General features: G+C 40.4%; 2 protein-coding genes and 2 pseudogenes across 2 annotated transcripts; 2 read left to right on the top strand and 2 right to left on the bottom strand.

The window, feature by feature from the left end:
- Nucleotides 1–12,569: 12,569 nt before the first annotated feature.
- Nucleotides 12,570–13,607, bottom strand: LOC118581437 (seminal vesicle secretory protein 3A-like). Its single transcript, XM_036183543.1, is given in 2 exon segments — nucleotides 12,570–13,300; nucleotides 13,535–13,607. Coding segments are annotated over 2 exon segments (804 nt in total).
- A 32,342-nt stretch (nucleotides 13,608–45,949) lies between these two features.
- Nucleotides 45,950–46,472, bottom strand: LOC118582874 (annotated as a pseudogene).
- Nucleotides 46,473–48,663: 2,191 nt separating this feature from the next.
- On the top strand, nucleotides 48,664–49,041 carry LOC118583159 (annotated as a pseudogene).
- A 7,672-nt stretch (nucleotides 49,042–56,713) lies between these two features.
- LOC118581377 (seminal vesicle secretory protein 3A-like) lies at nucleotides 56,714–57,752 on the top strand. Its single transcript, XM_036183428.1, has 2 exons — nucleotides 56,714–56,786; nucleotides 57,022–57,752. Exons 1-2 carry the CDS (start codon nucleotides 56,714–56,716, stop codon nucleotides 57,750–57,752), a joined length of 804 nt encoding a protein of 267 aa, XP_036039321.1.
- The last annotated feature ends 14,337 nt before the right edge of the window (nucleotides 57,753–72,089 follow it).

The raw sequence follows: 72,089 nt of genomic DNA, 5'->3' as shown, positions 1-72,089 counted from the left end.
CACACTAGCAGCCAGCTGTGGGGACACTTGTGATGTCATTAGCATCCTGAGACAAGATGGGAGAATTGCCTGCTTGTTTAGAAATGAAGCTTAGCGCAGCTGTGAGAACAGCATAAAGGGCTCATCATGTCATTGGTGACTCAGACATACACTCAAAAGACAACACTGGGGACATGTTCTTGGGAGAAGAGAACATTCCCACAGTGTTCCACTTTACACTCAGCCATATGAAAGTAGTTCCATGAAGAAGTCTACTTGAAAACATAGTTCAAATCATCTGAGCCAACATTCTGGGTAGTGCTGTATGGAAGGGGCAAACAAAAAGCCTAGCCAGGCCATCACAGCAAGAAAATGCATAAAATAAATGTAATGTAAAACACGTGGTTTGGGTGACTTTACACCGAGCCACTCTGATCTCTTACTGAACTGGTCTCTGTCCCAGGGAAGTAACGGTTTCCCTTGGGAGACCAGTGAGTCACCCTGAAATGATTCTAACATACAATTGCTTACTATACCCACTCATCTCTGTTCCCCACTTCCCTCGTCTCTTCTTTGTTTTAGAAAAATCCAGGAAATGCTTTAGTCGGCAGCAATAAGAAAAGGATCTGAAAACTTTGATCACATTTCTGAATTAAGAGCAAATTTTTGACAATCTCTTTTTTAAAATGAAGATAAAACTCAGGAATAAGATGTATGAAAAAAAAATCAGGAAGTCAGAAATCACAAATACCATGTAATTATGCAATACATACCAGAAGAGAATGCATTGAAATGAAAATTTTAATTTAAACATTCAACACACTGGCAAAAATGAGAAGAGAAATGGGCAATTGAAAGAACAGAAAAACAAGTGGAGAATGAGTCATACATACTGACTCCCAGAGAATGACAGTAAAACTCCTGCTGGATTGTTTTGTTTTGTTTTGTTTTGTTTTTTGTTTTTTTTGAGACAGGGTTTCTCTGTGTAGCTTTGCGCCTTCCCTGGATCTCGCTCTGTAGACCAGGCTGGCCTGGAACTCACAAAGATCCGCCTGCCTCTGCCTCCCAAGTGCTGGGATTAAAGGCATGTGCCATGACCGCCCAGCGTGTCGTAATCAACACACCAAGTTTCTGCTGCTGGTGTGTCTTCATCAGAGAGCATGGCCCACCTGATCCCAGCTTTTCTGGACATGGCTCTGTCCTTTGTTCATTTCCAGTAACGGCCCCCGTCAGGTCAGTTCCAAAGCTGTGCAGGTTATATAACCATCTATGCCGTAGATGTAGTGGTGTACAGATTCAGTCTACAACTACATGAATGAAGAACCTTACATTTTAACATGTGTGACATAAAATTTACTGTAGTAAATATTTTTTTATTTTTCAACTTCATGCTTTTAAGTACACTAATATTGCTAGTATCCATCTCCAGATGTTTTTCATGATTACAATCCAAATCTGTGGTGTTATATAGCATTGCATTTCTCTTACTATCTCAGGCCATCATAATCTACTAATTCCTTATGTGTCTCTATGAATTTTATCATCTGGGGTACTTATACAAGTGAAAAAATGCAATATTTATTCTTTTATATCTGGTGTTGTTTCTAATTTAATGTCTCAAAATCTCAGTTTTTTAAAAGTAACTCAAATTTTAAAAATAATTTTTGTGTTATTCATATGGGTGTGTTGCTGCATGTATGCTGTGAGCCACGTATTTGATCAGTGCCTGTGGAGGCCAGAAGAGGGCATTGATCTTTTGTAACTGGAGTTACAGATAATTGTTAGCAACCATGTACATGGGAGGAATTGAACCCAGGTCTTCTGACAGAGCAACCAGTGCTCTTAACCACTGAGCCATCTTGCCAGCCCCATCCCATAACTCAGTTTTGAAAATGAGCAAATAGTCAAGAGTTTCCAAGTGTTTCAGCACAACTAACATGTCAGGAATCAACTGAATTAAGTCAGAACGAAACCCCCAAAACTCCAGAAAAGTCATATTCTTTTTTTAAAACATGAAATTATATCTTTAGGAGTATAAGAATATATAACATTATATTAATAATTGGGTATGATTTTTCAGCACAAAAGAAATCAGAAAAATTAAAAGTTTATCAAATAAGACAGCAGACCGTACCTCCTATCTGAACAAGATGCTTGTATATTTATTTCTGTGAGGAAAAGAGGTAACTATACAGACACACACTAGCCTATGCAGTGTTCATTCATGCTCCCTCAAGTCCTCTACCACTGTTACACTGATAAATGGGGTGGCTATATCCAGTTGTTTTTTTTTTTTTTTTTCCGAGACAAGGTTTCTCTGTGTAGTTTTGGTGCCTGTCCTGGCTCTGTGTCCTAAGTGCTGGGATTATAGGTGTGCGCCACCACTGTTTGGCGACTATGTCCATTTTTAACACACAGTTTAAATTTCTCCCAAGTGGCGGGCTTGCCATACACATTGCAACTGCAGACTATGCTCATGGACTCCTCACCCACAGGAGTGTCTGTGCAGGCAGCACACAAGACCCCAGCTGGCAACAAAGGAGCCATATTGATCACCAAGGAGGAAACACACACATGACTCTGCTGAGCGCTTTCAGATCTCAAAGTCACTACAGGCACAGGAACTCCAGGTGTGTTGTGGGTCAAGCGTCATGTGCTCTGCTCAAATCACTCAGAGAAGCAACAAACAGGGGGACTTCCCCCATCCTCATGAAGCATCCTCAGTTCTCACAAAGCCTGTGTCCTGGGTCTGGAAATGTCCATTTCCAAAAGTACGTAACTAGCTGAAGCTAGCTCTGTTGTAGCCCTCTATACATGTGCTTTACCTGGGAGCCTTGATATGGAAGCTCCTGGAAAAGTAAATTGAGAAAGGAGACAGGCAGAGTGTAAAAGACACTTCTTTTTTTAAAGATTTATTTATTTCTTACATCACAGCATGTATGACTACAGGCCAGAAGAGGGCATCAGATCTCAATACAGATGGTTGTGAGCCACCATGTGGGTGCTGGGAATTGAACTCAGGACCTCTGGAAGAGCAGTCAGTGCTCTTAACCTCTGAGCCATCTCTCCAGCCGTAAAAGATACTTCTTAGAACTCCTGATAAACTCAGTGCCATGGTAGATATTGATAGCCTTCTTCCATAGACACAAGCATTGAAGACTTGTTAGTAGGAGGTGCTTAGGCCTCAAGGAGGTGTGACCAATGGGAAGTAAAGACTTATTGACCCATACCATGGATGAATAGAAAATATGTAGACAGTAGCCTAGTTAAGATGGCCTTAGACAATGACTTCTCTGGATGAGGACTCCCAAGGCTCCATGAGCTTCAGCTGCATCATGGTTTGGATATGTTGTGTCCTGAGAAAGGTTCACATCTGGAAAGCTTGGTCCTCATCTTGAGGATCCCATCACAGAGAAGGGATTGTATGTTGCTACCTCTGACATCATCAATAAATTGATCCATTAGTAAATTAATCCCTGATGACATTATTAGGAGGTGATGGAAAAGAGGAAATGGGCCCCAATTGGAAGACTGCAGACATGCCTTGAGAGGGTGTGCCTGCCCTCCTGATTTCCTCTTCCATTCTGCTTACAGGCCATCACCATGTGAAGAAATTTCTCTATCACATGATCTTGCCACCATGGTGCTCAACCTCACCATAGAACCACAGCAATGAAGCGAACCAACCATGGACTGAAGTCTAAGAAACCTTAGGGCAAAATGAGTCTTTCACTATTTTAAATCATTTGCATCAGGCTTTTGTCATAGCAAGGAAAAGCTAGAAAATACAGAAACTTCCTGGGGCTTCTCCTTTTCTCTTGGGACCCACCTGACTGCTACTGTCACAAGCACAGACCACTGCTAACTGACAGTTGCATCTGTTTTTTCTAGAGACCTATGGGGCCATTCTGGTAACTGCCCCTCTTCCTCTTCCTGTTCTTCTACTCAGTGGAAGTTTGATTTCCTCCAAGTCCTTCTTCCTCTAGAGTCACAAGGAAGTTTCTGCAGGACCTTCAAATTGGAATGACTATCTCACAATGTTGCTGGATACTGAATCCCTTAGACCTAACAGAGTTTGAGTCCAGGGCAGGAGCCTTCAGACCCTTTTCTGTACTTTCCCGTGATATTTGTACAGTTTAGGTTGTCTAGATATTCTTAAGGAAAGTACCATACTGTTTGTTACTCTCTCCAAGAGAAAAAGGTTGTCAAAAGCACTTTACAGTCACCCCTATTTTCCTCATTGCTCCAGGATGGCTTTCTCCTTTGAGCATCAAGACACCATTTTAGGGCTTACTCTCCGCCAGATACCGCCTTCCTTTTTCATGTCATAGGGTTCATCTTTAGCAATACTTTAATTTTCTATGCCGTTTGGTTTTTCTTTTCCCATCTTTCTTTGTTTTACTTTATTTAATTAAATTTATTATTATTATTATTATTATTATTATTATATTGTTGTTATTATTTTACAAATCTCCCTTGTATTATCTATGTCTTTAGTTCAGAGGATTGGACAAGGACTTTGTTCTCTGACCCATAAATACGATTGGCATTATCCTATCTTTTTTATTATTCATCTCAGAAAGAAAGAGTTCTTGGCAAATAGAAAGTACTGAGGTCACAAGGCACTGTGGTCAATGTTAGCTGCGTACTCTTTCAGCCTAATCTCCAAAGCCTGCTTGAGGGAAATGGAAAAGGATTAGATAGACTCCTAGGGATACCACGTAGCTCTCCTATCTGATTTGACGATTTGGTATTTTTATTTATGTTCTTTCTTCAGCATAGTCCAAGAGAATGGATTTCATCATGACCTTTCCTTCTATGAACTTCATGTACTCAGCTCATACTCAGCCTCCATTACCTTGTCTTGTTCTCTTCCACCTCTCATGGCTTGCCCCCCTTCACCCAGAGCCCCTCCTCTGTGCTCATACATACATCAGTGTATGAAATTCTCAAAAATAAAAATCATACAAAAGGAATCTCATTGTAGTTCTAACCGATATGTCTCTCTAATGGTTAAGGATGTTGGACATTTTTCACATATTTGTTGGCTAATTGTACTTCATCTTAACAAAACAAAACAACTTGTTTTATTTGTAAGTGTGTGTGCCTAAGTGTATGCATGTGCACCACATATATGCAGAAGCTGTCGGAGGTCAGAAGAGGGTGTCAAACACCCCAGAACTGGAGCTATAGGTGGTTGTGAGGCACCCTGTGGGTGGGTGGGATTTAACCCCTGAGCCACTGTGCTAGCCCCTCTACTTTATCTTGGAGAAGTATCTGTCCAGTTGATTTGTCTGTTTACTGATTGGATGATTTAGGTTTTAGAATTAAATTTTTGAGTTCTAAATATGTTGTAAATATCAATCCCCTAAGGATTTAGCTAGCAAAGGCTTCCTGTGTTTTGTATGCTGTGTTTTCACTCTGAACATCGTTTCTTTTGGTCTGCAGAATATTTAATTTGATGCAATCCAATTTGTCAATTCTTGCTGTTATTTTCTGAGCTTTTAAGCTCTCTCCAGAGTGTCACTTCCTCTGCGCACATGTGAAAGTGTTTCTTCTAGCAGCCTCAGTGTTTCACATTTTACATTAAGGTCTTAGATCCATTTGGAATTATTATCTATTATTTGCCTTTATTTATTTTTATTATTTTATAATTTAATTTAATTTTACATATCAGCCATGAGTTCCCCTGTCCTCCCCCCTCCTACCCCTGCCCCTGCCATCCCTCCAGCCCACCCCACCCCCCATTCCCATCTCCTCCAGGGCAAAGACTCCCCTGGGGATTCAGCTGAACCTGGTAGATTCAGTCCAGGCAGGTCCAGTCCCCTCCTTCCAGGCTGAGCAAAGTGTCCCTGCATAAGCCCCAGGTTTCAAACAGCCAGCTCATGCACTAAGGACAGGTCCAGGTCCCACTGCCTGGGTGCCTCCCAAACAGTTCAAGCTATTCAGCTGTGTCACTTATCCAGAGGGCCTGATCCAGTTGGGTGCTCCTCAGCTTTTGGTTCATAATTCATGTGTTTCCATTAGTTTGGCTATTTGTCCCTGTGCTTTTTCCAATCTTGGTCTCAACAATTCTCACTCATGCAATCCCTCCTCTTTCTCACCAATTGGACTCCTGGAGCTCCACCTGGGGCCTGGCTGAGGATCTCTGCCTCCACTTCCATCAGTCATTGGATGAGAGTTCCAGCACGACAGTTAGGGTGTTTGGCCATCTGATCACCAGACTAAGTCAGTTCGGGCTTTCTCTCAACAATTGCCAGTAGTCTACAGTGGAGGTATCTTTGTGGACTTCTGGGGACCTCTCTAGCACTTTGCTTCTCCCTATTCTCACGTGGTCTTCATTTATCATGGTCTGTTATTCCTTGTTCTCCCTCTCTGTTCTTGATCCAGCTGGGATCTCCTGCTCCCCTAAGCTTTCTTTCCCTCAAACCTTGCCCTTCATTACTCCCACTCATGTCCAGGTTGTTCATGTAGATCTCATCCATTTCTCTGTCATTGGGCGATTCCTGTGTCTTTCTTAGGGTCCTCTTTTCTAGGTAGTCTCCCATGTATGAATGGTGAACTCAAGCCTAGAGACAGACAAATTTTGCTGAAGATGAATGGCTTCTGTGGCTGAACTGTAGCTGGAGATCTTCCCTCCAGCCCCTGCCAAGCCCTGTTAGACAACCCACTTATAAAGTGATCACTCAGACGCTTATATTACTTATAAACTGTATGGCTGTGGCAGGCTTTATCTTCTGTTCGTAAATTATTTGCCTTCTCAGGAAGCATCTTAGATACTGGAAAATGGATCATTTAGGCAGCAAAGTTCTCATGTGGAAGACACTCTTTCCAACTATTATAATTAGTCTATCTGTTTTTCCAAGGTGACATTTTTTAAAATATTGAATATTTTTTGTTTGACTGTTTCATATATGTCTATAATTAATTCTAGTCATTTTCACTTCTCATTTCTCCCTCTCACCCCCTCCCTTGTTGAAATCCTCCTTCTGAAGGCATTCAGCTTCTATTTTCTTCCCCTCTTTTTATGTGTGACTCTCTGGATTAACTAGGGTTCCTTGCCTGAACATGGGTGGGGTTATTTGCTGGCACAAAGGCAGCTTACCAGTGGCTACACCACTTAAGAAAATGACATTCCCTTTTTGGTGTTTTTTTATTTTACATATTTTGTAAGTATAAAGCTATAGACACCTCTGTGAGTCCATGCATTCCCAGTTTTGAGATCTAACGTCTATTTACTTGTCACAGGAAGTTTTATACATATAAATGATCTAACATTTCAGGTATTTTTCTTTTCACCATGTTGTTCTTTATTAGTCAGCTGTGATGTACAGCATTTGTGCTGTCATTTATTTTGAGTTACTTTCATTTCCTTTTGCATGTCAGTACTTTCAGAGCACTAATTGTTTTTTTATAAATCATTCCTAGGACTGAAATGACTGAGATTGGAGGTGTAAGCATTTTTAAGGCTCTTGATATCTGTTTCCTAGTAGATGTAACCGATCATAGTGCATGTTTTACCCCACCAGAGTAGTCTGTTTTTTTTTTTTAAATAAATGGAGGTGTAGTTTGTATTTTATTTATTTATTTATGTTAATTTATTAATTTTTTTATGGTTTCCCTTCCCTCTACTCCTCTCAGTCCCTCCCCTCCTTCCCCATTCTCCAGACTCACTCCCTTTCTGTCTCTCATTAGAAAAGATCAGGCTTTCTTGTCCAGCCTCAACACGAGGGCTCTTGCCTTGTCCTGTTGTATCTTCTTTTGTGTTTTGTCTTTTGGAGTCCTGCTCCTTCTAAAGAAGAAACAAGGGGAGTGGATCAGGGGAGAGGGGAAGTGGGGGGAGAACCAGAAGGAGTGGAGGGAGGAAGACTGTGCTTGGGATGTACTGTAGGAGAGAAGAATATTTTCAATAAAAAGAAAACTATCATATCGAAGTTGGACACAGAAACCCTACAGGATGAAAAGAATCCCAAGAGCAGGCACAAGAGTCAAAGACCAACTTGTTATCACACTCAGGAGTCCCATAAATATACTAAGCTAATAGTGCTAATGTGTATGCAGAGGACCAGGTGCAGACCTGTGCAGGCCCTGTGCTTGCTGCTTCAGTCTGGGAGCTCATATCTGCCTTGTGTAGTTGACTCAGAAGGCCATGTTCTCCTGGTGTCCTCCATCCCTTCTGGCTCTTATACTCTTTCCACCTCCCTTGCCCTAGGATTACCTGAGCTCTGCTCCAGGATTACCTGAGCTCTGAGGGGAGAAATTTGATGGAGACCTCCGATTTAGACTCTCTCTCTCTCTCTCTGCATGATGTCTGGCTATGGGCCTCTGCATTTGTTCCCTAAAATGACATTTTAAAAAACACATTCCTTGTGATGGTTGATTTTAAATGTCAACTTGATAAAACCTAGAATCACCCAAGAGTCTCAGTAGGGGAGTGTGTAGATCAGATTGTCTTATGAGCATGCTTGTGGGGCATTGTCTTGATTATGTTGATTAATGTGGGAAGATCCAGCCCACTGTGATGGCACCATTCCCTGGGCTTAGATCCTGGACTGTGGAGTAGAAAGAGTAAGAATAGAGAAGGCAAGTGTGCATGCATTTATTTCCCTCTGGTCTTGACTATGGATGAGATGGGACTAGCTGCTTCAAATTTCTGCCTGAGTTTTCCCTCAGTGATGGACTGTAGCCTAAAATTGCAAGCTAAAATAAAACATTCATCCATAATTAAAAAAAACAACAACCAAGTATTTTATCACAGCAACAGAAATGAGACCTGAGCTCTTCATCTTACTGGAATGGTTGAGACTTCATATGTTAGCATATGAAACATACATTTTGAAAAGAAACTGAAATAGTTGGACTGAGGGAGGCAAGTACTCCTCTAGACTGGTATACCTGCAGGCATCAGTAGATCAAAACATTTGGCATAGCCTTTTAAAGTTCCTTTCTTATTTTTCTCATAGTGAGTTTTTTCTTTTTTTTTTTTAGATTATAACATAACCCAAACATTTTCCTCCTTTCTTTCCTCCCTTCAAACTCTCCTATACATACCCCCTTGCTCTCTTTCCAATTCGTGAGATCTTTTTTGCATTGTCATGACATATACATATGTGTATATCATGTATATAACCTGTTCAATCTGCATAATGTTACATATATGTATGTTTTCAAGGCTGACAATGTGGTATTGCATAGCCAATCAGTGTGCTCTTTCCTGGAGAAGACTGTTTCTCCTGCTCTCAGCATCCCTTAGTTGCCTGTGGTCCTTTGTGTTGGATCGAGACCTCACAGCCCTTCCCCATGCACTTTGGTATGTCTATTGGTGTTATCCTTCTTCAGCTCATTTAGGCAGTTATGTTGGTGAGACTTTATGGGTGTAGCAACAACCAGGATGACACAATAATCCTAGAGGTACAGTAGTGTTACTGCAATATCTTGGCAGTAACCAACAGCTCTCTAATTGAACTTAAGGCACAAATAATAAGAGAGGGCCATAACTGCAAACCTAGTCAACCACTCGGTGCTAATGAAGTCATGGATATTGGAGGAGAACCTACGACCACTACTTTATCAATCCAGCACAATTTGAAACCACAGTCTAAACATTGCCATAACCCTTTGAAATACATCTTTTCTGGCATTTCTAAGATATTGGTTTCTGAAAGCCCATTGGGAAAAGGGTTATAGGGCTGGTCTCAGGTGGGTTATGAGGTATATGAAGAATTCTATCACCCAATTTCTTCTCTATAACAACTTCATATGTGTATGTACTGTGTTTTCACCCCATTAACGCTTCCAAACCCCTCCCCTAATAAAAACTTTCTTCTTCCCAGCAGTCTTCCTTCTGCTTTGATAACTTTTTCTTTCCTTCATTTTTACCTCATTGAGTTTAATTACATTTGTTTGAATGGATATCAGTCAGGGGTATTTATTCTATAAGCCATTCTCAATCCTTAATTGTCCACAGGCCTCAATGAAAAGTGGGGCTTCACTGAGGCCTTTTATCCATTTGGATCTTAGTTTGGGGCAGGATGATAAATATGGACCTAATTTTATTCTTTTGCATGTGGACATTCTGTTTTTCCTTTTCTCGGGTATATTTTTTTGCCTTTTTGGTTTTTGCTAGTTTTTCTTTTTTTGCTGTAGTTATGAGAATATGTGAAGAAGGAAGAACTTTTATTCACTGTTGGTGGGAATACATACTGGTGCCACCATCCAGAAAATCGGTGTGGAGAATCCTTAAAAAGCTAAAAGTAAATCTACCAAATGACATCACTGTATCACTCCTGAGCACATGCCCAAAGGACTCAACATCCTACTCCACAGATACTTGCTCAGTTATGTTCATAGCCACCCTATTCACAATGACTTAGAAACGAAAAAAAAAAAAAAACCAACAAAAAACAAAACAAAAAAACCACCTAAATATCCTTGGAAGAATGGCCAAAAACAAAAAAGAATGGATAATGAAAATGTGTTGCATATACATAATGGAAAACTATTCAACTGTAAAGAAAAGTGAAACTTTTCTTCAAAAACATGAAATTTGAAGGTAAATGGCTAGACCTAGAAAAGATTATATTGAGTAGGTAGTCCAGACCTAGAAGGCAAACATGGCATTTCCTCTCATCTGTAGTTCCTAGCTCCAAATCCTCAGGTGTAAGTACACAACATGGTAAGGTATCTGTTAAAGGTGCAGCAAGGGCTGCTCACATGTTGGTAGTAGCCAACATGTGTCTAATTGGACTTGGGCTCACTCAAAGGAGGAAAATCATGTCTACTTCAGAGAACTTATGCAACTTCCTGGGGCAAGTGAGGGCATGGAACTTAGAAAAGAATCAATTACCACCACCACCCCACCCCGTGCCCCCGTTCCTTTGCTAGACCAGTGTAATTCCTCTCAATCTTACCTTTATATCACTCCTCATCAAACAAGGCTCTCTTAACAAACGGAGACCATCATAGAAACCACCACAACTGGAAACAGTGCAGAGATCAGGGGATCTTGGGGACCCCATCGCCAACAGATATATTACACCACAGTTCCTGCATTTAAGGCTCAGGGAACATTGGAGAAGAGAAGGCAAAAAGATTATATGAAAAAGTCTGCACTGAAACAGTGTCTACTAGAAAGTGTTTCATAAACAAGACAAAAAAATGGCAACATCAATGGACATATTACTATAAAAGAGGGAGATTTCACGAGGACCCATTCCTAACCAAGGAGTGAATGAAACTAATGATTCCTTGGAGAAGAAGAATTAGCCTATCACGGAATGAGCCCCCTCATTGGCTGTACAAATTAGAGCACTCAACTCTGAAGCCACATACATGCAAACAACAAATATAGACTCAATAAGCTGTATTTATATATTTATGAATACATATACATATATATGTACTCAAAAACAATAATCAAATATAAATATGACATTAATTTGAGAGTTTGGGAGACATTGGAAGGAGGGTGTCAGGGCAGGGCTAGAGAGAAAAGGGGAGGGGTAAAAGATAAAATTCTGTTTCAGTTGAAAATATATATTTAAAAAACAAACAAACAAATGATGCCAGAAAGGATCTCTTTATGAGAGAGCATTGGTGTGAGAATGCATCAAGTTTAGAAGCATCAGGAATGAAAATGTGCTGGGTCCTGTCATCCATGCAAGGACTACAGAAGTGTCTGCATCTGGAAGATATCACAAGCCACACAGGTCAGGTGACTCCTATGGAGAGAGGACAGAGGTGGTGATGCACATTAGTGAAGACTAGCAGACAGGAAGCAAGTGTGACCAGGTCCCTTGTTTGTTTGGACCAAATTATGGCCATTTGGGGGTGGTAGCCACTACTGGTCACTGGGCCCACACATTCTGTTGCTTTCCTTCTCTTCAGACAAAGTGTCCCTTGATGCAAACATGCAGGTAACATCCCTTTCCCCCCCAAGCTGCAGATTTCTCTCCTGACAGAGCAAACATCCCCTGGAACTAGTTCCTCCCCACCCTAGGGCCTCCCTTCTCACAGCTCCTGCATCACAAACAAGGATGGCTCTTGGGACTCATTTAGCTCCTGTATTCACAAAGATGGAGCAAACCCCCACACATCTGTGATCTCTGAAGGATTAGGGAATCTGCAAAGGATAAAGGATAATGGGATTGAAGAACATTAACTGGTATGTGAAACAAAACCACTAATGCTTGGTAACACTGTAGCAAGACACTGAGCCATGTCAATCCAAAGCGTAAGAGGTTACAAAAATACATCTTAAATTTATATGATTTACAAGTGGCACATGTTCAAAGCATTAATGGCTACACATGTGCAAAATGAATGTATAGAACAGACAATTAAAGGAGAGGAATGTGAGACACACTGACAGCCCAGGTAGCTCACTCTGCCTCTGCCAGGGGCTTGCTTCACCAGGGAATGGAGCTCAGCTCCATACACTTTGCAATTCAGCACATCCACTGCTGTAGGCTTCACTACCAACCAGGGAGTCCATCGTGGACCATACATAAGCACTGGGGTAGCTAGCTCTCCTGTTTGGTAAGACACTTACCTCTAAGTGTGTTCTGATCCTTGACTGAATAATGAATGTATTATTCTGTGAAGGCATCTTGATATAGGGTTACCCCTTCTTTTGGACAGTAGTACACCCCGTGACCTTGTTGGAAAGATTTTGTGTGATGAATTCCATTCTGGAGTTGTTCTTGAAACTGCACAAAATACCCATCATCATAGTCTTAGGATTGTTGTCTAAAATATGGAAAGAACGCTGCTGTTTTCCTGGCCCGGCCAAGCTTTCTTTTGAGCCTGTGAACCTTTTTATGCTGTTGATGTACTTGGCCCAGGTCTTCTTCATTCAGGGCATATTCTTTGCCCTTGATTTGCTGAGGAAATTCTTCTTGGACAGTTAGTGCTGCCTGGTAGGATTTCAGAGGGGCTCTGTGGGATTTCAGCTTGATTTGTGATTTCACCTGGCCTAGGGTCTTTAGCTGGCCTGTCTGGGACTTCAGTTGGGCTCCACTGGGTCTTACTTGGGCTTGGGATTTTATTTGGGACAGGGATTTGAGTTGGGATTTTTGTTGGCTAGTCTCATCTTCTTCATCACAAACTATGTCTTCGTTTAAACCTGTCTGTTCCTGTGAACTCCAAGTCTCTTCCAGATCAGCCTCAGCAGCATTTTGGCCATATATGTGGTGTTTAGTTTGCACAACAATGCTTCCTTCAGGTTCATGTTCCTGGGCTCCTCTGGGCCTGTAGTGGAAACAGCCTTTTCGGATAAATACAACTGGGGGTGATTTTACTAGAAAGTGTCCCTTTCTCCCACCTGGTAATTGATAACAAGAACATTTGAGTTATGTTGTCTGCCCAGCTCCCTTCCTAGTCTTATCCCAGGATTTCCCCCCTCAACCCTCTGAGGCACCCACAAGGCATGTGGATTTGGGTGGAGAAGAGTCAAAATGCATCAAGATCACCCTGTGGAAGGGTCTTCTCACTGCCAGAACACCCTTATGGACATTCTCCCTGAATGCCTTCCTATCAAGTGAGTCCGTGCACTCACCATAGATTTCTATCCCAGCTGCTTCCTCCTCCAGAAGGAGGAGCAGAGAAAGGCTGAAGAAGATGGACTTCATCTCACCAGGAGGAGCCTTCACTGAGAGCTCAGCCAACCTTCTCTTTATATGTTCTTTGCTTGGTGCACAGATGTGGCTGGAGTCACAAAAGGCCTCCCCATTCCTACTTATCTGGCGTGCTGGCTTCTGCCTTCTTCTCGGTAGGAGATATTGTCAATATTTCTAGAGACTATAGACACATGATGTCAGTGTTTGTCTTACCCCCACATGTCCCAGAAAATCTTCATCGTCACTTCAAGATCATCACGTGGTGTTTCCAGAAGTTCAAGGCAGAGATCACAAGAGTAACCAGGGCCTGTCCAAGACTCTGTAGTTCAAGTGTGGGGCCTTGTCCACGATGGCCTTAGTTTCACACCATCTTGCAAATATGATGGCACTTCTTCTTTCTAAATGAGATGGACATGGATCTGTTTCATCTCAAAGGGCCTTTCCACAGAGATAAGGAAGGACACGGGAAAGAAGGCGAATGTAAGGATTCCCAAGAAAATTTCAGTAATAACTGAGATGCGACTGCTTCAAAATGACTCTAAAATGCCTAGCCTTACTACTGACCTGTATGAAAATCCTCCAGTGTTTCCTCTCACTAGCAGCCTCATGAGAGCCTATGAGTGCAGTATGGCAGGCCAACATCTGCAGGACAGAGAGCGGTAGAGACAAGATCAAGAGTGCTCTGTGGTCTGTATTCAGTGAGTAAGCACTGGGGCTGCATCTCAAGAGTGAGGGGAGCTGCAGAGGGCTTTTCAAATGTGGGAGACATTTTATGTGTTTGGCTGGAGACAGAAGGAGAAAGGACACTGGTTTCCTTATTTCATTATGTTCATGAAATCATCTAAAACCACAGGACCTACTTAATGAGGGAAGTCTTTTGCAAGCGAAAAACAACTTCAGCCTGTCACTGGTTATGTCTCTCATCACTAGTGGATGTGTTACTATAAGAATGCTATGGACATGTTGAGTGGATGCAAAGGGAGCCTGTTCACCTCCTGTAAAAGTGAAGTTCCCCACAACTGTGACAAGATCCCGAATGATTCATGAGGCTGGCCTTTAGTTTTCCCAGGCAGACACGGTGTGGGAAGAGCACAGCAGAATTAGCCATCTCTGCAGAGAGCCTGCATGCCCTCACAGCAGCCAGGCAGGGGATCTAAGAGAAGGCATGTGAAAAAGTATTCTCAGTCATTACACCCCCGATGTTGGTTTACCTAGAAGCATCTTGTGTGGAAGGGGTTAAGGTGGAGTCCACTCATGTTTTCATGGGAAGAACGCAGACAAAGGTTCAGTCATCAAACAGAATGTGAGGATACCGGATTTTATCTGGGGCCCTGAGCTCCTCCTAATCTTATCTCTTTGTCCCAAGCCAGAAGATAACTGCCTTCAGTAGAGATGCCAGTCAAAAGATTAGACATTACCAAGAAGGCTAACTACTTCCTTTTCTTGCTTACTTCTCCACACTCCAGGTACTTCCCTTGAGAAAATACCAGGAGGAACTCTTCTATGGTGAGCTGACTTGTAGAAAAATGAGTCTAGAAAAGGGATTTTGATCTGGGGCATAAACAAAAACAAAAACAAAACAAAACAGAGTCTGTATCATGCTGTGTGTACAAGATGAAGATAAAACCAAATAGCTCATGATCTTCACAAAGAAAATCAGAAAAAGTCCAATTAAACCTACCAAGAGATGGTGGCTCCATATTGGAACAGGACTCCATCACACTCATAATAGACTGCTGTGTCTCATAATTCAGTGCCGTGACGAAGGGGAACCAGATCCATGATGTCTAGAGATAAAAGTGGTGTGATAAGGAAAAGCATCTTTTTATAGTGCATCAGGGGAAAGGAAAAAAACCTGAGGACAAATGTAAAGGGCAGAAATGGCTTCTTCATAATTGTCGTAAGTATAGACAAATTATACTCCCAAGGCAGAAGAAAAAATTATCTTCTTGTTAGGAGCCATGTTCTAGACGTTCAAGTTGGAATTGGGTTCCACAACTCTTCCTTGATTGCTTATCTTATTCAGTAAATGTCTCCGTTGCAAAGGGAAAATTCCTTCATGAGTGGTGAGAATTACATTTATCTGTGGGTATAGGAAATAACATCATTTTATAATCTCAAAAAAGAAAACATTAAATAAAAACTTTTCTGTTTAAAAAACATGTATTAAAACTTTATCATTTAGAAAACTTGCAAGTAAAAAAACAGCATGCCCAATGGAGAGCACAATGGTCAGTGCTCCCAATGATCTTCACAAAGAAAATCAGAATGCTTGGCTAGGAGCCTGTCTCATCACCTGGGAGTGACTGGAGACTGAGAGTTAGGAGTTTATGGTTGGCCTATAACTTGGGAGATGCAGCTCCCTCTGTCCCACCTAGGGCTTGCTGCAGATCAGTCTGAGCTCAGAGACTAGTTAGTCCCACTAGTTCAGCTGGTTTTCCCAACATCCTCACTCGGGCAGGATGTTTACTGCTGAGAAAGATGTGAACCCTCAGAGTACTGACTCTTCCTCCACCTTTAACCTCAGTGGAGACTCCATTGCTCTCTTTACTTTCTCACTCTGTGACATACTCAGGTGTCACCCCAGGGCTTGGACATTTGCTGTCTCTGAATGGAAGTCAGTAGAGTGAGTAGGAAGCTGCCAAACCCACAGGCTGAAAGTTCACCGGGACCTGCAATGGCTTTAGTATCCACAGAAGGCAAGATTGTAATATAAAGGCAGCTCCGATGCTGAGAACTGACCTTTGAGGCCACCAAGCCCTCAGCTTGCATAGAATACTAGCTCGAACAGCAGAAATGACTGTGGAGTCCAGCAGTGACTCAGTGCTCTCCCCACATGTACTTGGGAAATCTAATAGTATAGGATCCAGAAATAGGACCTCAAATTCTCAGCCATTTTGAAACGATTTATAAGGTTTCTTTCCCTTTAACTATATTTTTGTATTGGCTATAAAATAACAGAAAGTTTCATATAAATTTAATAGCCCCACTCTCTTCTGTATTATCTATGTTGAATCATCTAAAAAGAAAACTAACAAAATTCTGGTTTAAGCAACTGCAGATCATATATGCATCATAATAGACATCCTTACAAATGAAGTTAGTACTCATTATTAGAAGCTGTGGAAATTTCTCTAAGATGGATCATGATTTAGGCTCCAAAACCACATTTTAACAAACTCAAAAGAATAAACTCAAAATAATAAAACACTTTCTTATACCTCATCAGACTATGATAGAGTAAAGTTAGAAACACAACAGGATCTACAGACACATCAAGATTGACAATATTCACTTTTCAATAGTCAATGAGTCTTTGAAGAAATCTGGAAGGAATGAAAATTTTTCCATAACTACTGAAAAAGCAAGACATTTTGGGATAAGGCAAAGACAATTATCATAAGTTTATAGATATGAGCGCCTGGCTTAGAAAGATAGACACTATCTTATAATGAAATAGAAACAGCAACAAATATACAAGGGATCTGTGATGAGAAAAGATTCTTTGAAAAGATAAAAGAAATGGCAGACCTTTATCCATATTAACCCAAAGTTACAGAGAGAAATTCTAAATCAATAAAAGTAGAAACCAAAAGGGACATTAGAAGAGATACCAGTGAGACTCAGAATACCATATTTTAAAAACCTCTATTTCTCTAAATTGGAAAATCTGAAAGAAGTAGAAAATTTTTTATGTATTTAACATACCAAAATTAATCCCAGATGAAATCACAATATACACTGGCCCCAAAACAGCACTGAGATGGAAATGGTGATAAAGTCTCCAAACTAAAACAAAACCAAACAAAAAAGCCAAGGACCAAATGAATTCACCACAGTTTTACCTAGAACTTCACAGAAGACCTTCCATCAGCATCACTTAGATTATTATATATAATAGAAAGGGAAGGCTTCCAAATTCTTTTTATGAAGTCAGTATTACCCTGATGAACACACACACACATGTGCACGTACACACACACACACAGACACACAAACACATACGAAGAAAAAGAAAACTACAGACTTATCTCTCTGATGAACATAGAAAAAATTAACAAAATATTGGCAAACCAAATGCAAGATCATATACAAAAATATCATTCATCATAACCAAACTGGCTTCATTCCAGAGATGCAGGCATGGTTCAACATACTTAAATCAATGAAATGTTATCTGCCATTAAGTGGACTCAAAGATGGACATCACATTGTCGGCTTATTAGATGCAGGAAAGGCCTTTGACAAAATCCAACATCCCTCATACCAAAAGTCATAGAGATATAGGAACATAGGGATGAACTTCAACAAAATAAGTGCTATTAACAGCAAACCTAGGGTTGGGGATTTAAGCTCAGTGGTAGAGTGCTTGCCTAGCAAGCACAAGGCCCTGGGTTTGAGCCTCAGCTTAAAAAAAAAAAAAACCAAACAAACAACAACAACAACAAAAAAAAAAAACCAAAAGGAAAATAGCAAACATATGGCCAGCAGCATTCTAAATGGAGAAAAACCCAAAGCATTTACAGTGAGATCAGGAACAAGACTCTCTCCACTCTTGGATAACACAATGCTTGAAGTCTTAGCTACAACAATAAGACAAGAGAAGGAAAAGGGGGATACAGATTGAGAAAGCTGATGTATCCCTATTTACAAATGACACACAAAAGAGCCTAAGACTCCACCAAAAACGTTTGGAGCTGATAAATAATTTTAGCAAAGTAAAAGGATACAAAACATGGTACAAAAGTCAATAGCCTTCTTATATGACAGTTACAAACATACTGAAAAAGAAACCAGGAAAACAATCCCATTCACAATAGCCACGTAAAAACAATCCAGATAATAAGCCTAAATACGAAAATAAGAGACCTCCACAATAAAACCTTTCAGATGCTGAGTAAAGAAGAAAGACACCAAAAAGAAAGCCCTCCTGTGCTCATGATTGACAGGATTAATAGGGTGAAAATGACTGTCCTAACAGAACAGTCCAGAGAGTCACTGCAGCCCAGTCAAGGTGCCAGGGTCTTCCTTTGCAGACACAGGGAAAGGAATCTCAAAATTTATATGGCAGCACAAAACACCAAGGGTAGCCAAAACAATCCTGAACAAAAACAATGCTGCAGACGGTAGCACCATACCTAGTTTCATATACTACAGAGCCATAGTAATAAAAAGAGCATGGTACTGGTACAAAAAGAGACGCATAGACCAATGGATAGAACAGAGGACCGAAACACAACTGTGGAACTACAGCTCTAGGATTTTTCACAAAGATGCCCAAAATTACATTGAATAAAAGGCAATATCTTCTATAAATGGTCCTGGAAAACATGGATTTCAGTGAGAGAGAGAGAGAGAGAGAAGAGAGAGAATTCTTACCTTGCACAAAACTCCACTCCAAATGGACCAAGGGTCTTAATATAAGACCTGATACCCTGAAACTGCTAGAGGAAAAATTAGTGAATACACCTATAGGAACAGGTAAGGACTTTCTAGGTAGGACTTCAGTAGCTCCAAAGAATAAGACTCATAATTGACATGTGAGGCTTGAAATTAAAAAGCTTCTATACAGTAAAGGAAATGGCCAGGACAGTGAAAAGGCAATTTACAGAATGGGGTAAAAATCTTTGCCAACAAAAACAATACATCTGACAAAGAATGAGCATCTAGCATGTATAAAGAGCTTTAAAAAAATCAAACATAAATAAAATACACAACCCAATTTGAAAATTAAACAGAAAGTGAACAGAAGGTGAAATAACTCTAAACTATAAAGCACCAAATTAATAAATTGAAGAGAGCACTAGATGTATGTACAGACGTCCTATGAACATGTTAGCAGAATACGTTTTGAAAAAGTGACCATCTTACTAAGAGAAACCCACAGATTTAATGTAATCTTCATCAGAATGCCAATGTCATTCTTCACGGGAAGAGAGTAACAGTCCTAAATATATAAGTCCGCAGATGCATATAGACAGCAAAACAACCCTGATTGGAAAGAGAAACACTGAAGGCGTTATAACATCCTGAAGCGTTGTCTTTCCTGCCTAGTTTCTCTGTGGCTTTCATCATGACAGGAGGTGCCTAGAGACAATCTTTTTAAGAAACCTGCCTATGAAGTAGTATGACAATTGAGGTTCTTCACAGAGCATCAAGTGAGTCACAACAATATTCTACAGGATGTGGAATATTTAACACGCTTTGCTTGGCGGGGGGAGATGACTTAGTAAGAGAAGGAGACATATTGGTTCCCTACTTCATTTTATCAAACATGCTTAAAGAACACATTGTTAGTGGGAATTTTTCTATGAAGAGCCAAATTTCTGTACTTCCAACAGCATTTTGGGAATATTTAGCAATGCTTGTGAATGGATCAAGGAACTTCAGGAACTTGTAGACCACAAGTAGTGGTGGTGTTCTATTGCTGCAGAACAGCCAAGAGAATATTTCTGCCTTGTGTAGAAGTATGATTTTCTGCTATGGGGAGATCACAGTAAAGGTTCCAATACAACATTCATGTCTTTGTTTCCTCGTGACTGTTGTGTGAACAAACCACAGGAGCCTGGGTCCTGGTTAAAGTTAGTCTGTGTGCATGCAAAGTGATATGGTAATGGATCTTGAGGAAGGATGACTTCAGCTACATTTTCATTCTTTCCGTCCTAAAATCATAATATTCTATAAAAGTACTATACAAATAGAAGGAGAAAAGAATAAATCTTAATCAAATATTGGCAAATAAAATCCAAGATCATATAAAAAAAAGATCATTCATCATAACCACAGTGGCTTATCACGCCATATAGCCTAACATTTAAAATATGGGTTTATTCTGATCTCCTCCTAAGGTTCTCTTATTGTACTTAGAGTGGTTGGTTCCCTCTACAGGGACCTCAGCAAATCACGTTTAAATTATCTTGATATAAAATTGCTTACTACTGGAGGCTGAAAAAATGGCTCAGTCATTAAGAGCACATACCACTCTTCCAGAGGACCTGGGCTCACCTAGCACCCACAATGGCTGGCTCACAACAACTGGAAACTCAGTTTTGGGGGATCTGATGCCCTCTTTCTGGCCTTCTTTGGGGCATACACATACACATATTTATTAACATTGCTGAATGTGCCTGCTTATTTGTGAACCCTCTCCTGCTCTTTGGAGCAAACATCAGTATCTGCTCCATCCACAGCTTGCTAGTTGATCTGGTAACTTTGCTCATATTTTTGGATTACAAATCTTTACTGTAAAAAAGATTTATAGACAATACCAATGGGAAAAATTTTAAATAAAACCTTCAGGAACTTGTAGATCACGAGTAGTGGTGGTGTTATCAGTCCAAAATCCATGGAAGTTAAAGAAACATTTTCACAGTTGAATATCATGCATGGAATCAGCATTCTGAGTGACAGAAGAATATATGGTCACCAAATTGTAGGTAATGAGTTTTACTAGGTAAAGGAAAAGTTATTCTTGAATAATTTAAACATATAACCTGATTAAAATGGGTGACATTTGCCTAGACTAGGTAAACAGAGAGCTATTGTGTCCATTCTGGAGTATTGTTTTCAATATGGCAGTATGGCTGCCATGGAAACCTGATATCATATGTTCAGCTTTCTGTGCACTCTGAGATTACAGAATAGGACAATGTTTGGACAACCTTTTTTGGCAGTTTCTTAGGCTTTCCTTGTTCTAGCCTCTGAGCACAGGACACTGTGTTCTGGTTACTCATGCAGTTCTGTTCCCAGGAATCCTGAGTGATAAGGATCATGCACAGCCTACCAGTTGTTCCTTGGCTGAGAGTCACAGCTCCTCACTGAGTCTGTAGTAGGATCTCTGCTCTCATAGAACCCAATCTTCCTCATCTTGCAGAAGAAAAAACAAGTTCAGCGAGAACTCTGGGAACCCAAGGCAGAACTGGGTCTGGCAATTACCCATCCTGATATTATGCCATTTCTTTTTCAATATGATGCTGAACCAGGTGAAAGGATTTAACACCCTTTCTCCAAATCCAGAATATACAAAGAACTAAAAAATAAAATAAGAATACGAATAAAACACAGAAGACAAAAACCCAACTGAAAACCAGCTATGGATCTGAATAGAGAGTTCTTTAAAGAGAAATTTAAAATGGCTAAGCAATATCTTAAAAGTGTTCAACATCATTAGCAATTATAGAAATACAAACTGAAACTACTTTGAGGTTCATCTTACCCCAGTTAGATGGCTAAGATTAAGAAAATAACTGACAACAGATGCTGACAAGGATTCAGGGAAAGAAAGAACTCTTGTTCATTGAGACTGTAAACTGGTTCAGGCACTAGCTTTAATCAGGGTGGAAATTTATCTAAAAGTTAAAAGTGGGTGTTTTACTATTCTACTGCTGAAGAGACACCATGGCCAGGACAACTCTTACAAAGGAAAACATTTAACTGGGGGCTTGCTTACAGTCTCAGAAGGTTAGTCCATTATCATCATGGTGGGAGCATAGTGGCAGGCAGACATGGTGCTGGAGCAGTAGCTGAGAGCTTTACACCCTGATCTGGAGAGAGAGAGAGAGAGAGAGAGAGAGAGAGAGAGAGAGAGAGAGAATGGGGGAGGAGGAGAGAGGAGGAAGGGAGAGGGGGGGAAGGGGAGATCTACTGAGCCTGAGTGGGCTGTGGGCTTTTGAAAGTCCAAGCCCAATGAGCCCATGCACTTCCTTCCACAAGGCCACACCTCCTAACCCTTTGCTGACAGTTTGTCAAATGGGGACTAAGCATGCAAATATATGAGATTTTTGAGGTATTCTCACCCCAACAACCACAGTAGGTCTACCATATGGCACAGCTACACCACTCCTTGACATACACCCAATGGACTGGAAATCCTACTTCATAGACATTTGCTTAGCCATGTGCCTTACTGCTCTATCACATAGCTAGGAAATGGAAAGAACCTAGATGTCCTCAACTGATGAGTGGATAATGCAAACACGGTACATATACACAATAAGATTCTATTCAGATGTAAAGAAAAGTGAGATAATGAAATTGGCAGGCAAATGGATAGTAAACTGGAAAATAGTGTATGGAGTGAGATAACCCAGATCTAGAAAGACAAAAGACAAATGTCACATGTTCTCTTTTATTAGTGGGACCTAGTTCCAAATCTTCAGATGTCAGAATATAACATGGAGTCACTGCAGAAACAAGGAAGCCAAAAAGATACAACGTGTTGGGTGAGAGGGGGAAGAGAGAGGGAGTTTTCTAGGGAGGATAGCAGGGCATGGGTGTTATGAAAGAGGGAAATGGGAAAATGGGAGGGGCTTGGATTTGTGGAGGAAGGGTAAAACAGAGGGAGGGGGAAGTAGGAGGAATAAACAACATAAAGGATGTTTGCAAATGCTATCAGAAAACAATATTATTTTACATTTACTTGAAAATACACATATAGCATATAGTTTAAATGAAATAACACCACTTGGGTGATAATGTTTCACCAAAACCATAGACCAGCATGGGAGACCTCCCTTCAAGTTGTGGTCAGAAACTCCCCAAACAACAAAGCTACTGCTTTCCTCCCAGAATGTGAAGGGAAGACCCAGTTGCTGAAGATACCAAGTCCTTCAGACACAGGACTTGGAGGAATCAAGCTGTAACTAACCTGGAAGCCTCCTTCCTGAGGACTAGCCCTCTTAATATTGAAAGGTGTTATTCAAGCTACCAAGAGAGAGAGAGAAAAAAAACAATCAATATCCTAGCAAGCTGTAAAGTCCATGACCAATCTGCCAAGAGACCCTCAGTGTGCAATAGTGGCACTTTTGGGGAATAACCAACAACTCTTTACTTGGGTGTAAGTCCTGGTCAATGGGTGGAAACTCATACTTGGTATTGTAAATCTGTCCTACTACCCGTGGCTGGTAAGGTCATGGACACTAGAGGGGAGCCTTCTATTGCCACTTTCCTAGACCACTATCTTTCTATTTGGAGGTTTTAAACACCTTATATTCAAAGGGTTACTATAGCTTATTTTCTATGTTCATGACATTTCATAGGTTATTTTCAAATTTTAATTTTTCAAATATGCATACATTTACAGAAAAATATAGTATAAAGCACAGTACCTCAGGGCCATCATTTTCCACACAGGTTTTCCAAGTTGCTATTATTGTACATCATAATAACTTGTGGTCATGTAACTGATGAATGAATAGTAGTACATTTAAAAAATAGAGTCAGGGTCCACTCTTTCTGCTATTTGGTTCTATGTATACTGACAAGCACATACATAATAAAAAGAAAAAAATTATCTTCTTGAACTCTAGATATTCATCCCTTCCTTGTTTCCCTGGATGAGTAGCAAAACTTGATCTTTCACTGACTTCTACAAACAGATCACACACTAGGTAGCCGGAGCAGATTCTTTTATCCCACACAGCAAGATTCCTTTATCATTTCCCACCAAATTTTGGCTTAATATGTGCTCTAAATTTTTTCTCTTAGAATATCTCATTGTGGTAATGTACCATTGATGTTAATTTTGTCCAATAATATAGAGAAAATTATCAAGTTAGTTATCTCTTCTGTGTGTATAAAGCTGCTTAAAGTGTATGTGCTTAAGTATTTTTGTGGATGCAATTTTTCCTTCCATTTGTATAAGTATGAAGAACTCTGTATTCTATCATGGATTGCTTGCTTTGGACTTCCTACAAAAGTTCCAGAAACCCTAAAAATGGTCATCTTTTACTTCAGGGTTCTGATGACCAGGAATATAAAATCAAAGTGTTCAACAACCTGTTTTTTTTTTTTTCTTAAGGCTGGGAGGGAGAATCTATTCTTGCCTCACTTCATGATTCTGATAGCCCCAGAAATTAATTGATTTCCATATGTCTCATTCCCCTCTTCCTTCACCTCTATTCCCATGTATGTCTGTGTTCTTTCCAAAATGTTCCTTATGGAAGGAAGCCAATCACAGAGAGCTGATGGTACACACCTGTAATCTTGGCCATCTAAGATGCAAACAGGTAGATTGTGGGTGTCTGATCATCTTCAACAACACAGAGAGGGGCTCATAATGATTTAAGCCCAAACTATTCCTATTAGAACATCGTATATGATCATACATAAAAGGATCTTCTTCCCATATAGTCTCACATTTGTGGCCACTGGGATACAGGTTACAAAGGTGTGATGTAAGCTAATAGTCTTTCCCACCGGCAAAGGTTACAAGCCCCACAATGACTGACTGAGCAAATATCCCCTAAATGTGCCATAATGACACTTTTATCTTGGGGGTAACCAAAAACTATCTAATTGGACTTAATGCCCACTCAATGAGATTAAACTCATGCCTCATTCTGTAAACACAGGCAACGACCCATGGCTGGTGAAGCCAAGAAAACTAAAGAAACGTTTGTTGCTACATTCTTAAACCAATATATTTTCCAACTAATTTCTAATACCATCAGATACCTGTAGCTCTCACCTTTATCAAAAGAAGGTTTTTTTTTTAAACAGATGAAAATTATTTCAGAGATCAGAGAACAAATGACTGGGGGGTGCCTGACTCCAACAGACATGTCTGCAATGCAATCCCTGTGCCTAGGCTCAGGGAAAATTGCACACGGGAGACGGAAAGATTGTAAGAGCCAGAGTTCCAGGATACATGCTGCTAGAGAGTGCTCTCTGCAAATGGCAGGGAAACTGTAATCATGAAGTCTAGTCAGTATGGCTATAAACAAGACCTGAGTGATGACAGCACCATTTGACATGCCAACATGGACTAGAGAAATCCCACAAGATTCCACCCCTAAATGGAGAGCTATAGGCAGACAATGGCTATATATTCCCAAACCCCAAATATATGTATATACAAGCAATATTAAATGGACTCAGTAAGTTGTATATTCATTTATACATATGTGTATAAATATGCACATACACATGTAACAAAAATAATAAAGTAGAGGTCAGGAATTTGGGTTGAAGTGAGGAACACGGAGAAAGTTGGAAAGGATAAGAAGAGGTGAGAGTGAGGTAGATGCAGTGCCAATGTATGAGGTACTGAAAAAAAAATCAAAACTATCTATTTTGGAGAGCACCCAATTCAACTTATAACTACATGGTTCTTATTTTTTCTGTTTTTCTTTTATTGAAGACAGATGTTTTCCATACACTATATTCTGATTATTGGCTCCTCTCTAAAAATACCAAGATCCTTCTTACCTACCCTCCCATCCAAACCCACACCCTTTCTGTCTCCCCTTAGAAAACAAACGGGGGGGGGGGGCTGGAGAGATGGCTCAGTAGTTAAGAGCACTGATTGCTCTTCCAGAGGGCCTGAGTTCAATTCCCAACAACCACATGGTGGCTCACAACCATCTGTAATGAAATCGGTGCCCTTCTTCTGGCCTACAGGGACACATGCAGGCAGAATACTTTATACAAAATAAACAAATAAATCTTTCTTAAAAAGGCATCTAAAGAATAATAATGAAATAAAAATAAAACAAAAAGAGATAACTTGGAATAGGACAAAACAAACAGAATAAAAAGAACCAAAGAAACACATATAGATGCAGAGCCACACATGCTTCCACACATGCTTCCACACACAAGAATACTATAAAAACACAAAATAGGAAGCCACAACACACACACACACACACACACACACACACACACACACACACACACGCAAAAGACCTGTAAGGTAATACATTAAAAAAAAAAAAACAAATAAATGTGAATGCCCTGACTGAAACATTATGAGACGAAGAACCTCTAAAGATGTCATTTAGTTTGTTTTGTGTTGGCCATCTACAGCTACGCATGGAGCCTACCCTTAAGAGTGGCTTGTATCCCCAGTGAAACTCTGTTAGAGAAAACCAATTTTTAATTAGCAAGTAGTTATCAATTAGAGATAGCTTCTGGGTTAGAGATAAGGGCATATGTCCACTTCTCTCAGCACTGGGACCCCATCTGGAACAAACTCACACATGCCCTGTGTGTGCTGCTGCAGTCCCTGTGAGTTCATATGTGTGTCAATCCAGCTGTGTTTAGAAGACTGTTTCCTTGGTGTCCTCCATCCCCTCTGGCTCTTATACTCTTTCCACCTCCTCTTTTGTAAGAGCCTTGAAGAAAGGCATTTAATGGAGACATCTCTTTTAGGACTGAATGTTCTAAGGTCTCTCACTCTCTTCACGTCTGGTTGTGGTTCTCTGTATTTGTTACCATATATGCAAGAGGAAGCTTCTCTGATGATGACCGAACAAGACTCTGATATATGAGCATGGCAGAATGTCTTTAGGAGTCTTTATTGCTACCTTCCTTTAGCTGAGCAGTATTTGGTTTCCCATAGGTCCATGGGCTATCTAGTCTTACGTTTTTGGTCACCTGAACAGTGACAGGGATGGGTTATATCCCATGGAATGGGCCTTAAATTCAATCATATAGTGGTTGGTTACTCCCACAAGATTTGTGCCACTGTTGCACTAGAAGACCTTGCAGGCAGGTCATCATTACAGAAAGGTTTGTAGTTGAATTGGTGTTTACCTTCCTCCTTTGGTAGTGTGCATAGTACCTTCTAATACCACGAACACTAGCCAGTTTGTGGAAAGACTCTAGGTAGGCATCAACTTGACGTCTCTGTGCCCAATGAGTTGTCTAGGTGTTGTCTTCAGCAGTCGGGCTTTACTGTCAGATTATGTAGAGACATCTGTTGCCTTTCTGACAGCCTGGGTTGTTTGGAGGTTCCCATGGGGCCCCTTTGACCAACAACTCAATTAGATGTAACACACTCCTGGTACTGGAAGCTTCATTTGGTCATGAGAGATATCCACCTGGTGCTCTCTATCCCCTGTTATGGGGTGATTTCATTTAAATTTCCTTAATATATGTGTATATTTTAGGAAGCTTCTATGTCTTTTCAGTGCTCTGTTTGCTGCATGTGTGAGGTGATGGCCCAGACCTCCTAACTAATAGCAAAGGAGGCTGTGAGTGGTGTAAATAAGAGATGGGCATACTCCCTAGAGTCTCCAACCCATTATAGCTGGTCCCTGGTGTGTCTCTCCACAGATGGCATTGTTAAATACACTCTCCTTGCATAGATGCTTCATATATACACTTAGAGACAATGACTCTTAAGAGAATCTCTACAATTAGCAAGATTCTTGAACCAAGAGCAATGATGTGCTATTGTGGGCTGGTGGGACTGGGACACCATAAACAAAATATTTGCTTTGGCCTATCAAAATGTATCTTCTCTGACATTTCCTAGGTTGCTAGTTTGAAGCCCTACTAGGAAAAGTGCCAAGAGGGCATTAGGGCTAGTGGTACATGCAGTGACTGACAGAGTGCCAATACCTTGTATTGAATGTTAGATTTCTATCCAGAATTTTTAAAAATGCCTTCTTCATTATTGTTCACCATGGTGGTATAAGAAGGTCACTTACTTAAATTTTGGAACTTTAAATACAGGAATTCCACCCAGTCTCTAAATGTGACAAAACTAAGAGGTCTCAGGAGTCAAAAGTTAATGATGCAGATTGTTATCTTTTTATTGGAAAGAAGTATCTTAAGAAATGTCAGGTTCAGGAATCTCAAGACAAGCAAGTATGAGAAGGACATGTCATCCATGGATTGCCTCTGGGGCCACATGGGGGTTGCATGCTGAAGACGTCACAGGCTTCACTTAGGTGACTTGACTCCTAGGGAGAGAAAGAACAATCTGAAATGTGGAGATGGTGGAGAGTGGCTATGTGAGGGAGACCCATGTGTCTTTGCTTCCTCATTGTTACTTGTTACTGCTAGTTTTCACCTTCTCTGAGTCACAAACAGGTACTTTTCTTTTCACTCATTTTTTTTTTATTAAGAGGGGAGAGGAATCTGATTCTTGAATGTATGGTCATCTAAAAAAGATCTTCACTATAAAACTTTCAACGTGATAAGGAAGAAACTAACCTTTGATGAGTGAAATTGTAAGAATTAGTAAGACTACTTATCAATGTAGTGAATTTTCAAGGTTTTTTTCACTTGTTGGATTGTACAAGAGAAAACCATTGACAATATACACCAAAGATAGGAATTCAGGACACAGTCACAGCCCAGGTGCCCCTTAAGCTCTTCTCTGCCAGGTGCTTTCCTCATCTTCCCAAAGGCCACACACCATAGCTGCATGGATATGCACAGTGGGAACCAGTCCCAGAGAATGACCCAGGGAGTACCCATGTACAACTTCTAAACACTGGGTAGGCATCTCCTTCACTAGGGAGAATCCTCACCATCATATTGGTCCAGGTCTTCTGCTGGTCGATGAATGTATTACCTAGCTGGGTCTTGAGAAAACTTCTTCTTTCTCTTAGAAAATGAACTCTTATTTTCCATATTAGAGCCACTGATATCCCCAGAGCCATGTTTTTTATGACTTCTATGACTCAATTCCTCATAAGTTTCCTCACTGAAGGAGGATTTGGGGTCTTTGGAATGGAAATCCGATGACTTCCCAAGTGAGTATGCTTCAGAACTACCTGATGAAGATCTTCTGTCCCCCTGGCTTGATAGAAAAGTCTCACTAGATGATTCTTCAGACTGAAACATATTTTCTGATGAGAGAAAAACATGTTTTATTCTCTACCTATATATTTCTACATAGTCTGGGTTTGTTGTGAATTTAGACACTGCAAACAACCTGTGGTTTTGCTCTGATTAGCAACCAATCTTGTGATGCAACTTGTTTTTTATGTTGTCTAGAAACCTCTCAATCTTTTGTCTAGTTAGAAATAGACTTTTTATCTACTTGGCAACTGTCCTTGCTCATTTCCTAACAATCAACAATAAGAATCTTTGAGTTACATGACCTCCAACATTCCCTTGCAATCCCTGCCACTGACTTTTTGGACATCAATTCGCTGATATTCATGCAAGAGCTATGACTGTGGCTAGAAAAGACTATTTGTCAGAAATGAGAATCTCTGAAGAACAGCATTCTTCAGATCCTCAGAGTCCCCTTTAAAGAACATTGTCTTTGTTGCTTTTCCCCAAGATCAACCCTTCCACTCACCCTTCTGCCTCCCTGTGACTTTTGTCACTGTCACCAGAAAGAGGAGCGATGTAAGGACAAAGACGCTGGTAGACTTCATCTTTGCAGAGAAGGCCTTGACTGAAAGCGGAGCTGTTCCTAGTTTATGTATTTCCCAAGTAGGTATGTCTGGAGTGATAAGAGGCACAACCCTGCCTTACTTATCTGTAAATGCTGGCTTCTTCACTTCTGCTATGTAGGGGGTATTGTCATTATTTCTTGGAAGTCTATAAAAGTACATCATATCAGAGACCTTCTTCTATACCTCCAACCCCAGCCAATCTTTATCAACACTTGAGATCATTACACACAGTTTCCTGTATTTCTAAAAGAAATTTAATGAGGACTGGAGAAAACAGTCCCTTACCGGTAGAAGCTTTCCACAGTAAAAGTGTATGGCTCTATCTAGGGTTGTACACTACAAAAATAATTCCTCATCTACATTATATAACTTTGTTTATATAATTCTTTCAAATCAACTTTAAACATATTGCACCTGAGAAATAGTGTAGAGGTGTAAAGACACATAAAAGAATGAATTCAAGAAATCTAACTGAAAAACTTAATGAGGTAGCTAAAAGCTTCACTGGAAAGCCTCACCATCAGAATGACTCATGTCGTAAGCAGGGTGTGAAGGAGGGAAAACAAAGCAAAGACACTGGATGATTTAGTAGAGAACAATGAGAAAAATTAGAACATATAAATGGAACCACGGGAGAGTTTTTGAGACACGGAGAAAAGATGTAACCTCTGAATTGTGGACATAGAAGAAGTATGAAGAATAACATAGCAAAAGCATAGAGAACATGCTCAGTAAAGCGTAGAAAAAGCTACAAATGTAAAGAGATGCCTGTCTATGCACAAGAGGATTACTGGACACCAAATAGCAAAGACCAGGAAAAAATTTTCCATGATATATTTAAAACATTAAAAACAGAGGATAAAGCATGTTTACAACGGACAGAAATGTCAAGTTACTTATAAGGACAGGCCAACTAGAATAACACATTAAACAGAAACCTTTAGAGCCAGAAGGGCCAGGAAAGATACATTCTAAGTCCTGAAAGATTACAACTGTCAACCAGACCACTGTACCCAACAAAACTATTAAAGTTGAAGGAGAAATAAAAATGTTCCATAATAAAAACAAATTAAAGAATTTATGGCTACTAAATCAGCTTCTTATAAGAAGATACTGGAAGGAATACTCTGGTCTGAAGAAAAGGCTTAATACAGTAAGGAGGTACAGGGAAAAAATAACTGCAGAACATTTGATCAAAAGGGGCTAAAAAAGATAAAATCAACAAAATGATAAGAATTGATACATATATTTCAATAATAACTCAAAATATTAATAATCTCTGTGGTGTTTTGAAAAAAAAAATAGCCTCTAAATGGAGTGGCACTATTAGGAGGTATGGCTTTGTTAGAGTAGGCATGGTCTTATTGGGGGAAGTGTATCACTGTGGATGCAGGGTTTTGAGGTCTCATATATGCTCAAGTTACCTCCCAGTGTTACAGTTCACTCCCTGTTGCCTTCTGATCAAGATGTAGCCAGCACCATGTCTGTTTGCATGCTGCCATGCTCCTTGTCATGATGATAATGGACTAAACCTCTGAAAGTGTAAGCCACCACCTCAATTAAATGTTTTCCTTTGTAAGAGTTGCCATGGTCATGGTGTCTCTTCCCAGCAATAGAAACCCTAAGACAGTCTCCATTCCACAAATGAGAAGACAAAGACGAGCAGATTGAATTAGAAAACAAGACCTGTCTTTTTGCTGCTGCCAAGAAACATACCTCACCATCAAAGACAGACACCTTCTTAGGGTAAAAGTATAGAAAATGTATTCCAAGCAAATGTAACTGAGAAACAAGCAGTGTAGCTATTCTAATAGCTGACAAAATAGACTTCAAACTAAAACCAATCAGAAGAGATAAAGAGGGATGCTTTCTACTCATTAAAGAAAAAAGTCACCAACACAATATTATAATCCTAAACATATACTTACCAGACACACATGCACACAACTTCAGAAAATGAACATTATTGGCTTCAAAACTCACAGATAGACTCCAACACAGTGATGCTGGGTGATTTTAATACCTCATCTCACCAATAGTTATGTCATGATATATTGAATGAGAAAAGAATCTATTTTCAAAAAAAGGGGAAAAATGAAGAAAATCTATATTTCACCACACTGTGAAGTCTAAAGGATTAATATCTAGGGATATATATATATATATATATATATATATATATATATATATAATCTTACAAAAGATAAATGAACATTAAATAAATAATTTAAATTGATCCATAACATTCCATGAGATAGAAACAGTAATTTAAAAATCTTGCAACTCAAAACAACCCAGGGCCAAATGGGTTCAGCACAGAATTCTGCTAGACATTCAAGGAAGAATCAGTACCAATATTTCTCTAATTATTCCACAAAATTAAAAATGAAGAGACATTTTGACTTCTTTTTTAATTTATTCTTCTCTCATATATTATATTCTGCCCACAGTTTCTCCTCCCAGTCCCTCCTCCAAAGCACCTCCCCTCTCCTTCAGACACACTCATCCTTTGTTTCCCTTCTGAAAAGGGCAGACCTCCTAGGAATATCAGCCAAACATGGCATACCAAGTTGCAATTAAGACTAAGCATATCCCATATTAAGGCTGACTGAGGCAACCCAGTATGAAGAGTAGGTTCCAAAAACAGGCAAAAGGGGCAGATATAGCCCCCACTCCCACTGTTACGAGTTCCACAAGAACACCAACCTACAAAACCATAACATACATGCAGAGGACCTAGGTCAGACTGAACCTGATTGTCAGTTCAGTCTCTGTGAGTCCCTATGAGCCATGGTTAGCTGTTTCTGTAGGCTGTTTTCTGGTGATGTCCTTGACCTCTCTGGTTCCTATAATCCCTCCTTCTCCTGATTAAAAAAAAACTGACAAAGAAATAAAAGAAGATATGAGAAGATGGAAAGGCCTCTTGTGCTCATGGATTGGTAGAATTAATATACTAAAAATGGCTGTCCTACCGAAAAGCAATCTACAGTTTCAATGCAATCTCCATCAAAATTCTAACAAATTTTTCACATAAATTTAAAAATAGTGTTAAATTTTATGGGGAAACACAGAAGACCTAGAAGAGTCAAAACAATCCTGAACACTACCAACAACAAGTGCTGAAGAAATCACCATCCCAGATTTATAGTAACAGAAGCAGCATTGTGCTGACATAAAAACAGACACATTCATCAATTGAATAAAGAGTTGAGGACTCACAGATAAGCCCCACACTTCTACAGCCACTTGATTTTTCACAAAGAGACTAACAGTACACATTTGAGAAAAGATGGTCTCTTCAACAAACCGTGCTAGTGAAACTGGCTATCTAAATGTGAAAGAATGAAACAACAACTCTGTCTCTCATCTGCAAAAAAAATTTAACTTCAGATAAAGAACCTCAACATAAAAGCTGGTACCCTGAATCTAATAGAGGGGAAAGTAAGGGATATATTCTAACTTAAAGGCATAGGAAAGAACTTTCTGATGAGGATCCTAGCAATGCAGGCATTAACAAATGGAATTTATTAATCATTATAATATTAATGGAACATATTTTTTTTGTTTTTTTGAGACAAGGTTTCTCTGTGTAGTTTTGGTGCCTGTCCTGGAGCTCCCTCTGTAGACCAGGTTTGCCTCAAACTCACAGAGATCCGCCTGGCTTTGCCTCCTGTGTGCTGGGATTAAAAGCGTGTACCAACACAGTCCAGCGGAACAATTGATTATTAATATAGGGACTGAAATTAATAAATGGAATTTCATGAAACTAAAAGGCTTCTTTACAGTAAATGACACCACTACTTTGCTAAAGAAACAGCCTACAGAATCAGGAAAAGCACACCAGATATTACATCTGACACAAGGTCAATGTCTACAAGAGACAAAGAGTTAAAAAATGAAACACTAATAAAAACAGGCCCAGAGAGACAAATTTCATGTGCTTTTGCTCATTTTCAAAAGTTAGCTTTGAATCTTAAGGTATTTGTGTTCCATTTGGACTATCCATAGAAGTCAGGAAGTTATTAAGGTGCCGTGGAGGGGATTTCAAAGGAAGGGAGTAGAACTGAGTGGTCTCAAGTGTTAATGAAGGCATGAACAGGAGAGTCTAAATGGGTGTAGCATGGGAAGGCAAGGTAGAAGAGTGAATTGCACAGAGGCATCATTAGTGCAAAAGACCTCTCAAAAAGTCCCATGGAAACTTACTACTGTAGAAGCTTCCTAAAATATAGACACACACATATAAAAAGAGTTTTAATAGAGTGACCCTATACTAGGCGCCCCTACTAGACACCAAAGACTAACAAATAAAAAGACCAGTGTCAGGAATGGGTTACCTCTACAGCAGTTGTTGGCCACTGAGATCCCATAACTCCCCAAACAATATAGGCTGGTGCCAATGTTCTTGGCTACCTCCAAAACTTGAGATAAGGCCCTGTTGCTGAAAATACCATGTACTTGAATCATAGAACATGGAGAAATCAAACTGATATTGGCCTGGAAGCTTTATCACTACTGGCTAGATTTCATACTGCTGGATGGTGCTCCAGAAGAGAAGAGTGATCATCAGTCTTGCCTAGCCATATCCCCTATGAACTAACTATAATAATGACCAGCCTGGCAAGATGTGTCCACTGATTAAATAGTGCTATAATTGTCATGGGAGTAATCAACCACTTTCTGACTGGATTTAAGGTCTTCTCCACAAGTTGAAAAAAACATACCTGGCACTGTAACTGGGCCCAAGAAACTGTAGCTAGATCCATCATTGGTTGTAGGAGACAACCTACTACTTTATTCTGCTAAATAGACAAAGTATTAAACTGACTTCTAATAGACGGTTTATGCAGAGACCCACAACTGATCAAGGTGCAGAAAATAAGAGACTACAGAATGTTTAGCCCTAACTGGGACTTCTCTATCATAGCCTTCCCTCCAAAGGCTCAGGGATCATTGCAGAAGCTGGGTCAGATGGTAAGAACCAGGGACAATAGTGGCTACAAGGAAACTCTTTTCTGGACCTAGTAGGGCAATTGTACATATAGACTTAGCACTTGTGATAGCATGCACAAGATCTGGGCACGCTCCAGCCGGCCAGAACACAGCATGGAAAGGGATGGTGGGCATCAAGTTCCACTCCTTGCTGCAGAGCCATTGGCAGCTGATGGCTGGGAAAGGGAGTAGTCAGTTTTCTTTAAGGTGGTGGTCCCTAATGGGATGATCATGCTCCATGTGGAAAGCCAAAATCTAAGGGTATATGGGCAACACAAATTGTACTTGATGTTTTTTTTTTTTTTTAAATAACAAGAGTTAAGAAAATAACAAACAAGATGACTAGGGAAGGAGGTTAACTTGAATGAAGTTAGGGGAGGAGATGAATATGATTAAAGTACATTGAATGAAACTCTCAAATAACTAATAAAAACAAGAAACATGCCACAAATTAAAATAAAAGGGAATCTCTTGTGAATACATGATACATTTTCTTAGCCTACTCATTTATTAATGGCCACCTAGGCTGACTCCATAACTCAGCCATTATGCACATTATAAAGTCATTGGTGTGCAGGTATCTATATTATATGTTGCCTTTAACTCATTTGGGTATGTGACCAGGAGTGGTATAGCAAGTATAAGTTTGTCCTGTTGTTAGTTTTTTTTTTTTTGGGGGGGGGTGTTGTTTGTTTTTAGGAACTTCCATATTGTTTTCCAGAGTGGCTGGATGAACTTGCATTCCCACAAGCAGTGTGTAAGGATGAAGACTAACTTTCATAGGTTCTTAAAATGATATGCAAGCTACTAAAGGAGGGAAATTATTAATAGTCCTACATAGCCATGATGCCTATGGACCACAACAGTGACCTACATGGCAAGGTATCCTAAAGATTTGATAGCAACACTTATGACCTCATGATAATCAAAAGCTGTCTAATTGTACTCAAAGGCCCACTTAACAGAAGGGAAATTACGTCTGGTACTGTAAACCTAGCCAACTACATGTGGCTAATGATGTCATGGATCTTCAAGGATAAGCTCCTATTGTCACTTTCCTAAGCTAGTATAATTCCTAAGTACTTTCTAAATACTTGTCCTTATGCACCCAGGTAAGCATAGCTCTTAGCCCTCATCAAAGAAGGGGACCAATACAGAAAGCTACACCTAGTCCAAGTCCAAAGGACAACCGACTGTGGGCTACCCAGCCCCAAGTAATACAACATAACTCTTGCACCTAAGGTTCAAGGGACATTGCAGAAGAGGAGTCTGAAAGACTGTAACGGCCAGAGGGCCAAGAAATCTGCTGTGAGATGTGCCTTCTGTACATAAGAGGGAAGACACACTCTTGCTCTTTCAGCAGTGTGGTTCTCTAAACAAGACCTGAACAATTCCAACATCAGTTGGCATTCCAATATAGATGGAGGAAATCTTGCAGGCCATGCCACTAAATGGAGAGTTGTAAGAAATTAACAGCTGCTAAGAGAAGGAGAATTAGTTTTCTCCAGGGATGAACCCCCTTATTGGTTATCCAATGCCAAGTGGTCCGCCCTAGAAACATACCCATGCAAGCAGCACCGAGGAGACTTAGCAGGCTGTATATATATATATGTGTGTGTGTGTGTGTGTGTGTGTGTGTGTGTGTGTGTGTTCATTTGTTTATATGTATGTGTAACGATAGTGGTTATAGAAAAGGAAGCCATGGATTTGGAGGGAATGGTATATGGTGTGGTGGGGTGGATATGAGTGTGGCTAAAGGAAGGTATAAAATTCTAGACAATTTTGTGGAATACAGGTTTTTGAAATATGACCTGATGATTCTCTGGATTTCTTCAGTAATCAAAATTACTGAAGGAGTTTATCAGCTGTAAGAGTTCCCTGGTAGAATGTTTGGAGTTACTTATGTAGATTATTATATCATCTGCAAATAGTGAAAGTTTGACTTCTTCCTTTCCAATTTCTATCATTTGATCTCCTTTTGTTGTCTTATTGCTCTAGCTAGACCTTCGAGTACTATATTGAATAAATATGGAGAGAGTGGACAGCCTTGTCTTGTTCCTGATTTTAGTGGAATTGCTTTGAGTTTCCATTTAATTTGATGTTGGTTGTCGGCTTGCTGTAAATTGCCTTTATTTTGATTTGTACGTTCCTTTTATTCTTGATCTCTCTGGGACCTTTATCATGAAGGAGTGTTGGATTTTGTCAAAGGCTTTTTCAGCATCTAATGAGATGATCATGTGGCTTTTTAAATTTCAGTTTGTTTATATGATGTATTACATTGATAGATTTTCATATGTTGAACCATCCTTGCGTCCCTGGGATGAGGCCTACTTGGTAATGATGGATAATTTTTTGGATGTGTTCCTGGATTTGGTTTGAGTATTTTTGCATCAGTGTTCATGAGGGAAATTGGTCTGTAATTCTCTTTATTTGATGCATCTTTCTGTGGTTTGGGTATCAGAGTAACTGTAGCCTCATAAAAAAAGAGTTTGGTAATGTTCCTTCTGTTTCTATTGTGTGGAACAATTTGAAGAGTATTGGAATTAGTTCTTTGAAAATCTGGAAGAATTCTGTGCTAAAGCCGTCTGGTCCTGGGCTTTTTTTTGTTTGTTTGGGGAGACTTTTAATGACTTTTAATGACTGTTTCTATTTCCTTAGGGGTTATTGGTAAATTTAAGTTGTTTATCTGATCTTGATTTAACTTTGCTATGCGGTATCTATCCAGAAAATTGTCCATTTCTTTCAGATTTTCCAATTTTGTGGAGTACAGGTTTTTGAAGTATGACCTGATGGTTTAATGGATTTCTTCAGTGTCTGTTTTTTTTATTTTATTATTATTGTGTATTTTAATTTTATGCATCAGCCATGGGTTCCCCTGTCTTCCCCCCTCCCGCGCCCACGCCCATGCCCACCTTCCCCCAGCCCCTCCCCTCCATTCCCATGTCCTCCAGGACCAAGAAACCCCTGGGGATTCATTTAAACCTGGTGGATTCAGTACAGGCAGGTCCTGTCCCCTCCTTCCAGGCTGAGCATGTGTCCCTGTGTAAGCCCAAGGTTTCAAACAGCCAGCTCATGCACTAAGGACAGGTCCCGGTCCCACAGCCTGGGTGCCTTCCAAACAGATCAAGCTATTCAATTGTCTCACTTATCCAGAGGGCCTGATCTAGCTGGAGGCTCCACAGCCGTTGGTTCATAATTCATGTGCTTTCTTTCGATTGGCTATTTGTCCCTGTGCTTTTTGCAATCTTGGATTCAACAATTCACGCTCTTGCAGTCCCTTCTCTTTCTCGACAGTTGGACACCTGGAGCTCCACCTGGATTTATGTTGAGGACTTTGACCCACTTGGACTTAAGTTTTGTGCATGGTGACAGATATGGATCTATTTGCAGCCTTCTACACATTGACATCCAGTTATGCCAGCACCATTTGTTGAAGACGCTTTCTTTTTTCCATTGTACACTTTTGGCTTCTTTGTCAAAAATTGTATGTTCATAGGTGTGCGGGTTAATCTCAGGGTCTTCAATTCGATTCCATTGGTCCACATGTCGGATTTTATGCCAGTACCAAGCTGTTTTTATTATGGTAGCTCTATAGTAGAGCTTGAGGTCGGGGATTGTGATGCCTCCAGAAGTTGTTTTATTGTGCAGGATTCTTTCAGCCTGTTTGTCTATTGTATATAGGAGGGCTACTGATTTTTTTGAGTTGATCTTGTATCCTGCTATGTTGCTGAAGGTTTTTATTAGCTGTATCAGTTCCTTGGTTGAATTTTTGGGGTCACTCATGTTTTGCATCTTTGTTTGGTTTAGGAATCAGGGTAATTGTAGCCTCATAGAAGGAGTTTGGTAATATACCTTCAGCTTCTATTGTGTGGAACAATTTAAAGAGTATTGGTATTAAGTCTTCTTTGAAGATCTGGTAGAATTCTGCAGTGAAACCATCTGGTCCTGGGATTTTTTTGGTTGGGAGACTTTTAATGACTGATTCTATTTCCTTAGGGGTTATTGGACTATTTAAATGGTTTATCTGGTCTTGATTTAACTTAGGTATGTGGTACCTATCCAGAAAACTATCCATTTCTTTTAGATTTTCCAGTTTTGTAGAGTAGAGGTTTTTGAAGTATGACCTGATGATTCTCTGTATTTCCTCATTGTCTGTTGTTATGTCCCCCTTTTCATTTCTGATTTTGTTAATTTGGATGCTCTCTCTGTGTCTTTTGGTTAGTTTGGATAAGGGCTTGTCTATCTTGTTGATCTTCTCAAAGAACCAACTCTTTGTTTCATTAATCCTTTGTATTGTTCTCTTTATTTCTATTTTATTGATTTCAGCTCTCAATTTGATAATTTCCTGATGTCTGTTCCTCCTGGGAATCTTTGCTTCTTCCTGTTCAAGGGCTTTCAGATGTGCTGTCAAGCCACTAGCGTGAAATTTCTCCAGCTTCTTTATGTGGGCATTCAGTGCTATGAATTTCCCTCTTAGCACTACTTTCATAGTATCCCATAAGTTTGAGTATGTGGTGTATTCATTTTCATTGATCTCTAGGAAGTCTTTAATTTCTTTCTTTATTTCTTCCTTAACCCATTGACGATTCAGTTGAGCATTATTCAGTTTCCATGAGATTGTAGGATTTCTGTAGTTTTTTCTGTTGTTGAAATTTAACTTTAAACCATGGTGGTCTGATAGAACACAGGAGGTTATTCCAATTGTTTTGTATCTGTTGAGATTTGCTTTGTGGCCAAGTATGTGGTCGATTTTAGAGAAGGTTCCATGGGGTGCTGAGAAGAAGGTATATTCTTTTTTGTTTGGGTGGAATGTTCTGTATATATCGATTAAGTCCATTTGAGCCATAACATCAGTTAAGTCCATTATGTCTCTGTTAAGTTTCAATTTGGCCGATCTGTCCAGAGGTGAAAGTGGGGTGTTGAAGTCTCCCACTCTTAATGTGTGGGGTTTTATATGTGATTTAAGCTTTACTAATGTTTCTTTTACATATGTGGGTGCCCTTGTGTTTGGGGCATAAATGTTCAGAATTGAGACTTCATCTTGGTGGATCTTTCCTGCGATGAGTATGTAATGTCCTTCATCATCTCTTTTGATTGATTTTAGTTTGAAGTCTATATTGCTGGATATTAGGATGGCTACACCAGCTTGCTTCTTAAGACCTTTTGATTGGAAAGTCTTTTCCCAGCCTTTTATTCTTAGGTAGTGTCTGTCTTTGAATTTGAGGTGTGTTTCTTGTATGCAGCAGAAAGATGGGTCCTGTTTTCATATCCATTCTGTTAGTCTGTGTCTTTTCATAGGTGAATTAAGTCCATTGATATTAAGGAATATTAATGACCAGAGATTGTTCGTTCCTGTTGTTATTTTTAGTTTTTGGTGGTAGTGTGTGTGTACTTCTCTTCTTTGGGGTTTACTGCTGTGGTGTTATCTATTGCCTGTGTTTTCCTGGGTGTATCTGCCTTCCTTAGGTTGGAATTTTTCTTCTAGTGCTTTCTGTAGGGCTGGGTTTGTGGATAAGTATTGTTTAAATCTGGTTTTGTCTTGGAAGGTCTTGTTCACTCCATCTATGATGATTGAAAGTTTTTCTGGGTATATTAGTCTAGGCTGGCATCCATGGTCTCTTAGTGTCTGCATTATATCTGTTCAGGTCCTTCTGGCTTTCAAAGTCTCCATTGAGAAATCGGATATTATTCTGATGGGTTTGCCCTTATATGTCACTTGGCCTTTTTCCTTTGCTGCCCTTAATATTCTTTCTTTATTCTGTATGTTTTGTTGTTTAATTATTATGTGGCGAGGGGACTTTTTTGGGGGGTCTAGTCTGTTTGGTGTACTATAGGCTTCATGTATCTTCATAGGCACTTCCTTCTTTAAGTTGGGAAAATTTTCTTCCATGATCTTGTTAAATATATTTTCTGTGCCTTTGAGTTGGTATTCTTCTCCTTCCTCTATCCCTATTATTCGTAGGTTTGGTCTTTTCATGGTGTCCCAAATTTCTTGGACATTTTGGGTCATGACTTTGTTGGTTTTAGTGTTTTCTTTGACTGATGAATCTATTTCTTCTACTGTATCTTCAACACCAGAGATCCTCTCTTCCATCTCTTGCATTCTGTTGGTTATACTTATTTCTGAAGTTCCTGTTTGTTTATTCAGATTTTCTATTTCCAACATTCCTTCTGTTAGTGTCTTCTTCATTTTTTCTATTTCCCTCTTCAGGTCTTGGATTGTTCCCCCTGCTTTTTCATGATTTTCTTTCGGGGACTTATTGTTTTCTTCTGCTTTAATTGTCCTTTCCTCTAGTTTTTATAGCGTTCTTCCTATTTTTTGTTTGTCTGTTCTTCTACTTTATTTTTGATTTCTTCTATATAAGGCTCTAGCCTCTTCATGATGTTACTTACAAGGTTGTTTTCTTCTTCTTCCATTCTGTGATGTTCAGGTCTAGCTGTTGGAGAAGGGCTAGGTTCTGGTGATGCTGTATTGCTCTTTATTTTGTTGTATGTACTTCTGCCTTGGCGTCTGCCCATCTCCTCTTGGGTTCGTTCTTGGTCTTATCAGTGTACTTGGTCTGGAGAGAGCTGACAGATTTAGGGAGCCTCTCCCTGGTCCAGATGGAAGTTCTGGGCCAGATGGGAGCGCTGGTCCAGATGAGAGTGCTGGCCGAATAGGAGCTGGGGGGCTGGACTCTGAGTCTGGGGAAGTCCCTGGGGTCTCCTTATTTTGTCCAGATGGGAGCTCCTCTTGTCCAGATGGGAGTTCCTCTGGTCTCTGGTCCAGATGGGAGTTCCCCGGCAGATGGGAGCTGGGTTTGGTCTCTGAGTCTCAGGAAGTGGCTGGGGTCTCGGGCAGATGGGTGTAGGGGCAGGGTGTGGAGACTGCAGTGTCTGTCTGCAGTCTTGGAAAAGGGGAGCCTTCCCGCAGGTCCTGCTGCTTGGCCGGAAACTGGGGCAAAGTTGGTCAGGTCCTCCCGGGATGGCCTGTGTCCAGTGGTGGGACCCAGGGGCAGTTGCCTCTCTGGCTATAACCCCAGGCACTCACCTCTGGTCCCAGTGTCTATTTTTATGTCTGATTTTGTTCATTTGGATTCTCTCTCTCTCTCTCTCTCTCTCTCTCTCTCTCTCTCTCTCTCTCTCTCTCTCTCTCTCCACTTTTAGTTAATTTGGATAAGGGCTTGTCTGTCTGTCTTGTTGATTTTCTTTAAGAACCAACTCTTTGTTTCATTGATTCTTTGTATTGTTCTCTGTGTTTCTATTTTATTGATTTCCGCTCTCAATTTGGTTATTTCTTGGCATCTGTTCCTCCTGGTGAGTTTGCTTCTTCTTGTTCTAGAGCTTTCAGGTATGTTAAGTCACTAGTGTGAGATTTCTCCATCTTCTTTATGTGTGCATTTAGTGCTATGAATTTTCTTTTTAGCACTGCTTTCATAGTGTCCCACAAGTTTGGGTATGTTGTACTTTCATTTTCATTGAATTCTAGGAAATCTTTAATATGTTTATTTCTTCCTTGACCCATTGGTGATTCAGTTGAGCATTGTTCAGTTTCCATGAGATTGTGGGCTTTCTGTACTTTTTGTTGTTGAAATCTAACTTTAAGCCATGGTGGTCCGATAAAATACAGGAGGTTTTTCCAATTTTTTTGTATCTGTTGAGATTGTGTTGTGACCGAGTATGTGGTCAATTTTAGAGAAGGTTCCATGGGGTCCTGAGAAGAAGGTATATTCTTTTGTGTTAGGGTGGAATGTTCTGTAGATATCTATTAGTTTCATTTGAGTCATAATGTCTGTTAGCTCCCTTATTTCTCTGTTAAGTTTCTGTCTGTCAGACCTGTCCATTGGTGAGAGTGGAGTGTTGAAATCTCCCACTACTAATGTGTGGGGTTTGATGTGCGATTTAAGCTTTAGTTAGGTTTCTTTTACAAATATTGGTGCCCTTGTATTTTGGGCATAAATATTCAGAATGGAGACTTCATCCTGGTGGATTTTACCTATGATAAATATGTAGTATCCTTCCTGATCTCTTTTGATTGATTATTGTTTGAAGTCTATTTTGTTAGATATTAGGATGGCTACACCAGCTTTCTTTTTAAGATCATTTGACTGGAAAGTCTTTTTCCAGCCTTTTGCTCTGAGGTAGTATCTGTCTTTGAAGTTGAGGTGTGTTTCTTGTATGCAGCAAAAGGATGGATCCTGTTTTCATATCCATTCTGTTAGCCTGTGTCTTTTTATAGGTAAATTGAGACCACACACCTTTAATCCTAGCCTTCTGGAGGCAGAGTCATCCGATTCTCTGTGAGTTTAAAGACACACTGGAAACAGCCAGGCATGGTGACTCATGCCTTTAATCCTAGGAAGTGAGCCTTTAATCCCAGGAAGTGATGGCAGAAAGGTTTAAGAGGCGTGAGGACCAGGAACTAGCCTGGTTAAGCTTTCAGGCTTTCAAGAAGCAGTTCAACTAAGATCCATTTGGGTAAGGACACAGAGGCTTCCAGTCTGAGGAAGCAGGATCAGCTGAGGAATTAGCAAGGTGAGGTAGCTGTGGCTTGTTCTGCTTCTCTGATCTTCTAGCATTCATCCCAATAACTGGCCTTGGGTTTGCTTTTATTAATAAGACTCTTTTAAGATTCATGCTACATCTGCCTCACAATGTTCTTGGTATGAATTCGTGAAAAAGCCGCTTGCCTGTGGTCTTGTGGGCCCCAGTTCAGGCCCGAGCTACACATTGCCAGTTGTGGTGGCACACATCGGGAGGACTTATTGAAGGAGGCAGAGGCAGGAGGATCCCAAGTTTGAGGCCAGCCTGGGAGGCTTGCTAAGGAGAAGCTTCAGCCAGGACCAAGCCACAAACGGCGGTGGTGAGACCATGAAGGCAGTGGCTGCTGCTCCAAGTTGCCAGCTTCTTCTCATCGTGTTGGTGACTGTGGTGATGCTGCTACCTGGGACAAAGGGTTTACTACTGTTTGTTCAGAGAAGAATTGCCAGGACCATTGTGTTACAAGAAAGTACCAGCAAAGGTCAGTTTGGAAAAGTTTGGCAAGACAAATGGTGGGGAGAAATTGCTGTGATGATTTTCTCTTCTAGGGAAGAACATTAATGGTTCTAAGAGACAGACATTTATCAGACTGTGATTTCTCCAAACCACAGAGGAGGTACACACACACACACACACACACACACACACACACACACACACACACGCACGCACACGCACACACACATGCACACAAACAAACAAAAATCTAAAGGGAACCAAAGAGGTGGTGTGGGGCGGGTGGTTTTTTGGTCTTTTAGTGGGTTTGGGGTCTGGGATAGTTTTCATTGTTTAGGAGGGTTGTTACAAGTTGTTGTTAAGGGTTAGGGAAAGTGCTAAGCAAAGGAGGTTAGATTTAAGGTTCTTGTTTTAAAAAAAAGATACATAGAAATGATAGAATAGAGGGTAGATTATTGAATCTACTCAGAAAAATTAAGAGAAGATGTAGATATGGCATAGATAAAAAAGAGATTATTAAATCTACTTTTAAAAGACAATTACTAGTTTTAAATACTTTACATTGGATTGGGTTTTTTATATTTTATACAAATTATATATATTGAGATTGATATTGTTAAAAAATGCTATACATATATTTCTAATCTTGTTCAAGATATTGTACTTATACAGTTCATTTAGCAATGTAATGCAATTTGCTGATCCTTGAATGTCATTATTACCAACTATTAGGATAAAAAGAAATGAAAGTTAGTAGTTAGACATTACAAAAGAACTTGTAGTCATATTAGGTATGTTTTCAAGATTGAGCAGATGCATTTTAGATAGACAGGTCATCTTCAAACCCTTCAGAGATCTACAGAATATGGCATTTAAAATGTTTTAATAACTTAGAAAATTTTTCTTTTTGTTATGTCTATGAGACATGTCGGCTCCTGGCAATACCAATCTACTTCAGAGAAAATATGGGCATTGAAGAAACTGCATATGGAGTTAACTTTCATTGTGGCAAAAGTTAGCCACCGGACAACAAAGTGTCCTCGAATCAACTGCTGACAAACAGGACAGACAGGACATGAAACAAAGAACTACTGATTCTTGCCAAAACAAGTGTGGTTGTGGCTTTAACAAAAGGCATCTTCTGAAGCCAGGACAATATGGCATCATCCCTGAAGTGGCCTTTGCAATCTGGAAAGATACAGTGCCCTTTTCTTTGAAGGCAGCTGTACAGGGAGGGGGGCAATGGCTTCTGATGTGCAGTGGAATAGCAGATGAAACAGTTATTCTTGAAGAGTAACTAAGCTCACCCGTCTCAATAGTAGACTGGCATTTAATAGAGGGATGTGGAAAAGAATGGGATGCCGAGATGAAGCCACATACACACAGCCAAGAAGAATGGACAGCTGAATTGAAGAAAAAACATCAATAATTTCCAGAATTTAAAATCCTGAATCATGACATGACAGTAGTGGAATTCAGGTGTTTCTGGTACATGGACTGCTCTCACCAAATTTAAGGTCAAACTGTTGACCTTGTGTATATCCTAGTTCACAAATGAGTCTGTCAGATATGCTAAGCCTATAGGCTGAAGATGATGCCCCAACTCTGTGGAGAAACCTCAGGTGACTGTCTAGGCAGCTGGCTGTTTCTGTCAACTCACATTTTTTTTTTTTTTGAAGCTGCTTGCATGCACTTCCTGTTTTTATTTTTGTTAGGTAATATTATTTCCTTCTTGGGTCTCTGAGGGAGTTGAAGATTAAATAGTTATAGTTAAAGTTTAGATAGTTATAGTTTTCCTTGTTAGAATTTTAGAAAAGAAACTCACTAAAGAGAAAGTGCATAAATTTGAAAGACGTTATAAGATAGTTCTGTTAGTAATAAAAGTTAGGATAGAAAGTAAGTCAGGTACATTTTGGACTTACCAAAATAGGATAGATAATGGAATTATTTTCTCTGAATTTGTCAAATGCAAATGGACTAGACATTGTTTAGGTATTTATTGCTTGTATATATGGTATATAGTTATTGTACTTTTGTATATAGTTTTTCTTGTATTAGTTATAACTTTTTTCTTTTTTCTTTTTTTTTTCTTTTTCAAATGCTTTTAATGTTTTCAGACAGTGAGAGCTTGTTGCAATGGCTGGAGGCTGTGCTAGTGGCTGAGAGCACCTCCTGCCTACCCACAACTCCCTTCTTCCAGGAAATGCTTGAAAGGGGCCATGCCCATCTTGAGGCCACATTGTGTGTGGCAGAGTATTATATCCAGGGTGTCCTGCTCCTCCTCCCCAAAGTCTCCCTCAAGCCCAGGAGAAGGGTTCTTGTAGGCCCTAGGAGCTGATGACATGCCCGGACCAGGTCTCATGCTTGGTGCCCGGTGCAAGGTGGGTGATCACCACCTCTACAGCCTGCAGTTTCTCATTCTTGGGCGGGATAGAGCACATCTTATAGGTGACCTCGTCGCCTTCCACTGGAACATACTCCCCTTCCACATCAGAGATGTGAAGGAAGATGTCAGGGCCACCATCAGCTGGGGTGATGAAGCCGTGGCCCTTGGACCGGCAGAAGCATTTACAGACTCTTTTGTAGACAAGGCCCTGTGAATCCCTCACCATCGCTGAGAAGGTCCTTGTCCTGCGGGTGGGCAGAGGACTAGGGACCACATTGCCTCGCAGTGGGGATGGAGAGCGATCCTGGGCCGAGGAGTGTCCAATAGCCCGACATTAGTCTGGTGCGTTGGGACCTGTGGTGGCGGGGGCGGCTCAGATGACATGGCTGACCTAGCGACACATGTAAGTCGAGGAGTTCGAGTTGTCCCAGCTGCTGGCCTCAGACTACAAGCCCTTTTCTTTTCTTTTCTTTTTTTTTTTTTAAATAGAAAAGGAGAGTTCCCCTTGCTCCACATCCTCTTCAACATAAGCTGTCTTCTGTGTTTTTGATCTTAGCTGCTCTGACAGGTGTAAGGTGGTATCTCAGAGTCATTTTGATTTGCATTTCCCGGATAATTAGGATGTTGAGCAATTCCTTAAATGTCTTTCAGCCATCTGAGCTTCCTCTGTTGAGAATTCTCTGTTTAGTTTATATCCCATTTCTTAATTGGACTGTTGGGCATTTTGATGTCTAATTTCTTGAGTTCTTTATATATTCTAAATATCAGCCCTCTGTCAGATGTGGGGTTGGTGAAGACCTTTTCCCATTCTGTAGGCTGTCGCTTTGTCTTGTTGACCATGTCCTTTGCTCTACAAAAGCTTCTCAGTTTCAACAGGTCCCATTGATTGATTGTTTCTCTCAGTGTCTGTGCTACTGGTGTTATATTTAGAAAGTGATCTCTGGTGCCAATGCGTTCAAGACTACTTCCTATTTTCTCTTCTATCAGGTTCAGAGTAACTGGATTTATGTTGAGATCTTTGATCCACTTGGACTTAAGTTTTGTGCACGGTGACAGATATGGATCTATTTGCAGCCTTCTACATGTTGACATCCAGTTATGCCAGCAGCATTTGTTGAAGATGCTTTCTTTTTTCCATTGTACACATTTGGCTTCTTTGTCAAAAATTGTATGTTCATAGGTGTGCTGGTTAATGTCAGGGTCTTCAATTTGATTCCATTGGTCCACCTGCTAGTTTTTATGTCAGTACCAAGCTGTTTTTATTATGGTAGCTCTATAGTAGAGCTTGAGGTCGGGGATTGTGATGCCTCCAGAGGTTGTTTTATTGTATAGGATTCTTTTGGCTATCCTGGGTTTTTGTTTTTCCATATGAAGTTGAGTATTATTCTTTCCAGGTCTGTGAAGAGTTGTGTTGGTAATTTGATGGGGATTGTGTTGAATCTGTAGATTGCTTTTGGTAAGATCGCCATTTTTACTATGTTAATCCTACCTATCCATGAGCATGGGAGATATTTTCATTTTCTGACATCTTCTTCAATTTCTTTTTTCAGGAATTTAAAGTTCTTATCATATAGGTCCTTCACATGCTTAGTTAGAGTAACCCCAAGGTATTTTATATCATTTGTGGCTATTGTAATGTTGTATCTCTGATTTCCTTCTCAGCCTGTTTGTCTACTGTATTATAGGAGGGCTACTGATTTTTTTGAGTTGATCTTATATCCTGATATGTTGCTGAAGGTTTTTATAAGCTGTATCAGTTTCTTGGTTGAATTTTTGGGGTCACTCATGTATACTATCATGTCATCTGCAAATAGGGAAAGCTTGACTATTCCTTTCTAATTTGTATCCCCTTAATCTCCTTATGTTGTCTTATAGCTCTGGCTAGAACTTCAAGTACTATATTGAATAAGTATGGGGAGAGGGGACAGCCTTGCCTTGTTCCAGATTTAGTGGTACTGCTTTGAGTTTCTCTCCATTTAATTTGATGTTGGCTGTTGGCTTGCTGCTGGTGGGAATGCAAGCTTGTACAGCCACTTTGGAAATCAATATGGCTCTTCCTTAGAAAATTGGGAATCCATCTCCCCCAAGACCCAGCTATAGCACTTTTGGGCATATACCCAAGGAATGCTCAATCATACCACAAGGGCATTGTTTGTAATATCCAGAACCTGGAAACAACCTAGATGGCCTTCAACTGAAGAATGGATTAAGAAAATATGGTACATATATACAATGGAGTACTTACTCAGCAAAGAAAAACAATGACATCATGAGGTTTGCAGGCAAATGGATGGATCTAGAAAAAATCATCCTGAGTGAGGTAACCCAGACTCAGAAAGACAAACATGGTATGTACTCACTCATAGGAGGATACTAGATGTAAAACAAAGATGACTAGACTGCTACACAACTTCAGGGAGGCTACCTAGAAAACAGGACCCTAAGAAAGACACAGGGGATGGCTGCGGGGTCCTGGCTCTGAAATCCAGCTCCATCCTCTCTGGGCGCGGGGCTGGCCAGCTTGATGGGATTTGTTCCTTGTTCTGCGCCGACCCAAGGCTCGATGATCAGGGTGATGGCTCCGGCAAAGAAGGGTGGTGAGAAGAAGAAGGGCCATTCTGCCATGAATGAGGTGGTGACCTGAGAATACACCATCAACATTCACAAGTGCATCCATGGAGTGGGCTTCAAGAAGCATGCCCCTAGGGCACACAAAGAAATCCGGAAATTTGCCATGAAGGAGATGGGGACTCCAGATGTGCACATTGATACCAGGCTCAATAAAGCCGTCTGGGCCAAAGGAATAAGGAATGTTCCATACTGTATCCGTGTATATTTGTCCAGAAAATGTAATGAGGATGAGGACTCCCCAAACAAGCTCTACACATTGGTAACTTACGTACCTGTTACCACATTTAAAAATCTACAGACAGTCAATGTGGATGAGAACTAAGGTGCTGAGTGTCAATAAAGTTGGAGAACTTAAAAAAAATAAAAGAAAGAAAGAAAGAAAGAAAGAAAGAAAGAAAGAAGAAAGAAAGAAAGAAAGAAAGAAAGAAAGACAGACAGACACAGGGATCGCCCAATGTCAGATAAATGGATGAGATCTACATGAACAACCTGGACAACAGTGGGAGTAATGAAGGGCAAGGTTTGAGGGAAAGGGAGCTTAGGGGAGCAGGAGATCCCAGCTGGATCAAGAACAGAAAGGAAGAACAAGGAATAACAGACCATGGTGAATGAAGACCACATGAGAACAGGAATAGCCAGAGTGCTGGAGAGGTCCCCAGGAATCCACAATGATACATCCACTGTAGACTACTGACAATTGTCGAGAGAAAGCCTAAACTGACCTAGTCTGGTGATCAGATGGCCAAACACCCTAACAGTCATGCTGGAACTCTCATCCAATAACTGATGAAAGTGGATGCAGAGATCCTCAGCCAGGCCCCAGGTGGAGCTCCAGGAGTCCAATTGGTGAGAAAGAGGAGGGACTGTATGAGCGAGAATTGTTGAGACCAAGATTGGAAAAAGCACAGGGACAAATAGCCAAACTAATGGAAACACATGAATTATGAACCAAAAGCTGTGGAGCTTTTGGATAAGTGAGACAATTGAATAGCTTGAACTGTTTGGGAGGCACCCAGTCTGTGGGACCTGGACCTGTCCTTAGTGCATGAGCTGGCAGTTTGGAACCTTGGGCTTACACAGGGACACTTTGCTCAGCCTGGAAGGAGGGGACTGGAGCTGCCTGTACTGAATCTACCAGGTTTAAATGAATCCCCAGGTGAGTCTTGGCCCTGGAGTATATGGGAATGGAGGGGAGGGGCTAGGGGAAAGGTAGGGGCAGGGGCGGGAGGGGGGAGGACAGGGGAACCCATGGCTGATATGTAAAGTTAAAACACAAATATAATAAAAAAACATAAAAAATAGAAAAGGGGAAATATGGTGATATTTTATTCGTACTGAAATGTGATTTTATTTGTATGTTAATAAATAAAGTTACCTGGAGGTCAGAGCTAATAGCAAGCCATAGCAGAAGCCAGGCAGTGGTGGCATACACTTTTAATCCAGATCACATGACAGGCAGATCTCTGTGTGTTCAAGGATACAGCCAGCATGGAGACACACGCCTTTAATCCCAATACCAACCATAGAGACCAAGAGATCTGTGTAGACAGGCAGTGACAGGAGGTCATGTGGTTGGGTTTACAACCAATAAGAAGGCAGAACAGAAAGTCAATAAAAAGACAGACACGCAGGAAGTAGGCCTCTTTCTGAGAGGAAGGACAGCAGTGGCAGGAAGTGTAAGAAAGGCAGTTTTAAGTCTCAGCTCTTAGCTACTGCTCTGACCTCTTGGGCTGTTAACTCTTTAAAAAAAAAAAAAAAAAGGATCCCGGCTAGCTCAGTCAGTAGAGCATGAGACTCTTAATCTCAGGGTTGTGGGTTCAAGCCCCATGTTGGCCTTGGGTTTGCATTTATTAATAAGACTCTTTAAGATGCAGTCTACACTTCCTGACTAGTATACAATCCACCACTAGGTAATACATACCTCTATAGGCTTGAATCTAAAATAATTTATATGATGCTCTGCTGTCTAGTTTGGTGTCAACTTGACACAAGCTAGGGTCATTTTGGAAGAGAAAATCTCACTTGAGAAAATGACCCCATCAGATTGGCTTGTGGGCAAATCTGTGGTACATTTTCTTGAAGGATAATTGATGTGGAAGGGTCCAGCTCACTGTAGGTGGCATCATCCTGGAACTGGTGGTCCTGGGCACTATAAAAAAGCAAGCTGAGCAAGACAGGAGGAGCCAGCCAGTTAGCAGCACCCACTGCATGGCCCCTGCATCAGTTCCTACTTCCAGGTTCTTGCCCTGTTTGAGTTCCTACCTTGACTTCCCTCTCTCATTGATGGACTGGTGCCTGAAAGAGTAAATTAAATAAGCTCTTCCTCACAAAGTTGCTTCTGGTTTCAGGGTTATGTCACAGAAATACAAACTCTAAGACAGATGCCAAGTCATGGCTGATCACATGTCTCCTAACAATTGGAAACCGCTATTGTTTTCCAATCAGTACATTTTTCAAGGAAAAGTATTAATTAAAGAAATATGATCTCTAGAGCATGGTAAAGGCCCTAGCAAAAATGACTTTGGTCCAAGAGTCCATTGGATTTAGCCCCCCCCCACACACACACACACATCTAGGCTTCCTCCTGTTTTTCTAAGACAGTGTATACATGAGCAAGGAAAAGAGCATTTCCTCTTCTCTCAGCCGTCCACCTTCCTGTCTCATCCAGGTCCCCTCCATCTGGTTCCATTCTATATCTAGTGAAAAACTCAACACTGTCACATCTTTCTGACAAAAGCTTTATTCTTTATTTTACTCTTAAGTGTCATGGAGTAAGAACAAGCTCCCCCACCCCTCTCTTTAACTCAGTAACAGTATCCATAAAATAAAAGGCCAGAGTATATGGAACTTTCTAGTCCTTCTGACTGGATTTTCCAGTGCTTTTCAGGGGTGCATATGAATGTGTGGGTAACTTCAGAGAGAAATCAGAAGCAGAGAGAAAACTGCATTTGGGATCTAGCAGGCATGATTAAAATTATTTAAAAGTTTCATTTGTTACTCATGGGGACTTGGCATGTACAACAGATATCAAGAACTCAGTAATAGAAGAAAAAATATTCCCTACTTTCTTATTTTTAAAATTTTCCCATTAGCATATTCTCATTATATATGGTACTGGGTCATACAATGTCATTTGTGTGTGTGGGGGGGGGTGGTTCAAGACAGGGTTTCTCTGTGTAGCTTTGCACCTTTCCTGGAACTCACTCTGTAGCCCAGGCTGGCCTCAAACTCACAGAGATCCACCTGCCTCTGCCTCTCGAGTGCTGGGATTAAAGGCATATGCTACCACTGCCCAGCTGGGCTGGAGAGATGGCTCAGCCATTAAAGACTAGGCTTACAACCACAATGTCATTTTTATACAATTGTACAATGTCCTTCTACTACATTAACCCATAGATCCCTGCCATCACCAATCTCGTATCTTCTTTCATACCTGTATTCACTAGGAAAAATGCACTAGAATCTTGATATCTTGTCTGAGATTCCATAGTCATCTTTCAGAAAAAAACAAACAGAAGAATAGAGCAACCAATGACCAGCCTTAGAGAATACTTGGGTTACATCATGTTCTGTGTGCAGAATAAGACAGGGAGACTATCTTTCACTTGGTGATGAGTGTTACCCCACTGGGAGGTAATTTGGTGCACTTGTTAAGAAATAAGGTCAGGTACCCAGTGTTCATCAGATCAGTCTTGACATTTTTCCTGATCACACAGCCTCACATTTAATGCAGAACAAATGATATCAGAAGCCATTTTCTCACATCTAGGACATGATAATGGAGTTCAAAGAGGATGATTATGGGTTATCTGATTCAGAGAGTGCCCTGTGATTTCAAGCAGCTTAGAATTATAGTGTAGTTCTAAAAAAGGGTGTACTTGATAAATTCAGTTTATCTGAGCTTGGAAAAATGGTGGGTAGCTTTGAGGATAATGTTTTCAAGTGAAAGGACAAGACACAGGAAAGCATCAGGGAGAGGCTAGGTAAACAGAGAAAGAGGCCATGTAGTCAAGAGTTCTTGTCTACCCATCTGAAAACAACCTCTTCTCACCAAGCTCTTTAGCCCCCTTCTTTCTCGTGGTTTAGTTATCACAACTTTGTGTTCTGTTCTGACCACGGTTTTCATGGCTTCTGTCACTTCTTCCACCCTCTATCATTAAAGAGAAGGAAGGAGTCCTTACATCGGCCCCTCCAGCATCCTTACTTAGGCTTTAGTTGCTACCACTGAACAATGGGGAAGAGTTTTCCCAAAATAGTAAATTCAGTGGCAAAACAAAGTGGAAACATACTGAGGGTGTGTGTGTGTGTGTGTGTGTGTGTGTGTGTGTGTGTGTGTGTGTGTGTTGGCACACAACTTTAATCCCAGCACTCAGGAGGCAGAAGCAGGTGGATCTCTGTGAGTTTGAGGCCAGCCTGGTCTACAGAGTGAGTTCCAGGAAAGGCTCCAAAGTTATACAGAGAAACCCTGTTTGAAAAACAAGGGTTGGGGATTTAGCTCAGTGGTAGAGCGCTCTTGCCTAGCAAGCACAAGGCTCTGGGTTCGATCCTCAGCTTTAAAAAAAAAAGAAAAAGAAAAAAAAAGAAACACAAACAAGTCTATAACTGGTGTTGGATAAGCAATTGGTACGCTCTTCCCTGGGGAAGACTATTTCCTCCATTCTCAGCAATCCTTAATTGTCTGTAGTTCTTTGTGTAAGGTTGAAGCATCATGGGCTTTCCCTCTTGCACGATAACATGGGTATTGTTGTTGTCTTTGTTTAGCTCATATTTAGGCAGCAATATTGGAGAGAGTTTATGGGCATGCCTGTGACATTCCTAGGAGATACAGTCTCAAAGCAAATTGCCTGGTCCTCTAGCTTTTTACACCCTCCTGTAGTGATTCCCAAGTCTTAGGTACAGATGTGTTCTGAGGATGTATTGGCTGAGACTGGGCTCTGCATTTTGATTGGTTGTGATTTTCTGTAATGCACTCCTTTAAAACAGATAGTAAAAACCATTTGTCAATTTTTATAACGCAGTGTTTTATTATTCTTAGAAAAGTATTTCTCAGAAAATAAAAAAATAATAGTATAATTTTAGGGTTTCTGGATGTCCATGTGGAAGTTAATGTCTCAATACAATCTCTCAAAACTGTCCAATGTAACACCAAGAAAAATAAAACCACATAAACTCCATTCCTTCCACAGAATCAGAAATTTGAGAATAGAAAAAAAAACCTTTAAATTCCATTTATAAAAATACCAATTTTGAATGCAGGTAATTCTTGTATCCAGGCCTTTCCCTTTTATGAAGACTAAAGTAGGACCCAGAAATGTGTGTGCAAATAAGAGAGAGAGTAGGAGAGCTAACATGGACCGACCTCATTCCCAGTACGTGGATGTGAGCATGAAGTGGGAAAGGAACAGGAAGTGTCCTGCTCGGTCAGAGCAGGTGCTGGTGGTCCACAAGCTCAGGCAAAGGCTCTCCCAGGCCTCCCGACCTGCGGCTGTCACAGCTAAACGGTTAATATTGCTAAAATGATGCTAACTAAAGTTGTTACTCTCTGTATGATGATTCAGTTCCTATCTAGTGTTTTGGCTTCGGAGTATCATCCAAAATGCCTCATTACATTCAGTTGTCACACTTCTCTTTGTCTGAGAAGGGGACTTTTATACATAGTTTTGAAGTTAATTCTTCATACATTGTATTTTGATCCCCTCCACCAACTCCTCCAAGATCCACCATCTGTTCCATAGTCATGCCTTCATTTCTGCCTTCATTTGAAGTATTTAAACATTTTTTGAGTTTCATATTTGGGTACTATATTTCCATCATTCCCCCAGCTCCTCCTATCTCTCCCTCACTTTTTGGAAAATGCATCACATCTTCTTTAATTATCATTGTTTTATGTGTGTATGTTTGTGTGCATATATAAATAGAACATTTGGAATCCATTTAGTGTTGAGCATATCTACACATGTTTAGGACTGGTTGTTTGGGATTGGATAACCTATGAAGGGTCTTGTCCCTGGAGAAGACCAATGCTCCCTTTCTCAGTAGCAATTAATTTCCTGTAGCCCCAAGTACATGTGAGGAGGGCATGGTGAGTCACTTGTGGACTCCACGGTCATTTCTGCTGTTCAAAATGTTATTCTATGAAACCTGAGAGCTTGGCTAATTCAAGGGTTAGTTCTCAACACTGGAGCTGCCTTGATATTATAACCTTGGCTTCTTTGGGTACTAAAGCCATTGGATGTCCCAGTGAGTTTTCAGCCTGTGGATTTGGCAGGTCCCTACTCATTCTAGAAGATGTCCACACAGAGACAGCAAATGTCCAAGCCCTGGGGTGACACCTGAATATGTCAGAGAGTGGGGAAGTGAATGGAGCAATGAAGTCTCTGCTGACATCGTGGGGGAAAGAGGGACAGATTTTGCATAAACGGTTGAACACGGACATTGGTTATTGACTTAGTAAAAAGATCCATTCTCTAGACTCATTTTTCTACAAGTCAGCTCACCATAGAAGAGTTCCTCCTGGTATTTTCTCAAGGGAAGTACCTGGAGTGTGGAGAAGTAAGCAAGAAAAGGAAGTAGTTAGCCTTCTTGGTAATGTCAAATCTTTTGACTGGCATCTCTACTGAAGGCAGTTATCTTCTGGCTTGGGACAAAGAGATAAGATTAGGAGGAGCTCAGAGCCCCAGATAAAATCCGGTATCCTCACATTCTGTTTGATGACTGAACCTTTGTCTGCGTTCTTCCCATGAAAACATGAGTGGACTCCACCTTAACCCCTTCCACACAAGATGCTTCTAGGTAAACCAACATCGGGGGTGTAATGACTGAGAATACTTTTTCACATGCCTTCTCTTAGATCCCCTGCCTGGCTGCTGTGAGGGCATGCAGGCTCTCTGCAGAGATGGCTAATTCTGCTGTGCTCTTCCCACACCGTGTCTGCCTGGGAAAACTAAAGGCCAGCCTCATGAATCATTCGGGATCTTGTCACAGTTGTGGGGAACTTCACTTTTACAGGAGGTGAACAGGCTCCCTTTGCATCCACTCAACATGTCCATAGCATTCTTATAGTAACACATCCACTAGTGATGAGAGACATAACCAGTGACAGGCTGAAGTTGTTTTTCGCTTGCAAAAGACTTCCCTCATTAAGTAGGTCCTGTGGTTTTAGATGATTTCATGAACATAATGAAATAAGGAAACCAGTGTCCTTTCTCCTTCTGTCTCCAGCCAAACACATAAAATGTCTCCCACACTTGAAAAGCCCTCTGCAGCTCCCCTCACTCTTGAGATGCAGCCCCAGTGCTTACTCACTGAATACAGACCACAGAGCACTCTTGATCTTGTCTCTACCGCTCTCTGTCCTGCAGATGTTGGCCTGCCGTACTGCACTCATAGGCTCTCATGAGGCTGCTAGTGAGAGGAAACATTGGAGGATTTTCATACAGCTCAGTAGTAAGGCTAGGCATTTTAGAGTCATTTTGAAGCAGTCGCATCTCAGTTATTACTGAAATTTTCTTGGGAATCCTTACATTCGCCTTCTTTCCCGTGTCCTTCCTTATCTCTGTGGATAGGCCCTTTGAGATGAAACAGATCCATGTCCATCTCATTTAGAAAGAAGAAGTGCCATCATATTTGCAAGATGGTGTGAAACTAAGGCCATCGTGGACAAGGCCCCACACTTGAACTACAGAGTCTTGGACAGGCCCTGGTTACTCTTGTGATCTCTGCCTTGAACTTCTCCTGGAAACACCACGTGATGATCTTGAAGTGACGATGAAGATTTTCTGGGACATGTGGGGGTAAGACAAACACTGACATCATGTGTCTGTAGTCTCTAGAAATATTGACAATATCTCCTACCAAGAAGAAGGCAGAAGCCAGCACGCCAGATAAGTAGGAATGGGGAGGCCTTTTGTGACTCCAGCCACATCTGTGCACCAAGCAAAGAACATATAAAGAGAAGGTTGGCTGAGCTCTCAGTGAAGGCTCCTCCTGGTGAGATGAAGTCCATCTTCTTCAGCCTTTCTCTGCTCCTCCTTCTGGAGGAGCAAGCAGCTGGGATAGAAATCTATGGTGAGTGCACGGAATCACTTGATAGGAAGGCATTCAGGGAGAATGTCCATAAGGGTGTTCTGGCAGTGAGAAGACCCTTCCACAGGGTGATCTTGATGCATTTTGACTCTTCTCCACCCAAATCCACATGCCTTGTGGGTGCCTCAGAGGTGTTGAGGGGGGAAATCCTGGGATAAGACTAGGAAGGGAGCTGGGCAGACAACGTAACTCAAATGTTCTTGTTATCAATTACCAGGTGGGAGAAAGGGACACTTTCTAGTAAAATCACCCCCAGTTGTATTTATCCGAAAAGGCTGTTTCCACTACAGGCCCAGAGGAGCCCAGGAACATGAACCTGAAGGAAGCATTGTTGTGCAAACTAAACACCACATATATGGCCAAGACGCTGCTGAGGCTGATCTGGAAGAGACTCGGAGTTCACAGGAACAGACAGGTTTAAACGAAGACATAGTTTGTGATGAAGAAGATGAGACTAGCCAACAAAAATCCCAACTCAAATCCCTGTCCCAAATAAAATCCCAAGCCCAAGTAAGACCCAGTGGAGCCCAACTGAAGTCCCAGACAGGCCAGCTAAAGACCCTAGGCCAGGTGAAATCACAAATCAAGCTGAAATCCCACAGAGCCCCTCTGAAATCCTACCAGGCAGCACTAACTGTCCAAGAAGATTTTCCTCAGCAAATCAAGGGCAAAGAATACACCCTGAATGAAGAAGACCTGGGCCAAGTGCGTCAACAGCATAAAAAGGTTCACAGGCTCAAAAGAAAGCTTGGCCGGGCCAGGAAAACAGCAGCGTTCTTTCCATATTTTAGACAACAATCCCAAGACTATGATGATGGGTATTTTGTGCAGTTTCAAGAACAACTCCAGAATGGAATTCATCACACAAAATCTTTCCAACAAGGTCACGGGGTGTACTACTGTCCAAAAGAAGGGGTAACCCTATATCAAGATGCCTTCACAGAATAATACATTCATTATTCAGTCAAGGATCAGAACACACTTAGAGGTAAGTGTCTTACCAAACAGGAGAGCTAGCTACCCCAGTGCTTATGTATGGTCCACGATGGACTCCCTGGGCCCATTATGGGATTGGTAGTGAAGCCTACAGCAGTGGATGTGCTGAATTGCAAAGTGTATGGAGCTGAGCTCCATTCCCTGGTGAAGCAAGCCCCTGGCAGAGGCAGAGTGAGCTACCTGGGCTGTCAGTGTGTCTCACATTCCTCTCCTTTAATTGTCTGTTCTATACATTCATTTTGCACATGTGTAGCCATTAATGCTTTGAACATGTGCCACTTGTAAATCATATAAATTTAAGATGTATTTTTGTAACCTCTTACGCTTTGGATTGACATGGCTCAGTGTCTTGCTACAGTGTTACCAAGCATTAGTGGTTTTGTTTCACATACCAGTTAATGTTCTTCAATCCCATTATCCTTTATCCTTTGCAGGTTCCCTAATCCTTCAGAGATCACAGATGTGTGGGGGTTTGCTCCATCTTTGTGAATACAGGAGCTAAATGAGTCCCAAGAGCCATCCTTGTTTGTGATGCAGGAGCTGTGAGAAGGGAGGCCCTAGGGTGGGGAGGAACTAGTTCCAGGGGATGTTTGCTCTGTCGGGAGAGAAATCTGCAGCTTGGGGGGGAAAGGGATGTTACCTGCATGTTTGCATCAAGGGACTCTTTGTCTGAAGAGAAGGAAAGCAACAGAATGTGTGGGCCCAGTGACCAGTAGTGGCTATCACCCCCAAATGGCCATAATTTGGTCCAAACAGACAAGGGACCTGGTCACACTTGCTTCCTGTCTGCTAGTCTTCACTAATGTGCATCACCACCTCTGTCCTCTCTCCATAGGAGTCACCTGACCTGTGTGGATTGCGATATCTTCCAGATGCAGACTCTTCTGTCGTCCTAGATGCTCTTGCATGGATGACAGGACCCAACACACTTTCATTCCTGAAGCTTCTAAACTTGATGCATCCTCACACCAATGCTCTCTCATAAAGAGATCCTTTCTGGCATCATTTACTTTCAAGTATTGAAATTGCCAAGTTCCTACTAGTTTTGAGGCTTGGATGGCATTCCTTTGAACAACAGTCCCAAACTGAAAGGACATAACAATCTTGTAGCATTACAGATAATAGAAACCAAGTGTTTCCCAATAAAGACATTGTTTTGGAATCAATTGCTTTTTAATATGTTTATATAGTATGATTATGCATGTATGTCTGTGTATGAGTATGAGGCTATGCCTGTGGAGTTCAGAAGATAACTTGGGAACTGATTTTTTCCCCTCTTCTGTGGGGTCCAGTAATTGCACTCAAGTCACCAGGTTTTAAGGGTAAGTGCTCTTACCAATTGAGCCTCCTGATGACACAGTCTTTGCTCTTGCCTATTTAAAACGCTTGGTTTCTTCAAGCTTAGGGGTTTGGAAGGCATACCTCTAAGTGACAATTCCAATTATGAACAATAGCACTCACAGTCATATATCTAGATCTGTGTCTAGAAATGTAACATTTAAAAAAGTGACACACTCTTCATTCATCCTGTGCACACACTGAGCACAACTCCCAACCCCCTCATGACTTATTAGTAGGATTTCAAAAACTACCTCCTGAGAAATGTCAGGTCAGCTGTGACCTGTCAACTTTAACAGGCCGTAGAGAGTTCCCTGATATACTGGCACCCCCATTCAATGGCCCACAGTACCTCACTCTTTTTTCAAGAGTATTTTCTTCTCTTCAAGCTTCCTTTCAGAAGCAAATATCTCATGCCCTGATATGTTAAGGCTCTACGACTCCAGCAAGACAGAGTGTGTTAACCAATGTCCCTTTGGACAGACAGAATGAAGGACCAAATATAATAGTTGGAAAGAGTGTCTTCCATATGAAAACTTTGCTGCCTAAATGATCTACTTGGCAGTATCTACGATGCTTCTTGAGAAGGCACATTCTTTAGGAACAGAAGATAACATGCAGGAGTAAAGATGGTTTTTCAGTTCCAGCTCAGCCACAGGAGACATTCATCTTCAGCAAAATCTGTCTCTGTCTCAAGCCTTGAGTTCACCATTCATAATGGGAAAGTACAGATAGTAACCCTGAACTCCATTTCATATCTGTTAGCTGAGGTGAGGCAGGGCTCCCCCATTTCTGATTATATGACAGGAATTGACCTAATTTATTTATTCATGAGTATGTGTGAAGTTTGTGAGTATGAAAGAATGACTCTCAACGTGGTCAAATACCAACACACCTGCCTCTGGCCTCACAAGTCCAGAGTCTTTTGACCCAGAGTCAGAGCCACTATCCCTTTGATTTAGGAAATATAACCCCTCTAGTTGTGAACATAAAGCAGTTAACTCCTTTGTCATGGGTCCACAGGGTTTGGCTACCATTGCTATGTATGCACTGAATAGGGAGAGAACAAAAAATGGAGGATTATCCAAGCTTTAGAACATAACAAAATTGTTTTTTCTGAGGTCTAGAGTTTTTGAGCTGTTTTTCTTTGCAATTTTCCCTATTTGAAAGTTACAGTGAGAAGCGCATTACATGTATAGGTAATACTTAGTGACATTTTTTTCAGGTATAGCCAAGGGTGAAATAAGGTAGACTGTAGCTGGAGTTTTCTCCAATCCTGCCTGGCCCATGGTCAGGACAAATCTCTCACTCACCAGTCCTGCAGCTGCTCAGACCCAACTGAATAAACACACAGAGACTTGTATTACTTAAACTGTTTGGCCTAATGGCTCAGGCTTCTTGTTAACTGTTCTTATATCTTAAATTAACCCATTTTTATTAATCTATGAGTTGGTAGCAGAGGATGGTTCCCCACTACCACCACAACAGGTTGGCAAGAGTTTCCACCCAAAACCTGAGAAAAAAAGATTCTAAAATGGAGCTAAAAACAGCTTCCTAGTTCCCAGGTTTGAGCTACTATGGCGGGTTCCTGGCATATGTGCTTGACCTATAGTATGGTGGGAATGCTACTGTGCTGCTGCATGGTGGATTTAGCCTTTGCTAATACAGATTAAAAAAAAAAAGATTTCTGGGCAACATGCTGCTTTGATAGAACTGCTTCTGATAGTTGATGGTGCACATGGCTCCAGACCCAAATGTACCACCACCATGTTGGGAAGCTTACATGGGCAGAGCCAGTAGCCACAGCTCCCTTTTCATCTTAGAAATGCTGCAGTTTAAAGCAATAAATTCACAATAAGGCAGATTAAGATGAAATAGTTTACAAAGTACATAGCCTTAAAAGAAAAAAAATATATGCAGTTATATAAAGAAATAGTTTTTAAAAATAAAGTCTTTAAAGAGACAGTAAAGGTAGTATAAAAATAAGCCACATAGCTGGGCAGTGGTGGTGCACACCTTTAATCTCAGCATTCGGGAGGCAGAGGCAGGAGGATCTCTGTGAGTTCGAGGCCAGCCTGGTCTACAAAGTGAGTTCCAGGAAAGGCACAAAGCTACACAGAGAAACCCTGTCTTTAAAAAAAAAAATACAAACAAAAAATACAAAAAAACAATGTAAAGATGACTATCATGCAGAGAATCTGGATTGTGTTGTCTTTGGGATTTTTAACTGCAGAGAGACATTTGATTTTAAAGGCAGATGAGTTAAACTAATATGTATATTTTAAAGATACCTTGACTGCAAAATTTGGATCTAAAGATATGTTGCTTTGGAAAGGAGGCTCTGCTTTTGTTTCCACAGAAAGCAAGAGGCTATGTATTTGTTCTAGATTAAGATACATCAGGTTTGACCACCCAAGACCCCCTGAAAGGTCTTTAATGAAACCATGGCCCAGATGATCAAACATCCAGAACAGTTTCAAGGCTCAGACAATACACCCTCATGGACTATTCCATAATCCTAAAATTTTCTTTATGTCCCCATAAGATACAGCACCCCCCTCCAGCAGGAAGTAGTAAGAGAAACTACACCCAAATTCCCAAATATACCAAGCTGGCTTTGGAGATGGAATTGGCTCACTCCTTCTCTAAACCCAAACATATTCCTAGTTAAAAAAAAATGTTGAGAGATTCTTTTGTTCCCATATCAGAAGAACCCTCTGGTGTGGAACAGAGGAAAACAAATATTTTTATTTAAATTAGGTTGATTATAAGTGTGATCTCTTTCTAAAGAAGAAAAGTGTATATGATATAGATACAATAGGATGAAAGGGTAGATTACTGAATCTACTTTTAAAGAGCAATTTGTTTAAAATGTTTTATATTGGTATGGATTTTGGTTTATTGATACAAGTTTAAACTTAATTTTGTTATACTGTATATTTCTACTCTTGTTTGAGGTATTATGTTTATGTAATTCATTTAGATTGTAATGGATAATTAAGATACAGATTAATAATTAGTCTTCTATGATAATCAAACTTATAGTCATGTTAGTTTTCTAGGTATGTATAGATATATTTCAGACAGATAGGTAGTCTTCAAACACTTCAAAGACCTACTGAATATAGCATTTAAAATATTTTTTAAAGTTTAGACTTTCTGGACAGTGAGACATGTCTGCTCCTGGCAGCACCAATTTACTTCAGAGAGGAGGATGGGCATTGAAGACACTCTATATGGAGTTTATCTTCGCCTTGGCAAAAATAGCCATTTGGGCAAGAAACTGTTCTTGCCTGGACTGCTTGGTCAACTGGAATGCAGGACCCATAGAAGAATGACCACTGAACTTTGCTTGGCAAAGTGGTCCTTTACATTCCTGCTTTGCAGAGGAAACTTCCAGACATTCTATAGGATACAGAGAAAAGTGACTGAGAGACTGTAGACCTGTGGGCTGAAGACAGATGCCCCAACATTACAGAGGAACTTTGGATGACTGTCCAGTCTGCCAGCTGTCTCTGTCTACTCTTGCAAGACTCCCAAAAGTTGCTTGCGTCCTTCTCCCATTTCTCAGGTAATAGTATATCTTTCTGGGGTCTTGGATGTAGTTGAAGACTAGATAGTTATAATTTCCTTAGTTATGATGATAAAAGATAAGTTATATATGAAATCTTAGACTCACAAATGTAAGATAGATAAGATGTCTTCTTTAATTTTGCCAAATACAAATAGACTGGATAGTATGGCTATAATTCTTGCTTGATAATTGTCTTGTTATATGTAATTTTGCTATGTGAAAGTTAAAACCTTCCTTAAAAAAAAAAAAAAAAGGAGGAAGTGCTGTGGGATGTCCTGTGTGTTGTAAATATATGTTGCTATGATTGATTGATAAATAAAACACTGATTGGCCAGTAGCCAGGCAGGAAGTATAGGCAGGAGTAGCAGAGAGGAGAATTGGGAGAAGAGGAAGGTGGAGTGGAGGAGATGTGGCCAGCCGCCATGATGAGGAGCAAGATGTAAAGTATTGGTAAGCCACAAGCCATGTGGCAAAGTATAGATTAATAGAAATGGGTTAATTTAAGATAGAAGAACCAGATAACAAGAAACCTGCCATGGCCATACAGTTTGTAAGCAATATAAGTCTCTGTGTGTTTTCTTGGTTGGGTCTGAGCGGCTGCAGGACTGGCAGGTGAGAGAGATTTGGCCTGACCGTGGGCCCGGCAGGGAAACTCCAGCTACAGTAAACCTTTAGTGGTTTGGCCATAGAATGACCACATTTTACATGTGGTGAGAGCACATAGTAGAAGTCATAATATAGATTCTTATAAGTTAAATTAAAGACCCTACTAAATGAAATGTTAATTTCTAAGCTCTGGACACTCAAAATATGACCGTATTTAGAAGTAGAATATTTGAGATTACTTACATTCACCCAAATGTGATCACAGAGGAGATCCACTCACAGCCAGTCATAACTGGCATCCTTTAATCTTCCTCTTTACCATTTTAGAATTTCATACATGCCTATAATATGATTAAATCCACTGCCATTTCCAATTCCTCCAGTTTCTCTTCTATCCCCTCACCATTGTTATTCTTTCCTGACTTTACGTATTTTTTTTTAATCTACTGAGTCCACCACTTAGTGTGCCTAGGTGTAGGATGATCTACAGGAACATGGGCTGGCTCTTGGCAGCTACATCCCTGAGGATAGCTTATTCTCCATCTCCCAGCAGACATAAATTGGCAACAGTTGCTTGTCTATATCATGTACAGAAGCAATAGTGGGTGTCATGGTCCCCTCCCCGCTCCGTGCTGAGATTTTGGCTGGCTTGATCTTTTTTGGATCTTGTGCATGTAATCACAACTGCTGTAAGTGTAAGCATGCAGCAGCACTGTCATGTCTGACCAATGCTGTTTCACTGCAGAGTCCACCTCTAGTTCTTACCATCATTCCTCTTCCTTCCTTCAGGATGACCCCTGAACCTTGAGCCTTTGCGGATCTCTGCATTAATTGCAGCCTATTGTAAAAAAAAAAAAAAAAAGTGTTTCTGCTGAGATTAGAAAGATGCACTAGCTGATGCATAGAAAGAAATTTGGGTGCCGACTATTATTATGTCCATTTAGCAGAATAATCATGTTAAGTTCTTCACTGGAGCCTATGATCAACTCCACTGGGACTCCATAAAACCTTGCAGAGGATCCAGCTTTCCTCTTTTGGGTCAGTCCCCAATACCTAGAAACACCCAAGACCCCCAGTGGACACACCTAGCAGGGACCCACAGGTACTCCCTACTAGGCAACCCACAGCTACCCGATTCTCCTAAGATCCAGAGAGGGCAACAGAAAGACCAAGGAACAGAATACCCACTCAACAAAGGCAAGATCAGGTAGCCATATCTAGAACCATACTCATCTCAAACACAGATGCCAAAACACAATCATTAACACTAAACAGACAATATGTCTCCACTTATACCCACCAACACTACTACAGTACACCCTGAGAAACACACATAGCCAAAACAGAAGACAAGGACTTCAAAACAGTTGTTATGAATATGTTCAGGGACCTCGAAGAGGATGTGAATAAATTCCTTAAGGAAGTCTGTGAAAACACAAATAAACGGTGGAATGAAAAGATGAAGACAGTTCAAGACATGAAAGTAGAGCTAGAACCACTGAAGAAAATCCAACCTGAGGTAACACTGGAAATGAGTATTTTAGTATGTCAAACAAAACCTCAGAGCTAAGCCTCACTAGGAGAGTATAAGATGTAGAAAAGAGACTCTTGGGTATGAAAGACAAGGTAGAAGGAATGGATACTTCAGTCAAAGAAAACATTAAATCTAAAATAATCCAGACACAAAACATCCAGGAAATCTGGGGCACCATGAAAATATCAAATCTATGAATAGTAGGAATAGAAAAAGGAGGAAAAAGTCAAATGCATGGAAAATATTTTCAACAAAATCACAGAAGAAATTTCCCTAACCTAAAAAAAGGAAGTGCCTATCAAGGTACAAGAAACATGCAGAACACCAAATAGACAGGCCCAGAAGGAAATTCCACATAATAATAAAAACATTAAACATATAGAACAAAGAATATTAAAAGTGGCAAGAGAAAAAAGACCAAGTAACATATAAAAGCATACCCATTAGGCTAACACCCACTTCTCAATGGAGACTCTAAAAGGTGGAAGGGCCTGGATGAATGTTTTACAATCTCTAAGACATCACAGATGCCAGCCCAGACTATTACACCCAGCAAATCAATCATAATAGACAAAGAAAAACATTCCACAAAAAAGCAGTATTTAGCTACAAATCCAGCTCTACAGAAGGCACTAGAAGGAAAACTTCAATCTCAAGAAGTTAACCACACCAAAGAAAACAGAATAATAATCCAGACCAGCAAATTAAAAGAGGGGAGAAAAGTCCATGTAATAGCAACAAAATAACAGGAATTGACAAATGCTACTTATTGATAACTCTCAATACTAATGGTCTCAGTTTCCCAGTAAAAAGACATAATACTAACAGATTTGGGTCAAAAAAATGGGATCCATCTTTCTGCTACATCCAAGAATCACACCTTACCATCAAGGATAGACATCATTTCAGGATAAAACCAAACCAAACAAAACCAAACAAAACAAACAACAACAAAAAAAAAACATAAGAAGATACTTCAAGCAAATGGACCCAAGAAGCAAACCTGTGTAGCCATTTTAATATCTGACAAAACAGATTTCAATCCAAAACTAATCAGAAGAGAGAGAAAAGGACAGTACACACTCATCAAAGGAAAAATCCACCAAGAGGACATTGCAGTTCTAAACATCTGTGCACCAAACACAAGGACACCCAAGTTCCTAAAAGTAACACTACTACACCTAAAATCACATATTGACCCTCACACAGTGATAGTGTGTGACTTCAATACCTGACTCTCACCAATAGACAAGTCATCCAGACAAAAACTAAACAGAGAAATGATGGAGATAAATAATGTCATAAATCAAATGGACCTAGCAGATATTTATAGCACATTTTACCCAAACAAAAAAAAATATATACCTTCTTCCCAGCAGTTCATGGAACTTTCTCCAAAACTGACCATGTACTTGGACACAAAGCAAAACTCAGCAGACAGAAAAAAATTGAAATATCACCCTGCAACTTATATGACCACCACAGATTAAAGCTAGATTTCAACAACAACAGAAAGAAAATGCACAAACTCATGGAAACTTAACAACTCACTACCAAATTTAAAAAAATGGGTCCATACAGAAACTTAAAAGAAAATTTAAAACTTTTTAAAACAAAATGAAAACGAAAACACAATGCCCAAACCTATGGGACACAATGACGGTGGTTCTAAGGTGCAAGTTTATAGCACTAAGAGCCTAAATAAAAGATCTCATATCAGTAATTTAACAGTACACTTGAAATCTCTGGATCAAAAACAAGTGACAACATCCAAAAGGAACAGATGGTATGAAATAGTCAAACTCAGGGTTGAAATCAATTAAATAGGATGACAATAACAACCAAACCCAACAAACAAACAACACAAAGAATCAACGAAACAAAGGGTTGGTTCTTTGAGAAAACCAATGAAATTAATAAAACTCTTAGTCCAATTAACTCAAACATAAGAAGAAAAGAATCAAATTAATACAATTAAAGATTTTTTTTAAAAGGGGGGCATCACAACAGGCACTGAGGAAATCCGGAGAATCATAGGGGCATAATTTAAAAATCTGTACTTCACCAAACTGGGACCACCCCCATGTAACACAAATTCTAAATGGTCTTTTAATAAAAAAAAAACCCAGAGCCAGATATTGGGGTAAATGCTCAAAGATCAGAGAGACAAAGGAACAAATCACAGCCACCACCTCTTACCTCACTAACGCTTCAGCCTGAAAAAGCCTCTAGCTGAAAGGGATGCTTCTGTAGAAAAGCCTGTCTCTTCACATCTTGTATACCTTTCTCCGCCCAGCCATCACTTCCTGGGATTAAAGGTGTGTGTGCTTCCCAGTACTGGGATTAAAGGTGTGTGCCACCACTGCCTGGTTCTGTTTTCTCTTCTAGACTGAGTTAATCTCATGTAGTCTAGGATGGCTTTGAACTCACAGAGATCCAGATGGATCTCTGCCTCCTGAGTGCTAGGATTAAAGGTGTGTACCACCACTGCCTAGCATTATGTTTAATCTAGTGGCTTGTTCTGTTCTCTGATCTTTAGGAAAATTTTATTAGGGTATACAACATATCACCACCCCTCACAATACACAAAAAGACTTTTTTTTTGTATGTGGAGCTGAGGATCGAACCCAGGGACTTGCGCTAGCTAGGCAAGCACTCTACCACTGAGCTAAATCCCCAACCACACAAAAAAACTTAAAGAAAGAAAGAAATAAAAAGAAAGGAAGGAAGGAAGGAAGGAAGGAAGGAAGGAAGGAAGGAAGGAAGGAAGGAAGAAAGGAAGGAAGGAAGGAGGGAAGAAGAAAAGAATAAATATCTTGATTATTTAATTATTTAAAGACTTATAAGCCCTAATGAAATGGAAGAAGTAATTAAAAGTCTCCTAACCGAAAAAATTCTATGGCAAGAAGGATTCAGGACAGAATTCTGGAGACTTTTGAAGAAAAATTAACACAGATTCTGTCAAATTATTCTACAAAATAGAAACAGAAGAAACATTGACAAATTCTTTGTATGAGACCACAGGTACCCTGTTAGCCAAAACATGTAAAGATGCAGTAAAAAGAATTACAGAACTATTTCCCTTATGAACACTAAGGCAAAAATTCTCAATAAAATATGTGCAAACCGAATCTAAAAGCACATAGAAAAGATCACCCATGATCAAGCAGGCTTCATTCCAGAGATGCAGCAATGATTCAACATATATAAATGGATAAATGTAATCCACCATATACACAAACTGACAAACCAAACTACATGATCATCTCATTATGTGCAGAAAAGGCCTTTGACAAACTCTAACACCCTTTCATGGTAAAAGTCCTGGAGAGACTGGGAATACAAGGGACATACATGCCTTAACATTATAAAGATGGTTTTTATCAGCCAACATCAACCTAAATAGAGAGAAATGCAAAGCAATTCCACTAAAGTCAAGAACAAGACAAGATTGTCCACTCTTTCCATACCTATTCGATACAGTGCTTGAAGTCTTGGTGACAGCTGAAGGAGATCAAGGGGATACAAGTAGAAAAGGAAGAAGTCAAAATATCCATTTGCAGGTGCTATGACTGAATATATAAATGAACCTAAATTTTCCACCAGTAAACTCCCACTGCTAATAAACACTTTCAGTGAAGTAGCAGGGTAAAAACTGATAAACAAAAATCAGTAGCCTTCCCAGATACAAATGGCATATGGACTGAGAACGAAATCAGAGAAACAACACATTTCACAATAGCTTTAAGAAATCTTGGGGGTAACTGTAACCAAGCAAGTGAAAGACTTGTATAATTACTTTGAGACTTTGAAGAAAGAAATTGAAGAAGGTTTAGAGGATGGAAAGATCTCCTGTGCTCATGGCGCAGTATGATTGATATAGTAAAAATGGCCACCCTACCAAAAGGAATCTACAGATTCAATGCAATTTCCATCTAAATTTCAACATAATTCTTCACAGAAATTGAAGTGACAATTTTAAGCTTCACATGGAAACATGTACACACACACACACACACACACACACACACACACACACACACACAATCAAACCCATATTAGCTGAAACAAATCTGAATACTGAAAGATCTGCTGGAAGTATCACCATTGCTGACCTCAGATAGTACTACAGAGCTATAGAAATAAAAACACCATGGTATTGGCATAAAAATGGACACATTGATCAATGGAATAAACCTGAATACCCAGACATAAGCCCACAATGACAACTGATTTTTGATAAGGATACCAGAAACACTTATAAGGAAAAAGACAGCATCTTCAACACATAGTGCTGGTCAGCCTGGATGGCCAAGAATGCAAATAGATCCATACGAATCACTCTGCACAGAACTCAACTCCAAATGGATCAAAAACCTCAACATAAGGCCAGACACACAGAACCAGATAGAAGAGAAAGTGGGGAATAGTCTACTCATTGGCTTAGGAAAAGATTTTCTGAATAGGACACTGATAGCACAGGCATAAGACTAATACTTAATAAATGGGACCAGATGAAACCGAAAGCTTCTATGTGGCAAAGGATACCATCATTTGAACAAAGCAGCAGACTACAGAATGGGAAAGAGTGTTGCTAACTACACATCCGACAGAGTGCTAATACCTAAAATACACTAAGAACAAAAAACAAAACAAAACAAAACAACAACAACAAAAACACCCCTGAACATCAAGGAAGTAAGTAGGAATTTACAAGGATAATCCCAGCCAAGATGCCTAGCCATAGCAGAAACACAGCCTGAACTGGCCTTCTGTGAACCAATTGGTGCCTAACCCAGAGAGGTGTCATCCAGCAACTGATGAAAACAGATGCAGACCCACAGCCGACATTAGGTGGAGTTCAGGGAGTCCTGCAGAAGTCAGGAATTGTAGGAGCCAGAGGGGTCAAGGACACCACAAGAAAACTCATAGAATCAACTATGCTGGGCTCATAGGGGCTCATAGAGACTGGACCTATAACCAGGGATCCTGCATGGGACTGACCTAGGCACTCTGCACACGTGTTACAGTTGTGTAGCTCGGTCCTCTTGTGGGACTCCTAACAGTGGGACCAGGACATACTGGGTCAACTTGCCCAGCCTTAATACATAGGGAGGTTCTTAGTTTTACTGAAACTTGATATGCCACGTTTTGTTGATACTCATGGGAGACCTGCTCTTTCCCAAACAGAAACAGAGGAAGAGTAGATTGGGAAATGGAAGCAGAGGATGGTTTCGAGGTGGGGCAGGGGGACTGGGAGGAGAAAGGGGAAGGGAAACTGCCGCCAGGATGTAAAATAAATAAATGAATAAATAAATGTATTAAAAGGAAAGAAAGTGAATAAACCAATTTTAAAATGAGTACATATCTAAACCAGAAATTCTGAAAAGAGGAAACACAAGTGGCTAAGAAGCTCTTAGAGAAATGTTCAATATCCTTAGTCATCAGGGAAATAAAAATCAAAATGACTTTGAGATTTCATTCTACACTAGTCAGGATAGCCAAGACTAATGAGACAAGTGACAGCCCGTGCTGGGGAGGGCGTGGGCTAAGGGGACACTCCCCCCTTGCTGGTGGGAGTGCAAACTTACAGCCACTATGGAAATCAGTGTGGTGGTTCCTCAGGAAGCTGGGGACAGATCTACCACAAGATCCAGATATTCCTGAATATTCCCAAAGGACTCTATCTTCTATTACAGACACTTGCTGAACCATGCTGCTCTTTTCCTAATAGTCAGAAAATGTAAATGGCCTAGATGACTATCAACAGAAATATGTAAGTAAAGAAACGTGGTATATTTATATAATATAAATGTTTTTAAAATTAAATAATGAAATTAACATGTAAATGGATGGAACTAGAAATAAATCCCCCCCAAGTGAGGTAATTCAGACCTAAATAGAGAAATATGGTATGCATTCACTTATATGTGGTTGTTAGGTGTTAAGCCTCAAATAAGTAGACTATAATCAGTATAATCATAGATGCTTGGTATAGAGTAAGATATTCATGGGGAGGGAAGGCTCTCCCAAGGAGGGGGAAATAGAAAATATAGTTATGGATGGATGGGGGGTATCTAAATGGAATCACCAAATAATAGGAGAGGCAAAGCCTCTAGTTAGGTGTCCTAACTAGACACCTCTCACCAAGTGAGACCTCCAGTGCTGAAAACGGGTTGCATCTAATTGTTGAAGGGGCCCATGGAATCCCCAAACATCCCAGGCTATTGCCAAGGCTATTGGTTGTTCTCCACAAATGGATGGTAAGGCCCTATTGCTGAAGACAACTGTAGATGGAACAGTCTTTTAAAACAGAAACACAGAGCCAAATGCAGAGTTAAAAGCCCAAGAGGTCAGAGCAGTAGTTAAGAGCTGATACTAAAAAACCTTTCTTACCCTTTGCTGCCATTGTTGTCCTTCCCCTTAGAAAGAGAAAGGTTTTGTTAGTATCAGCTCTTAGCTACTGCTCTGACCTCTTGGGCTTTTAACTCTGCATTTGGCTCTGTGTTTCTTATTTAATAAGACTGTTCATCTACAGACAATATCTACATATCTCACTGAACACAGAGAAATCAAGCTGTTGCCTATAAAGCCTTTACCCATACTACTGGAGTTCATGGTACTGGAAGGTACTCTGGATGCTACTGGAGGAGAAAGGGAAATGCTAAAAGAGCTACAAACACTTCGATCTACAATGGTGACCTGCCTGCATCATATACTTGTACAACAGTGGCACAAAAGTTGTAAGAGTAACCATCCACTATTAGATTTAAGGCTCACTCCATGAGATGATACCTGTCCCCAACACTGCTCAGGTAACTAAGAATCTGCTACTCAATTGGCCATGGACCTAGGGGAAAATCAAATACTACTATGGCCAATAACTCATAATGACGAATCCCAAGCCTGGTACTGAGATGTTCATCTAATAACCTATTCTGAGAATAGCATTTTCCACACGTGCAGGATACCTATCACAGAGACACATGCACATTGGTATTGCAGCCCTATTCACAATAGCAAAAATGTGGAATTGGCCCAGATGTCTACCAACAAATGATTGAATAGTATATAATGTAGTTATATCAATCCTAAACAAGATAAAATTCTGTCATTTGTATTAAGAGAGAGGAAGAGAGAGAGAGAGTGAGAGAGAGAATTGAACTGGATATCACTGTTAAATGAAATAAGCCAGAGTCATAAAGATAGATATCACATGCTTTCTCTTGCATGAGAA

The sequence above is a fragment of the Onychomys torridus genome, chromosome 4 (genome assembly GCF_903995425.1).
Source record: "Onychomys torridus chromosome 4, mOncTor1.1, whole genome shotgun sequence".
Lineage (NCBI taxonomy): Eukaryota > Metazoa > Chordata > Mammalia > Rodentia > Cricetidae > Onychomys > Onychomys torridus.
Note: the sequence above shows the minus strand (reverse complement) of the source record. Positions and strands in the feature narration are given on the sequence as shown.

Coding starts and splice junctions, on each gene's coding strand:
- LOC118581377 (XM_036183428.1), top strand. CDS start 56,714: ATGAAGTCCATCTTCTTCAGCCTTTCTCTGCTCCTCCTTCTGGAGGAG. Junction 56,787..57,021: donor AGCTGGGATAGAAATCTATG/GTGAGTGCACGG, acceptor ATCAATTACCAG/GTGGGAGAAAGGGACACTTT.